This window comes from Hylobates moloch, unplaced genomic scaffold, assembly GCF_009828535.3.
Source record: "Hylobates moloch isolate HMO894 unplaced genomic scaffold, HMol_V3 SCAFFOLD_24, whole genome shotgun sequence".
In the NCBI taxonomy this organism is placed as follows: Eukaryota; Metazoa; Chordata; class Mammalia; order Primates; family Hylobatidae; genus Hylobates; species Hylobates moloch.
This window is the reverse complement of record NW_026652299.1, coordinates 25,829,128-25,901,216: the sequence shown is the minus strand read 5'-3', so window position 1 is coordinate 25,901,216 and position 72,089 is coordinate 25,829,128. Positions and strand designations below refer to the sequence as shown.

Below are 72,089 nucleotides of genomic sequence, written 5' to 3'. Positions count from 1 at the left end.
GGATATTATCCTCTATAAAAAAAAAAAAAAAAAAAAAAAAAAACTTTCCCAGGCCTGTTTGTGAAAGCTGTGCTGGCCATCCTGCCCGCACCAAGAAAGCATAGGTGCTTGTCATCCCACAGGGGAAGCCGTGTGAGTGCTGTTGATAGCCTGTTGCTCTAATCCAGAAGCTTTCCTATACATAGCTGTTGAAAACCATCAGCGTTGGAGGGAGCAAAAGAAACACTGGGCAGATAGATCAGAATGATTTAGGAGAGGCAAATACACACACACACACACACACACACACCCACACACGTGTTGTGCGGATCTGGCAAAATCTGTAACTATGGGGAGAGAGGGGTGGGGAGAGGGGAAGAAAACAATTGAGCCCCAGAGGCATCTGGAAATGAATGCTAGACTCTGTCTGGGTGTTGCTCAGTGGTGACCTGCCTTCCCAGGGGCCTTGCCAAGGTGTGGTAAAGGCGCAGGCTCTGCTGATGGCTCGTTTCATCCCTGCTGGAAGCAACTGGGGAGCCGCTTCAAAGTTGCAGTGTCCTTCGAGCAGCAAAGATCCAGCGATGCCAGGGCATGAGAAGGGCATCTCTCCCATGCAAGTGTGGTGAGCAGACAGGCATCTACCTGCACAAGGTGTGTTTACGGGCACAAAGCCTCCAACTCATGTGGTCAGGTTAGAGAACAGAAGCTCATTCATTCCCTATTTGCCCCAAAGCCTAACTCTTCTCCTTTAGTTACTTGGAGTGAACAACTACTATCCCACAAGGACCCAGGCCTGGTGGGTTCTAGCACAGAGCACTTGTGGTCCAGGCACCATTGCCCCGGAACAGAAAAGATGAGATTCTGAAGACACCTCCCCGACACTCCCCTCCCTTTCTGCCACATTTGGCTGTGTCTGATGTTGGCCCACAAAGTTCCACCAAAAACATCCACCGCCCACTATTCCTGCAGCCCAAGCAGAAGCTCGCGAAGGGAAAATCAAGGCATTCAGTCGGAGCTGCAGCATCAGACAGAGGTGTTTTGGCAAGCCAGGGGCTCTAATGAGGCTGTAAATGACAGGGCAGGGAAGTGCAGGAAATGGCTAAACATCCTGTCGGCTTTGAACTCCACAGACCTGCTGGGAAGCAGTCACATTGGTCTGAAACACGAACACCTCTTTCTTATGGGATCAATAAAGGCTGTAGGAATCGCTTCTGGTCCTGCTGGTGTTACCAAATTTGATGATCATTTGCTGAGCACTGAGGAGATCACAGGCCAGAGGAGGTGGGGGTCCACCTGGGCTGTGTGGTCGCCCACCCAATGCCCAACGCTCAGACAGACACCAGCCAGCTTCACCTTGTGCTGCCTCTGTGACTCTGGGCAACTTAGTTTTCTGTGGCTCTGTTTCTTTGTCTATAAATTGAAAATAATAAATAGGGCCCACCTGGAGGAGTTGTGTGGGCCCCAGTGGAGTAACAATGTAGGTAAAGGGCTGACATGCCAGGGCCAGACACCAGGGTGACTCCCCTGAGAACCAAGAGGTCATCGCTGTGGTTCAGAACCTGTTCCATCCTCCTCTGCTGCCCTAAGCACTCCAACACAGCACCCTCTCCCTGCCATGCTTATTCTCCAGGGCCAGAATACAGATGTGAGCAGGACCATTCCTGGCCTCCTGGCTCTGAGGAGGCGAAGCGCAGGCCCACAGCTGTGCGGCAGGAGCCACCCTCACAGCAGAGCCAGTGTAGACGCTTGAGCGGCTCCTGCAGACACTCCCCTTTCCCCCGCTTAAAAAAACAAATGCCCTGGCCTCCATAGCCCCCACATAGCTCCTTGTGCCCTCCTCTCCGCTGGTATCACAAACAGAAACATCAATCTGCCTTTGTTTCGCCAGGTCTGTTTCCACCACACACCCCTCCCATTATATTTGAAAACAAAGCTTCCCATCTTTGCTCGGACTTCTCAGCCTACTTTCAAGCAAAGCACTAACAAGTGCCTCCAGGGTGGGGTGGAGGGTTTGTGCCAAGAGCAGGGCTTGGCCCAGAGCCCATCCCTTCCAGGCCTGGTCACAGGGTGAGAGGGTGGAGATACGGCAGACAGAGGGGCCAAGAAGGGGCCTGCCGCCTCCCCACCTTGCCTCTCCCTCTGGTAGTGAACGTCCTCCCCATCCCCAAGGGCCTCCAGTCGGCCCTGGGCTGCTCCAGGGGTCCCCTTCAGCAGACCGCCCCCAGGCCTGTCAAGCCTGTCTCTTGCACAGAGCGCTTTATCCGCCCCCACGCCTGCATCTTGTTCTCTGCTCCAGAGGGGCAGGGCTGTGGAACCCCAGAAGGCAGGCCTCTGAGAGGATCCGGGTCACCCAGACCTGGACTCAAATCCCATCCCCGTACCTGTCCTCAGATGAACCATTGAACACTGAGCTCCCATTTTGCATCTTCCAACTGCACAGAGAAGTCAGTGTGTGCTGCTCCTTCCGTGGTTGGTGCTGAGTGGGGATTTCAGGAATGGTCCCTGCTCCCTGCATTCCCCACAGGGCCAGCGGGAAATAGCTTTACCTCCACCACACAGGAGGGAACACTTCAACTCGCATGTTAGGGTAAACTGGGGAGAGACTTGGGGTAAATGGGGAAGATTTTTTTGGTGATGGATTGGGAGGGGCCCTTTACCCCCAGAGGAAGTGGTCACCTCCAAGGGTCTAGCTTGGTGGCAGGGGGCACAGTTGTAACCTAGAGAAGAAAGAACAGGGGCTACGCACATTTGATGTAAAACCGAGGAAAGGTGAAGAAGTGCGAGGAGCTTGTGGGGTACCAGGTTTGGGGCTCGAAGGCCCAGGAAAGGAGGGAACCCAGGCCTTGACCTCCACTGCACACCTGGGGACAGGGGCCGGAGACAGTTCCCTTGGAACCACCAGCGCCCACACACAGGGACACTCCCCACCTGACAACTCAACTGTGGAGTTCTATCAAGTCTTTCCAGCCCGCTGCGGTAACTGAAGACTAATTTTCCAGTGCAGGAAGAGGATGAGGGACCTCCTGTCTCATGCTTTGTTGAACTAATATGAAGGGAAGGGGAGCCAGGCGCGGTGGCTCATGCCTGTAATCCCAGCACTTTGGGAGGCTGAGGTGGGCGGATCACCTGAGGTCAGGAGTTCAAGACTAGCCGGGCCAACATGATGAAACCCCGTCTCTACTAAACATACAAAAATTAGCCGGGCATGGTGGTGGGAACCTGTAATCCCAGCTACTAGGGAGGCTGAGGCAGGAGACTTGCTTGAACCTGGGAGGTGGAGGTTGCAGTGAGCCGAAATCGTGCCATTGTACTCCAGGCTGGGCAACAAGAGTGAAACTCCATCTCAAAAAAAAAAAATATATATATATATATATGTATATATATATATATGGAAGGGGGCAGGAATCATAGAGCCAGAAAAACTGATTTTCAGTTCACAGGCAAGCGGGGGCCTGATGTGGAACGAATGGGGTTCTGCGTCATGGGCAACTAAACCTGGAGGGGGTACCGTGCCTGGTTCTCCCAGAGAAGAGAAGAAGGACTGGGCAGACGGCTCTCCATCTCTCTGTGGAGGCCTCCCCACCTACTTCCTTCCCCAACACCCACCTCCACCTGCTGCTTCCAACACCCAGCCCTGTTGGTTCTGGAAAGTTTGGTTGTTATCCAGCAGGAGGATGAGGAATGGTTTAGAGCACAGCCATTAAACTACAACCTGTGGGCCAAAGCTGGCCCACCCCTTGTTTTTCTAAATAAAGTTTTATTGAAACAGTCACGCTTGTTCCTTTACATATCATCTGGGGCTGCTTTCTCACTTTGAGCTGTTGCAACAGAGACAGTGGGGCCTGTGACACCAAAATTATTTGCCATCTGGTCTTTACAGAAAAGGTTTGCCAACCCAGGTTTACAGAAGGAGAAAGGAGGGTGCTTCCCACCTGCTTCCCTTGGTGAGTGGGGAGGAGCTGGTGGCAAAGCACAGGTTCTTGGCAGTAGAAACCAAGGCAGCCCTGCATCAGGCTGGGAGGGCTGAGGAAGGCCTCTGTGGGGATACAGAAAGGGGGGCTTAGGAATGGGGAGGGAGCTGTGGCCTGTGCCCAGAAAGGATGGGCCAAGAACCGGGAGAAGACAGCTGGCACAGAGGGGACGCTGGGCTGCCTCTCACAGACTCAGCTGAGGCAGGAAAGGCCTCGCTAAAGAGGAAGGCCAATGCATTTAGGCTTTTTCAGAGAAAAGGACAGAGCTCCCAGGGGCAAGGGTGAGTGGGGCTAGCAGGCAGGCGCGGACCTTGAGCTTGGGCTCCTTGGGACCTGCGTGACCCACAAACCCCACCCCTGCCCAGCAAACCCCACCCCTCTGCAGCTTCCCTACTGCCCTTGCTGTACTATACTGGGGACCTGCCACCAATTGCAGCTCCGGCTGCTGTCGGATCCCTCTATCAGGAAAACAGTGGTCCCCTCGCAGCTGGCTCCTCCCTTCCCCACGCCACCCCAGCAGGACCAATCTCTCCTGTTTCCCAACATCTGTTAGGGGGACTCCACCACCCGATCCCCCAAGTCAGAAGCACCAGACGTCCCAAGGCCTCTTTCTCCTTCCCCACCTTACATTAAGTCACCTCCAAGTCCCTCCAAACCTCTACGTGTGCTTCTGAAATCCGTCTGGATACCCTCCCTGGCTCTGGCCACCCTGCCCTGTCTCCCAGCCAGAGCAGCCCTCCTCTGCGCTCACTCGCAGCCTTGCACGCCTGCTCAGCCAGCAGCAGCTCTTAGAGGCTTCCTCACCAGCCGGTTTCCTGGGCCCTGACATTCAGGCCACCCCTCCAGCCCTTGCCAGGCTCTGACACCAGCACAGTCAGGCCCTGTCTCCACTTTCTGCAGAATGTTCCAAGCAGAGGTTTGGGGGCCACACAGCAGCTGTGGGAACTCAAACAAGTTAGCCCACCTCACAGGGCCTCAGTTTCCTTACCTCTAAAATGACGACAGCACCAGCCAGGGCCAAGGCCACTGTGAGGATGCAAAAGGCTGTTATTCACATCGCTGCTATTTCCCTCCCTGCTCATGCCTCTGTGCTTGCTTCTGCGCCATTCCATTACCACTCACTGAGCAAAAAGGCATGGGCTGCCCAGGAACTCAGGGAGGGGAGTGAGCTGGAGCTGACCATCATGTTACAAGGGCCACAGTGCTGCTGCGGGCATTTCAGCACTGTGCTGGGGCGGGAACCAATGTCTGGCTTTGCCTGGAGAAGCAGAAGGGCACAGTTGGGTGAAGTGTGCTGTGTGCTGTGGCAGCAGGGTGGGGAAGGGTGCAGCCAGGGCTGAAGGCACAGTGCTGGGCATGCAGAAAAGGGTGACGGGCACTTGATGGGACCACAGCATGTGCAGATGACAGCCGGGAGCACAGACAAAATGATACTCTGCGGATGGCTGCCAGGGACACAGAGGAGGTGCTCTCTGCAGAAGGGGCTGGCAGCCCCCCAGCCTCACACCCACTCGTCAATGGCTGTGTGGTCACGGTGGTGTCCCCCACCCTCCAGGGATTGTCAGCTGAGGAGTGACATGGCCAGGCCTGTGCAGCAGCGAGCTCACACTGGTATTAGAGTGAAAGACCGTCCTAGAGACCGGAGACCAGAGAGCATCAGTGTGAGAGGTCAGGGAAAAGACGGTCGCAGTGGCCGAGGCGTGATACTGTACAAGCCAGACAGTGGCGCTCAGGGGCAGTGGAGGCCACCCAGACCCAGATGGAGCACACTTGACAGACCACGAGAAAGGACAGCACGATTCGGTGACAGTCACCAGGGGCCAGGCCACGGGAAGAGTGAGGACACCTGTGGTGTCACCCTGTGGGCAGCCCAGCTCCTGTGGCGCTTTCGGGTGGGAGGCCGCCCTCAGCCAGCAGGTGAGAGAGAATCCATCCCAGAAGCTGCTGGAGGGCAGGAAGGAAACGATTATGGCTCAAAGGGAATGACATAGTGAGGGAGAAACAAGCGGCTGTTCTGTGTGTGGACGAGTGTGCCGGGGGCAGGAGGTGGCACCAACGATGTCAACAGGGAGAAAGAATTACCTTGAAGCCTATGGAGTGAAGAGTGTTCAAGACAGAGATGGGAAAGCCTGGGCGTGAGGAAGGCACAGATTGCAGTCAGTTGTTTAAGGACAGAAGAAGTTAGGAAAACACTGCCCTGGGTGATTTGCCTCCTACACAACAAAGGTTTCCTCCAAGGCTAGTGCAAGCTGGCAGGAAGCCCGGCATCTTCCGTGAGCCCAGCCACATCAGCGGCACGGGCTTCCACCTTTGCACCGCTCCAGAAGAGCTTGCTCAGTCTGGCTGTGGCTGTTAAAAGTGTGCTTGGCTCTCTAATTAAAAATAAAACCCCAGTCCAGGGATGAAAGAAAGTGCTTCGGAGCTCGTCCAGGGACCCATCGCATACAGATGGGGAAGGAGGAGGCTGGGGAGGGAAGGAGGGCCAGGGGAGGCTGACACAGCACCCGCATCCATGAAGAGCAGAAGCCCGAAGATGTCTTTCCATGCACAGCCCAAGGATCTGTGATTTCGGGAGCGCAGAAGGAAAGGTGCAGGACAGGAGGGGAGAGGTGTGAACATCTATGGCAAGGCGAGTCCAGCTATTGTTAGCTGGGTGACAAGGAGCTGCTACGACAAGCCTGCGTGGAGATTTAGGCAGCAAATGATCACCGTTTCATTACATGCAAGTGGCTTTCTGCTGCCAGCTCCGTCCGGAGCGCCTGGAGGCAAGGCTGAACTGCAGGGTCTGGAAGGTGAGCGCATTTCCCAGACTCCACAACCCCCGCGGTCAGAGACAGTTTCCCCACACCACAGCTCTAGGTCAGACACACGTGGCTGGAACAATGTAGAAGGACAAAATGACGTGTAAGACAAGATGGTCACCACGACCTGCCACGCATCCAAGAAGAATATGCCAAAAGTGCCCCATGGTCCAGCTCACAGGTCACGGTCAGAACCCACCCAGAGGACTGCCCGCGGGTGGGAGTGGTGCATCCCCCGCCCGGCTGCCCCAGACCTCTAAGGTCAGCTTGCTGGGGTGTGAGAGAGCAGTCCTTGAAGTAAAGGCCATTGCGTCGGATCACAGCGGGTGGGGCCCGGGGCGGCCACTGCACCGGGCTGCTGTTGACACGGCGCAAATGTTTCTTGAAAGAAATCAAGGTCTACTGCTCTCTGGGGGAAGGCAATGGAGCCCGGTGCTCCTCGGGGCGGGTGTGGCTCCGCCTGGCTGTGGGGTCCTCCTGCTTCTGTTTCACCTGGAGGAAGAGTTTGCTGGGATTCCAGCTAAGGGCTAGGGCCTCGCTTTACTCTCCAAACCTTTTCTCAGTAAACAAAACTCAGTGTGGGAACAGAATTCCTATCAATTACAATACAAACTGATTGATGCCATAAAAGCGCGACTGAAACCACCGGCCCTCACAAACGGTGCGGCTTATGTTGTCTGCCCCGCTCTCCGAAGGAAACCTTCCCTTCAAGAGTTTGTGTATTGTTCACCTCTTCTTGGCACGCACACAAAATCCAAAGCCTGTAACGGCGCAGGTCATGAAATGAAACAACTGCACTTGGGCCTTTTTCGAGGGAGTGATTCAGGCAGGTGCTCTCCTCGCGGAATCAGTTTACAAAGCGTTATCAGAGCTACCTCCGCTGAGAGGGGAGCAGGCCAGCCACGCCGCGTTTTCTCGGGAAAACGGACTTTCCCGTGGCCACTAGGTGGAGCTAAGTGTTTACCAAAAAGGGCAGCTTGAGCTTTGGAGCTTCTGGGGACTTAACGATATTAAAATGTCATTTTTATATGCAACTACCCTTTACACACAAAAATGAAATGGGGTGGGAGCTATAAGAAGCACCTGAAAGTTTCATACTGGGGGAAGCCCCCCATATGTGGTCAGGAAGGAATGCATGTCTCATTTTAAGTGCGGAGAATGGGAGGAAGGGAGGGGGTAGAGGAACCCTTCAGAACCTGAGGCGCCACGTAGTCCTGATTCGCCTCTATCCATCTCCCAACCTGAGCAGTCCTGAGAATGCGGAGATCGGCACCATTCACTGCGCAACTAACTTCAACGCCTGCTGTGCTAGGTCACTGCGCCCAGGGACCCACGAACCAAGAAGCAATGCTGACACACTCCTTGCCCAGCAGCTAGGGTTGCCAGGGGATGTGAAAGGATTCTGAAAAGATAATGCAATCTTCAGACGTTGTTAGGACTGTTTTGTTATTTACTATCAGAAAACAGACGTAAACTGAAGAGGGAGACATAAAGCATTGGCTGTGTGATAGGTCTTTTTCAAACTCATGTTTTCTGATACTTTTTAACACACATCCTCGTTGATAGAATTTCCTTCTCGTCCGGGCGTGATGGCTCATACCTGTAATCCCAGCACTTTGGGAGGCCGAGGTGGGTGGATCACCTGAGGTCAGGAGTTCGAGACCAGCCTGACCAACATAGTGAAACTCCATCTCTACTAAAAATACAAAAAAAATAGCCAGGTGTGGTGATACATGCCTGCTATAATCCCAGCTACTTGGGAGGCTGAGGCGGGAGAATTGCTTGAACCCACAAGGCGGAGGTTGCAGTGAGCCAAGATTGCACCACTGCACTCCAGCCTGGGCAACAAGAGCGAAAGTCCATCTCAAAAAAAAAAAAGAAAGAAAGAAAAAAGAATTTCTTTCTCGGATAACTTTAGAAAGAAATCATGGCAGGGGGCATAAGTTTATACATGGTAATCAAGTATACAAGATAACCAGAGCTCAGAGCAGCCCCGTCCCAGCAATCAGGGATGGTGAATGAACCCTTAGGGCCAGGGTCTGCAAGGCCACAGTGGAGTCACCTGTGAGGCTTCTTCCTGTAGGTGGGCAGAGGATGAGCTAGAGGGCCCCAAACAGCTTCCAATAGGAATCTCTGGCTCCGTTTATGGCTAATCAATGATGAACCAGAAGAGGAAAGCTAGTTGCTAATTTCCAAACAAACCACAAAAAAACATAAGAAATGATAAGTTTATTAAAGCAGCATGCTTTTTAAGAAGAAGTCTAATTTTTCGGCTGAGCCCCGTGGCTCACGCCTGTAATCCCAGCACTTTGGGAGGCCGAGGCGGGTGGACCACTTGAGGTCAGGAGTTCGAAACCAGCCTGGCCAACGTGGTGAAACACTGTCTATACTAAAAATACAAAAATTAGCTGGGCATGGTGATGCACACCTGTAATCCCAGCTAGTTGGGAGGCTGAGGCAGAAGAATCGCTTGAACCCGGGAGGTGGAGGTTGCAGTGAGCCAGGATCATGCCACTGCACTCCAGCCTGGGCGACAGAGACTTCATCTAAAACAAACAAACAAACCAGCCAGTAGAGTTTGGTTGAAACAGTAGCAACAAGTCAACAAGAAAAGACATGATGGAGAGGAGATTCCATCAAAAATGTACAGTCAGGAATGCAAAGACCCCAAATTTGTCATTAAACCTTTTTGGTGACCTAGCTAGGCCTCTGTGCTAGGGCTTAGCAATTGATGTGGGAATCTCAATCTATAGAACAGGTTTCTGAAAAGTCATATGCAAATGAAGCATTATAAGCAAATAAGCCTGAGACAGAAGAGAAGCAACTCTATTTAAAATAGCTGCAGCATCACAATGGAACTCTTTGTGGTGTGATTACACCCCTGGTGTGTGTTTGGGCAGCCAACACCTGTGTTTTGTTCTCCTTTGATCCTAACCACGAGCCTGGGAGAGGGTAGCCCCAGAAGTTCAGCACCTCAGAAATAGAGAATGGCTTACTGCCCCCCTCATTTTACAGATGAGGAAGGTGAAGCACAGAAAAGTCAAGTGAGGCCGGGCACGGTGGCTCGCGCCCGTAATCCCAATGCTTTGTGGATTTTTGTTGTTGTTGTTTTTTTAAACCGAGTCTCGCTCTGTCTCTCAGGCCAGCCGGAGTGCGGTGGCGCGATCTTAGCCCACTGCAGCCTCTGCCTCCCGGGTTCAAGCGATTCTCCTGGCTCAGCCTCCAGAGTAGCTGGGATTACAGGCGCCCCCACCACGTCTGGCTAATTTTTGTATTTTTAGTAGAGACAGGGTTTCACCATGTTGGCCAGGCTAGTCTTGAACTCCTGACCTCAGGCAATCCACCCACCTCGGCCTCCCAAACTGATGAGATTGCATGCGTGAGCCACCACGCCCAACCCATAATCCCAATGCTTTGGGAAGCTGAGGCAGAAGGATCACTTGAGCCCAGAAGTTTGCGACTAGACTAAGCAGCATATCGAGACCCCAACTCTACAAAAAAAAAAAATCAAGCAATTAGCTGGCCACACCTGTAGTCTCAGCTACTCGGGAGACAGAGCCAGGAGGATTGCTTGAGCCCAGGAGATTGAGGCTGCAGTGAGCTATGATGGCACCACAACATTCCAGCCTGGATGACAAGCGAGACCCTGTCTCAAAAAAAAAAAAAAAAAAAAAAAAAAGAGCCAAGTGACTTTTTTCTTTAAATTAGAAAGACAAAGTTCTCATATTCAGTGTTAAAGATTTTTGTTAAACTGTTAATTATTTATGTCAAATTTTTTGTAACTTCGGAAAATGGGGAATGCTGAGTATTTTAAACAGAAATGAGAAAACAGCTACTGAAAAGTTGATTTATTTTAAGTGTTGAAAATCAGTGTAGAAAAATTGGCCGGGCACGATGGCTCATGTCTGTAATCCCAGCACTTTGGGAGGCCGAGGCGGGCGGATCACCTGAGGTCAGGAGTTTGAGACCAGCCTGAGCAACATGGAGAAACCCCATCTCTACTAAAAATACAAAATTACCTGGGTGTGGTGGTGCATGCCTGTAATCCCAGCTACCTGAGAGACCGAGGCAGGAGAATCGCTTGAACGCAGGAGGCAGAGGTTGTGGTGGGCCGAGATTGCGCCATTGCACTCTAGCCTGGGCAACAAGAGCGAAACTCCATTTCAAAAAAAAAAAAAAAAAAAAATCAATAAATGTGTTACTACCCATTCTGAGGAGACAGAACATGAGAAAAGCTGAGACAGCATCCAAAGAATGCCAATGTCAATCCTTAGACTACCCAAACCACCTGCTTACCTAGAAAAAGCAATCTCATGAGTAGAGTACAGGTTTCTACCAGTACAATGTTTACTGCAGTGTGAACTCAAGCAAATTCCCCTTGCCCCTGGGTCCCAAAGAACAGGACATGATGCCCTTGGCCTGCAATGCCAGGGACCCCCTGGCACAGATGCCCAGAGGCAGGTAGCACGAAGAGGCTGCCATGCTCCAGGCTGGGCAAACTAACCCACTTCTAGCCAACAAACAACTCCTCTAACAGCCAACAAAAAACTAAAACTCACTTTTTTTGTTTTTTGTTTTTTGTTTTTTTGAGACAGTCTTGCTCTGTTGCCCAGGCTGGAATGCAATGGCACGACCTCGGCTCACTGCAACTTCAGCCTCCTGGGTTGAAGGTCAGCCTCCCGAGTAGCTGGCACCTGCTACCATGCCCGGCTAATTTTTTTGTATTTTTAGTAGAGACGGGGTTTCACCATGTTGACCAGGCTGGTCTCAAACTCCTGACCTCAGGTGATCCGCCCACCTCAGCCTCCCAAAGTGCTGGGATTACAGGCATGAGCCACCGCACCCAGCCTAAAACTCACTTTTATAGCTGCAAGGAATTGAATTCTGGGAATTGGAAGTGTATTCTTCCCATGCCGAGCCTCCAGAGGAGAAAAGCCCAGCTGACACCTTGGCTGCAGCCTTGTGAGACCTTAAGCAGAGGACCCAGCCAAGCAGCACCCACATTCCTGACCCACAGAAACTGTAAGATATAATAACAAATGTGTGTTTTCTGAGCCACTAAATTTGTGCAGCAAGAGGTAACCAATACATCACCCAAACAAGGGTGTCCAATGTCAGAGATGGCACTTGACATATACAGAGAATCAGTCAGTGGTCACAGCAGCAGAGCAGACATGGCAAATGCAGGAGGAGGTGCTGAGTCCCAGAGGAGCTGCTAGCAGGGAAGGGAGTCCCAGGTGCCTGGTCCTGTGGGGGCAGGGGACAGCCTGTTCACCGGAGCCCCGAAGCATCCTACTTGACATTCCAGTCCTACGGGGCTGGCTCTCACATGCACCCTCTCACAATTCACTCCCTCCTTCTCCAGAAATCTGCTCATCTCCCTGTGGCCTCTGTGTCAGACGGCATACCATGAGCCTTCTAATCACTTGCCAGGGAAACATGGAAGTCACTGTGAGGCCGGGCACAGTGGCTCACGCCTGTAATCCCAGCACTTTGGGAGGCCAAGGCGGGCGGATCACCTGAGGTCAGGAGTTTGAGAACAGCCTGGCCAACATGGTGAAACCCCATCTCTACTAAAAATACAAAAATTAGCCGGGCGTGGTGGCAGGAGCCTGTAATCCCAGCTACTTGGGAGGCCAAGGCAGGAGAATCGCTTGAACCCAGGAGGCGGAGGTTGTGGTGAGTCGAGATCGGGCCATTGCACTCCAGCCTGGGCAACAAGAGTGAAACTCCGTTTCAAAAAAAAAAAAAAAAAAAGAGGTCGAGGCTGTAGTGAGCCAATATCGCACCACTGCGCTCCAGCCTGGTGACAGAGTGAGACCCTGTCTCAAAAAATATATATATCTCCACATATATAGCTAGTGGAGATGAGTATCATCATGTACTGTTTTACTCAGCATCTACCATAAGTTAAATCTTGTATATAAATGCATATACACACTCATTACATCTTTCCAAGGACAAAAAAGTAAAATGGCATCATCCCCACTTAAGAAAAACTATGAGAAAATGATGCTCAGAGAGATTGAGGAACTCATAAATGGGCATAGAGCTTCATTGCTAAGACTCGGGCTGCTCTATTTAAAGCCTACGTTCTTTCCACAGGCTGCCCCCGACCCTGATACAAACAATTCTTACAACCCGGCCTGCCAGCTCTGAGTCTTCCCTTAAAGATGAAGTCTGCAGGTGGCAGCACGTGGAGGACGGGTGTGACCAGAGGTTGCTTGGATGTGTTTGTGCTCCAGTGTGGTCCACTACAAGCCACTCCCCAAAGGCACTTCAAAAGAGAGTTGGGTCCCCCTCCACATGGGACTTCCCAGAGCCTGCCGCCATCTGGCCTCCCCATCTTCCCATCAGGATGGTGGGGCCACTTGCAGCTCCCCAGACACAGCTGGCTGCTTTGCTGCTTCTATTTTGCTCATAGTCTCTTTTTGTCTTGAACAAACTTCCTCTTTTCTTTGCCTGCCTCTCTACTTTCCCACCCTTCAAGACTCCTCTCATCACTTCCTCTAAGAAGCCCTCCTTCTTTCTCTTTCTAGCCTGGGTTACTTATTCCTAACACAAATGCATATTGCTAGCGTAGAGTATTATTGCACACGATGACAGTTGTGCTAGCTAGTGCATTACTGCATGGTATTACTTTTATCAGTATACATGTTCATCTTCTCCAACAATGTGGAGACTCCTGAAGTCAGGGCTGTGTGTATTTCATTTTGTATCCCAGTGCTTAGCCCAAAGCATGAGACAGGGCAGGATGTTGGTCGAAGTGATGCTCCTGCCCATGAAATGACCAGCAGCACTAGAAGTTCAGAAAGTAATTAAAGGCAAGGCTAATGTTTACTTATCCTTGAAGCCCTACTATCACCCACATTAGCAGTCACCCGGCACAGGAGTTTCCACAAATAACCACTGGACAAATATTCTTTGCATAACTGACTCTACGGACCTACCCAGGAGCTTGCTAGGTTCACCCTCCTTCCAGGGAAGGAGAGTCCATGAGAGTCTCTGACAGCCTCGTTCACCCGCTACACATGCTTTCCTGTTGGCTGGACTGCCCGGTGGCCACTGAGAGGCCTCTGGATACACACTCCGGTGCCCTGGGGAGCTTCTGCAGACCTGAGGAGGCAGAAGAATGACCTCTAGTGGTCCTCGCTGCCTTTGTTCGTCCATGAAGCACTGGAACCGGGAGGGGTGTTTTCAGTGGGAAAAGGTGCAGTAATTCAAAGACAACTGTCTAGAAAGACCGCTTATCAATACACAAGAATTCTGGCAATCACAACAGAATAAACAGCTGTAGAACCACAGAGTAAATATTAAATATACCTCTTTATTACTGGTAATAAACCCATCTAATATAGCAGTAAATAAAATATATGTTATAAATCTTTTAAAGTCTGAAATTTTCAACCTTAAAATGCTTTAAGAAGCTCTCATGAACATTCAAAACAATACAGACAACAGGTACAGCACACTGTACAGTTCTTCAAAGGCATATTTTTTTTAAATAACTCATCAAAAAAAAAAAAAGACTCTGCCCCCAACCACCCACCCCAGCAAGAATTACTATGATTTTACAGTAAGAGATTTTGGAAAAACAATCTATTAAAACCAGGGCTCCAGTTCTGCCAAAGCCACACAAAGGATCTGTATCTATCAGCATACACTCTCTTTAAATGGAAACGTTTAACTTACCCTGTCATACCAGTTCTCCCAAAGGCAGTTTGTTACCATGTAAATTCAAAGTTGATCAAATCAGTTGTCATATACTCATTTTCTGATTTGATTATCCTTGTTTTCTTTGGAGGAAGGAGGATTGCAGTTGTTTTTCTAATGAACAGGTAGAGTACAAAAAGTTTGATTTCTTTTGTTAAACAGAAGTTCTGTAGGATTACTTTCTCCCTGATTTAGCTCTGAACTAAAGTTCATAACTACCTTCGTGGTAACAATCAAAGTTCACCTCCTGTAGGTGCTTATAAACTGCTTGCTTATAAACCCAGGGCCTCTGAAATATACTGACATATTCTCTTCACCGACCTAGGGCACTCACTTCCGTTAACCACCCACTCTGTGCCACCTGGACCAAGCTCCTCTGCTGCAAGCTTGGCCTGAGTTTGGTTCCTGGACCCAGCATCCGTAAAACCTTAGGAAAGCGCTCTGAGCCTTTGATCACAGGCTGGCAGAGCAAGCCCACCCTCTGGATTAGACACCCACAAAGCCTATATAATCCATATCGAAGGCAATGAAGTAATTATTTCATCCAGAAATAATTACTGTTTCAGGTTCACACAGGAGTTGAGTTTCACACGCTTAACACATCTTCCTTGCACAGTTTGTGTGTGCGGACACTCAGCTGGTTTATCCTCATAGCTAGACATGTACATTTCACACACATTTCAAGAAGGGACTTAGAAAGAAATTTCAACTTTTAAAGTTGCTTTCTAGTCGCAGGTGAGTGGTCTCTTGCCTCTTTGAAATATAAAGTTTCTTCACAGCCCATAACATGGAAAGATTGCTAGAAGACTTTTATGCAAGACAGCCAGAATAAGGAATACAAGGCTCCGTGACAGGTTTAGCCAACTTCTTGTGAAAGCACCTGTAGTTGACGCTGACAGCTCCCTCTGTTGAAGGAGTCAGGTGCGACAAGGATGGACACATGGGGCAGACCCTAATCCCACCCAAGAGAATGGTCAGAAGGCAATCAGAGCACAGAGTGGAGGCAGACAACCAGGAGGAGCCAAAGAAGGCATGCCAGGGGTTCTAGGAAAAGAGTGGAGACATCTGAAAAGAGTTCAATAGGGTGACCAGGAGGGATGACCAGGAGGGGTTCAGGCTGCTGTGCACAGTGTGGAGCTCGAGATGTGGGACATCTGTGTGGAGGGAGGAGCACCTTTGCGGGGTGGTGGCCCTGAAAGGATGGGTAGAACTGTGTCAGAAATTGGAGGAGAGTAAGAGTCCAGGCGGAATGAATTGCATGAGAAAAGGCACAGAGCGATGAGGGGAAAGGAAGGGGCTTTGCATAGCATCCATCTTTACAATCACCTGTGAGGCCACTCTAACCACCTTCATTCTACAGACGTGCCAGCTCACAAAGCCCACATGGGGCAGAGCTGAAATTCACAGAACTGTGTGTGATTCCTCATCCAGAGCAACCTTTCTATGCCAAGTACAGGCACTGCTCAGGGAGAAGGAGAGTGCTGAACGGCAAGGGTGCGGGTGGAGGGATGACAGGCATCCAGATGGGGTGAGGTACCTGGGGCCTTGATAGAGCGCTCCAGATTCCCTACAGAGGAGAAGTTTGGAGGAACAGCTGGGGTGGGGGATGGAGGAGGCTTATCCAAAGCTGCATTTCCACAGCATTGGTGTGCCATGGCTCACTTAGGTGTGTGTTCAGTTGAGGCAGTTCCATCGTTTGCTCTAATGCTGGCTAAATCAGTTGTACTTACTTCTGCAGGCAATGGGTAGGAGTGCAATCTGGGTAGTACTTAAGCCAGCTGCCAAGGCAGGGGTTCCTACAGTGGACAGAAACAGGGAGAGACCTGAGTGGGAAGACCACCATGACTACCAGACCACATCTCCAAAGCATGTGAGGTCAGGAAAACAAAGAGGGAAGAAGAAGAGGCTGAAAAGTAGAAACGGAAAACTATGTTCTGGGGGATACCAGGGAGAAGGCATGCTGGCCAGCAAACATTAGGAAGAAAAATAGGGCAGAAAAGAACGTGAGGGTGAGCTCACCACCACCGGAGCTAAGGGTGGGGAGCGGTAAGGCAGACGGCAAGTGTCTACTTTCAACTTAGCAGAAAACTTTCTCACTGAGAAAACAATCAGTCCTCCAATCTGGGTTTAGAGAAATAGAACCTGGTCAGACTTCTAAGATCACTGCTCTAGCTCTTATTTCACTATGCCTCTTGGTACCAGTCCTCAAAAGAGAGCCCCTGCTTTATAGAGAAACTTGAAGTGCTTCCTCAAGGCGATATGATCTTACATTTAAGCTAACTCATTCAGTTTAGCCAACACCTAAGATCCTGCAATGAGTCCACATCAATAGAGGGCCCGGAGATACAGAGTGAACAGTGCGTGGTCTCTGTGCTCATGGGGCTCACACGACAACAGGGGCTGAGAGGAGCACGAAGCAGCAGAAGGAGCCGTGAAGGGCTCATGAGGAGCGTCAGGGAAAGCCCTCGGCGTGTCCAGAAAGGCTGCAGAGCAGCTGCACGGTACTTAAGGGTGAGCAGAGGGTCAGAACGGGGCTTTACAAAGACATTTTATTGTTTGTATGTTATAGGTCAATAAGCTTTATTCTTTTTTTTTTTTTCGTCTCACTCTGTCACCCAGGCTGGAGTGCAGTGGCACGATCTCGGCTCACTGCAACCTCTACCTCTTGAGTTCAAGCGATTCTCCTGCCTCAGCCTCCCGAGTAGCTGGGACTACAGGTGCACACCACCACAGTGGGCAGTAAAGGAGTGAGACCCCAAGCAGGGAGAGAGGTGAAAGGAGAAGCAGGAGGAAAGCTCAGGCACGGGAGCACTGGCAATGCTGTAAAGACTGGAAACAGCCTCTGACTGTGCAGGGGGAGGTCCCTGGTGACTCTGCCCCAACCAGCCTGGCAGAAGTGGAAGCGGACTGCAATGGGGACTGACGTGTGTTTCTGGAACATGCAGCCCCTGCCCTGTGCCTGAGGTAAGGAGTACGGCTTAGCCATGAAAAGACAAAAAGAAGAAAGGGATATTTTCCTACACCCATATAATTCAAGAATCTCTGCAGGAGAAAAAAAAAATCCATACACATACCAAAAGCAATTTTTCCCTAATAAAGAACATAATTTGCACAGATGAGTTGATAAGTTGGCCAGTCGCACATGGAAAAGTGCTGACTTAAAGTTACGCAGGTATCTTAGTTATCTTGACCCAGGAAGTCAGGGCCTTTAAGGAAGCCACACTCCACTGCTGTCTCCACAGCCAGAATCGAGTCCCCAGCACTTCCCCCACTTCACTGAGTGCCAGCCCCTGCAGAATGCCGCAGTCCTCCCCCAGGCTGAGAAACTCTGGCCTGGGGCTACGTTTCCAGCTGCGTGGGATGAAGAAACTTCATGGGTCAGGACATCTTCTTGTCTTAGATTCTCACTCAATCATTGTGTGGTTAATTAAGGCAGTCTAGACTCACAGTTTTACCACAGGATTAAAATAATATCATACATGTGTTTTCACCACATAAATCAGATTTTAGGAAAGCTTTCCCAGCTGCAACTACTGAAAATACACAAGAAGTAACTGATGACTTAGCCCATAAGTCATCCCTTTGATTCCTGTGCAACACTCACCTTGAGATGTTTTTAACTACTAGAAATAAGTAAGCTTGGTTTTGTTGTTGTTGTTGTTGTTGTTGTTGTTGTTGTTGTTGTTGTTGTTTTGAGACAGAGTCTCGCTCTGTCACCCAGGCTGGAGTGCAGTGGCGCAATCTTGGCTCACTGCAAGCTCCGCCTCCCGGGTTCATGCCATTCTCCTGCCTCAGCCTCCTGAGTAGCTGGGACTACAGGCACCCGCCACCACGCCCGGCTAATTTTTCTGTATTTTTAGTAGAGACGGGGTTTCACCGTGTTAGCCAGGATGGTCTCGATCTCCTGACCTCATGATCCACCGGCCTCAGCCTCCCAAAGTGCTGGGATTACAGGTGTGAGCCACCGCGCCCGGCCGTAAGCTTGTTTTAACATGTGAAGTTGATGGACACTAACTTTCCTAAGGATTCCAGAACTTGAAAACCGTTTAGGTATCTGGTCCTTCTTCACTGCCACCTGAGAAGGCTTGTGGAGGCTGCACTGCGGAGAAGCAGCTTCACCCTCCTGGCAGCTGGGGGCTCCATTCCTGCTCCCAAGCCGCAGCGCCTTCACCAACCTGGGTGGGTGGCCGAATCCTCAGCTCAGCCAGGTTTCTGTGCTTCTCAGACACAACCAGAGGCCCTGTTCCGACTTGAGCTATGTGTGTGGCAATGAATCATCCTGACAGTACTGTCAGTGTGACTGAACGCGTCTAGCTTGGTGGCACACAACTAAACAAGTAGAAATTAACAGCAAGCTGCAGTGTGTCAGGACAAGCTCTAGCGCTTGAATTAGACAAAGGCTGGGGCGGAGGGGTGTTGGAGGAAGTCTCTTTCTTCATTCATATCTACACAAATAGAGAAGATCAGCCTTAAACCCAAGGGCCCAAACTAGTTTTAAAACTTGTACTACATCCTTTCTAAAAAGTCCTCAAAGCGGGCCTCGTGTAGCAACTTACAAAAGGAAATCAGGAAGTCTGCACTGACAATAGGCATTTTAAAAAGCAGCATCACCAAGGAGCAGGTAACTCACCAACTGCGGCTGGCAAGCAGGATCGTCCCGAGCCTGAGAACAAAAAATCTACAAAACCGCTAACAGCACAGGTAAATTAACGTAGATTTGTTGAACATATAAAAACGAGAACATCCCAAGTCAGCTACATTTCAAAAAAGATAAGACAAAGGATGTACTACTCCACACAGGCAGTTCAGGTTGTTACCTGCTCAGGTAATAAACTGATCACCAAGAGGTAAAGGCAAAACATATAAGTGAAATCAACACAGGCTTAGGGGAAACTCACAATTCCCTCACTTGAAAGTTGGTATCAGAAGACAACTGGCCAGGCCGGTCATGGTGGCTCACACCTGTAATCCCAGCGCTTTGGGAGGCCAAGGCAGGCAGAACGCTTTAGCCCAAGAGTTCAAGACCAGTCTGGGCAACATAGCAAGACCCCATCTCTGCAAAAGCATTTAAAAATTAGCCAGGCATGGTGGCGTGCATCTGTATTCCCAGCTACTCTGGAGACTGAGGCGGAAGGATTGCTTGAGCCCAGGAGTTCAAGACTGCAGTGAGTCATGATTGCACTACTGCATTCCACCGTGGGTGGCCAAGCAGGACCCTGTCTCAAAAATTAAAGACAACTGGCCAGACCCAGGTCTGACCCCAAATGCTGAGGTCTGTACTCCTGGAGAACAGAGATTGCCATAGGCCCTCAAGTTCAAAATGACTGCTGTATAAAGTCAAATCAATGTGTTCTTTCTAACCTTTATTCAACATTGATCTGCAAAAAAAGGAAATTCTAAGTATTTGTGACAATGAAACCAGGGCAAAATGGAAAGCTGAGCCCAAAAGTTAGTCTCCCCTGAAGGCTCTCTTCAAATAATAGTACTAAAAAAGCCCAAAGGGCAAAGAGAATGGAAGGGTCACTAGCTGATGTGTGAATCTGACAAATTTACAAAAGCTGAAACCCAGAAGCGAGCCGTTGGATGAGGAAGGAGCTGTTGAGAGAAGGGCTGCTTGCCCAGCAGGACTGGCTCAGTCTGAACCAGCGGATGCAGCAGCAGAACCACGGTGCATGGCTAGAGACAGCCTAGGTAGAGGTCTGTGTGGGACATGGTCCACCCCGCCCCTGCAGGCAGCTCTGTCCATCACCAGCACTCTTCTCTTGGAAGAAACTGTCTGAAGTGAACCAACGCATCCAGCCTGGCCACTGGCCCCCAGAGCACACCTTCCCTCGATTAGGCATTAGGGGTTCCCAGCACTATGACTGGTTTTCTACCTATTCACCCCAAAGTCAAGCCTGCTATTTCACAAGCCCCACTCATGTACATGGAACTCCTGGCCGATTTTCTATTTCCTCCTAAGAATATGGCTGGACAAGCAGGAATCATTAGATACGTGAGAAAAACTGCAGCTTAAAAAATAAAGAAGAAAAAGTGAACAAAAAATACAACTTTCAAAAGATCTAATGTCCTTCGAAAGTCAACATATTGAATCCATAAGGCCGCCAAGAACAGCTGCTATGAAAAAGGAACAAATAAAGACAAAGAAAGCTTTCGTTCACATATACACACGGTGAGCAAGTGAGAAGACAAAGTTGATCCCACTAGTGTAAGCTTCCAAAGGGCAAGGAATTTGTTTTGCTCACTGCTGTATCTCAAGAACTTACAACAGCGCTTGGCAAAGGGCTTGGAAAAGCACAGGGAGGGAGGATAAATTTGAGAGAAAATAAAGATGGAAAATATAGGAAATGGATGGAGCAGATATGAATCTAGGAGGTTCCAAAGCTGGTAACAGGAGCTCTGCAAGGAGAAAACAGAAGCGATCAAAGAATTTCAAAAATACTTTTTCTAGAGCTGAAGAGCCAGAGTCTTCATTGGAAACCTATGCCGACTGCCAAGCAGGATGAGTCATAAAACAGCCACACTTAGATCCACAGCTGTGTCCACTTCAGACCCTGCAGATAAGGAGAAGGCCCAGATAATGGGAGAGAGGGAAAGGCCAGGGCCCCCACTGCAAAGGAACGACCAGGGAGGGCTGCACCAGTTTGATCAGTGACGATGCACCCTCCAGGACTGAGCCAAGCCTTCCACGTTCCCAGGGAAAACGATTTTGAACCCAGAATTTTACTTCAAGCTGAACTAGCAATCAATAAAGGGCAAAAGTACCAACACTGTCACACATGCCAAGGGACTCTGAAAGCTCTCCAGCACATCCTTCCCGAAAATGCACTCCAGCAAAACGAGGATGAAAACCAAGAGAGGAAGACGTGAAATTCAGAAAAATGTGGAACTGACCCAAGTGTCCAATACAAATCTCACCTCCTACAAAGTAACCAGTCCAAATGAGATCGGGCAATCCATGAGCTCCAAGCAGAATATCTTCAGAAGAATGGAAGCAGACTCCAAGCGACAGAGAAAGAAACTGGCATGAGGGGGAAGAGAGCACATGAGGGTTCTCTCAAGAAAAAAAGCAGCCCAACATCAGGAAAAATGGCGAGGGGGTGAAGGGGCACTGCATAGGAAATAACCAAAGCTGAAGCTCACACATGGCATGATCCAGGCAGCTGACAACAGTCCGCTGGACCAGACACTAGGAATGCTCCTTCAAGTGGCGGCCTACAACGGCACGGTGAAAGACGTGATTGCTGTACAGTGCTCAGCTCGGCAATGAGCCAGGTTCACCTAAGTTGAGAATAACCGTATCATCTGCGAATGGTGTTCAACTTTCAAAATTAATCTACAGAGAAGCACCAACGTCTGAATTATGGTCACAGAATGGAATGTCCATGTCATCCATCCTGATAATGTAAACAAAGAAGAAAGAACTGACAAGAGCTGGGAAGGAGACGGGGTCAAGAGATGGCGGCAGGACTGTTCACACTCTCCCCTTTCCAAGCGGGGAACCACGCAACGCTTTTGAGAGTAGACCAAATAAGAAAACAGAAGTTTAAATATGCAGTTTTAAAGGTATAGCAGTCACCAAGAAAGGAATTAAAACTGAAATTACTGCTGACGGTCATAACTGGGGGTGAGGGGAACAGGTGAGCTAAATCCTTGTCTGTTATGTCAAATCCTTACTGGAAAGGTCTGAGGTTGAAAAGAAATAATGGCATAAGATGATTATTTAGAAATACAGGAGTACCCAATGAATGAGCTGAGAGTAGGAAGGGTTAGATGTGAGCTCTGAAGCTGGAGCAGGGAAGAGTGCAACTGAAGACCTTCTATCACAACAACTTCCAGGCCACTGGACTTTAAAGCCCATGCAGTTAGAATTTTGATAAAATAATTTTAGGCCAGGCGTGGTGGCTCATACCTGTAATCCCCGCACTTTGGGAGGCCAAGGTAGGCGGATCACCTGAGGTCAGGAGTTCGAGACCAGCCTGACCAACATGGTGAAACCCTGCCTCTACTAAAAATACAAAATTAGCCAGGTGCGGTGGCGCATGCCTGTAATTCCAGCTACTTGGGAGGCTGTGGCAGGAGAAATCGCTTGAACCCGGGAGGCAGAGGTTGCAGTGAGCCGAGATCATGCCATTGCACTCCAGCCTGGGCAACAAGAGCGAAACTCCATGTCAAACAAACATAAAATAATAATTTTGGCCAGGCGCGGTGGCTCATGCCTATAATCCCAGCACTTTTGGAGGCCAAGGCAGGCGGATCATGAGGTCAGGATATCGAGACCATCCTGGCTAACACAGTGAAACCCCGTCTCTACTTAAAAAAAAATACAAAAACAAAATTAGCCGGGCGTGGTGGTAGGCTCCTGTACTCCCAGCTACTTGGGAGGCTGAGGCAGGAACCCAGGAGGCGGAGCTTATAGTGAGCCGAGATCATGCCACTGCACTCCAGCCTGGGCGACAGAGTGAGACTCCATCTCAAAAAATAGTAATAATAATAAACTTTTAAAATGAAATATCAAGGTCAAGTTTACTGCTATAACATTAACATATTAGTACTTTTCAAACACTGTTAAGCTTCTGTGGTGCTTTATTAGAAAGTAGCTCATAGACCAACAGAGGTGAGTTTTGTATTTCAGTTGTCATTTAAATTATATGCCACAATTGACCTAATCTAAAAGACACATTTTCTCCTACCTTTTTATGTCATTGGAATCAAGATGAATTCATTTCATTGGTAGGGTTCCTAGTGGTACATAGATTGTTTATGTTATCTTGTAATCAGGGTGCCTTAGATTTAATAGGGCACTTGTAAAAAATTATGTCAACATACTTTTCCCCACATTACTTGATGAAATCAGATTGTTACATCTATTTCTAATACTCTGCTCCGGCTCCCTTGTACTCCAGCCATATCCTGGTTGTTGGTTTCTTCCTGAACACTCCAGGACCCTGGGACTAGCTGTCTCCTAGTCTGGAAAGCTCCTGCACCCAGCTCACCCATTCCTCACAGCGCTGGCTGCTTCTGGTCACCAAGTCTCAGTTTACCCATCACTCTCTCGGAGAAGCCTGTTGGCCAACCAATCTAAATCAGCTCTATGCCTTAGAGACATTTTTCTGTCATATTACCCAATTTTCATCAAAGCAGTTATACTGATGTTTTCATTTCTCTTTCCTTACTAAAGCTTAAGCTCCAGGAGAGTGGAGATCTTGCCTGTCTTGTTCAACACCACATCCCCAGCACCTAGAACAGAGCTGGACACCAAGTAGGTGCTCAAATAGTTCTAAAATAAATACTTTTTAAAATAGCGCTAAGCTATGGACATAATATCTAAACGTTTAGTGAGTGTGTTTCAAATTTATAAGCAGCATGGCTTCATTATTTTTCAATAGCTAAGAATCTCATATGTATAAGTTATTTTGTTAGAAGATCCATTTCTAATGGCTATCCAATTAAATTTTAGAAATATACTAATAGAATATATCAAGTATAATTTCTATAGCATGAAACAAGTCTTTTTTTTTTTTTTTTTTTTTTTTTTTTTTTTAAAGAGGTTTTTTTGCCCGGGGGGGAGTGCAATGGCGTGACCTCGGCTCACTGCAACCTCCGTCTCTGGGGTTCAAGCGATTCTCCTGCCTCAGCCTCCCAAGTAGGTGGGATTACAGGCACTCGCCACCATGCCCGGCTAATTTTTGTATATTTTTAGTAGAGATGGGGTTTCCCTCAGGCTGGTCACGAACTCCTGCCCTCAGGTGATCTGCCCACCTCAGCCTCTCAAAGTGCTGGGATTACAGGTGTGAGCCACTGTGATCGGCTCAAACTTACCCACTCTTGACTAGAACTGATATCAAATGGATGGCAAACTAGGATGAAAACAAAAATCTTGTTTCAAAAATTCAAGAGTGTCATTACCCTCAACTTTTTAAATTTTAAGAAGAGATAGAGGAAAGATGAAGTTTAAATGACTGTTGATACTTACCATTTTATTTCCCTCAACTCAAGTATTAATTGAAATAGTTTGTCAGATATTGAAGAACGCCTGACAAGAATAATGAATAACTGGCCATTCCTTCAGTACTTGCATTTCACATGTATGACAAAAGGATAAAATTAAAAGGCTGAAATCCCGAGAAAGTCTATTTGTCTGCTTTTTTATTCAAAAAAAAGCCCATGATTCTTTGGGAGGGGATACAGGATTGTTTTCCAGTCAGATCATAATTTCTACAATCTCTGTGATAATCATAAATTCAAAAAGTTCCCGCTCTCCGCACCCCGATTCACTTTTGGCACCTATATATGAAATGTCACTTCTGAAAAATAGGAAAAAATGTGAATACTGGGCTTTTACCACAGTGCTCCTTTCCTGATGAAAATCTTTCAGTTTGCTCAGTTTAGAATACTGATGCAAGAAAGTTTAAAAATATCTCATCAATGAAAATCTTTTTCTATCTGGCTATCTTAGAAAATAATTATATTAGAAACAGCAGCCAATTCTCAGAGGCAAAGGGGCAATGGCTTATCTCTCTCCACTTCTAATTTTAAATTTAGAATTACAGAGCAATTCTATGAGAGGTAGCAGAAGGTCTGGCACAGGCTCTGGCTTCATGATTTCAGAATACAACTTTAACTCATCACGTCTTTGGGAAGAGTGTGTGTGACACTTAGCAAGAGGCTCACTAGACCTCCATGTGCAGTGATGCTGATCAGAGAGACACATGCATTCACCACTAGTGGATAGGAAGGGGCCTAACCAGAGGACGGGCAGTTAGGAGAGGACTTAGCCAAAGAACTTAAAAATATGTAAATGAGTGGAAACGTGTGTCATTTATAATGCACACCATTCCTGAGTCTTCACTTGGTCTGCCAAAGAAAAGTTCCTACATAAAAATCAGGATGCTTAAAGGAGAAAAATAACCAACACAGATTATAATAGGCCAATATTTAAATAAGAGGAAAACAACTCACAACTTTCACTTTTCATATGTGAGGAGGATTCAGAAGCTTGGTATTGACCTATTTGGCGCAATTCAAATTCATTTTTTTAGCTGTTTCAGATCCACAGGGTATTGCCAAGAAACCTACCCAAAAAATCGGTGGATTTTTCAGTGTTTTTAGAGCTGAAGGGATTTTTCTCAGTACTATTACTAAACTGATAAAAGTGGGAGGGCATCTTACTCCACTCCCTCCTCCAAAACCCACTACAACATTTGTAGTTCAAAACAAAGGATGGTAATGTTATAAAACTAGGAACAAAATAAGATGCTATGACAATTCTTTCTCTTTGTAATTAACAGCTGTTTCCTATCTGTGGCATTTTATACATAGCTAAGCTTTTGGGAGGGAAGAAGGGGAGAAGAAAGAAACTCCACAACCTCCTGACAAAGCAGCCCTTCCACTTGCATGGGGTTATTTCTTCTGCAGCCACTGAGTCACAAATATTTTTCCCCATTTAAAGAAGTTTGAGTGAATGAAGTTGGGGAGAGCGGGAAGCACAAGCAAGAAGTCAACCATAGCCTTCTCTTTACCAACACGGCCCTGTGTCCTTAGGAGCAGCTGGCTTCATCCGTCACCTTGACACTCATAGTAAGCAACATCTTTCTTTAAAACTTTTCTTGTTCTTGCTGCTTTTCTTGCCATTCTTGTCTTTGTTTTCTGACATCTTCTTTGTTCTGATTTCTCTCATTAGGTCAAAGAACACCTGGGGGTGAGGAGGAAAGAGTAAAAAGAATAGTGAAGAAAGAGCCATTTAATGATTTTTTTCTTTTGTTAACCTGACACTGTGAACACAGCATTTAAGGATTCAATGAAATAATTTGACTAAGCAGGATATGTAGTTATATTTTAAAGCATAAAGTCAAACTGATTTTTATAAACCATATGTCAACAGAAACAACAGCTCTGGGGCAAATAAGAAAAATTAACCTTAAGAAATTCTAATTATACAAAGCAAACATCTCTCATACAACTGCTCATATCACACAACTGCTCAAGCCAAGGACAGAGTCATTGTACTGTCACTGCCATGCAATGGCAGCTTTTTTTTTTTTTTTTTTTTTTTAAATTCAGACAGGGTCTCCCCATGTTGCCCAGGCCGGTCTTGAACTCCTGAGCTCAAGCAATCGGCCCACCTCGGCCTTCCAAGTGCTGGGATTACAGGCATCAGCCACTGCACCTGGCCTAACAGCTGCTTTCAAAATGATAAAATATTACAATAAGTGTGATGAACGGTAAGACGTATTTTTGCATATAACAGATCTATACATTTATAAAATTTACAAATATTGAGAGTAATAACAGCAAGCAGACTTTCTAGCATTTCCAACCACCAGGGAAGGGAAGAATGCCATAATGAGTCCCTGCTCCCAGGTGCTCTTGACACCCCTGCATCTGATTTAATCCTTACAAGGACCCCACGGAGGTTGGAACATCATTATGCACGACAGCTTTCCCAGCTAACTCCACAACAGCCGCCCTGGGGAGGCAGTAGGATGGGAGGAGGAGGGCGTAAAGCATCAACAACTAAAGCTCCTGCACTAGGGGACTGAGAAGACGGAGGATGAGAGATGTCCTTCTGGCCACCCTATCCCTCCCCACGCACACTCCCCCACCCTCAATCTCAGGAACAACCACTCCTCCGACCCTCGTGATGTCAGCTGAGAGGAACTTTATCAAGAACTGATGAGACTTGTCCTTTGAAGGTCAGTGTGTTATTTAGATATGGATTATCCTTTTGTCATTGTAGTTTGGGTTTTGCCCTCTGCTACCAGCAATCATGCCAGAGGACTGATTATACCCAAGCAGACAAAATATGAATCCCTACGAAGAGACATTTGAGATTTCTCATAGAGAATGACGGAGACTGCAAGTGTGGGACTGACCACAGCCCTTCAGACATTCACACAAAACCACAAGCTCCTTCATGGTCACACCTTCTTCTTGGTGAAAAGCAAGATCAAGCCTCTGGAGTGTGGGGCTCCACATGCATTTACCACTAGCTCCAGGCACAGAAAAGCACCCCCAACCCCAGCCCCCAGCTAGATCAGGCCAACCCAAACACCCCTTCTTGCCAGCCTCTCAGGAAAGCACTGCCCGAGACAGCAACAGTGAACAGCTTCAAATGCTACAGGTTTGTCTTTTTGTCCTAACAGCAAAAGACAAGAGGAGGGGAATGGAGTGCGTCCAACTTAAAATGATGACAAAGTTGTTCATGGGCTGATCTTATCACACCTTTCATATAAATTCTTTACAAGTGAATACAATGCTGCCAGTCATAAGTCTCTGCTGATTCCTGTTTGGCAGGTCAAGCTGGTTCAGCAGACGAGGGGAGATGACAACACAGACCCCCGACACGGCAACCCATCCAGGAAATACACATCCACAGTTCCAAGCTGAGAGAGTCTCCCTGATTTTTTTAAAATGAGCCATATTTCTGGATTTCCTGTGTGGTTTCCACAGCTGGAAAATAATTTAATAAAAATATTTTAAGTAGCACAATAATATAAGAGTGTAAGAGTTGAGAGATGACAATATAAAGAAAAGCTGATGACGGAACATGTGCTTCCCATTGCAGATTACAACTAAACGGACTTAGGTTGTAGAATATATGTATTCTATATGTATATATATCCTACATGTGTATGTCTCCTAAGATACATGTTTTTATGTATGATACATACAAATAGATGTATCTTGCCAAAGTGCGTCTAAAGCAAACCCCTTCTAATACCAACATTCTAAATACCAATGTTCTTCTAGCATCATTTCAAGTGAAAATAAAGCTTGGATAAAAATCTCTCCCTTGTCAGGTAATGAAGCAAAGGGGAATGTTTCTGCACAAGAAAGAGAAACAGATTCAGATGCTGATGCCGCAGAACAAAAAGCAGATGTGCCCACTGTGTGGCAGCCAAAGTGCTATGTGCTTAGATTCTACAAGCACATGGATATGCAGTGAGAGCTAGTGAATGAGGTCAAGGCAGAAGGAAAGCCTCATCTTTAAGGTACAGCGTTAAGATTTTAGCTGTGTGGCAACCACCTTGAACCTTAATTTTAAAAAGAAAAAGGCCTAACAATAGCAATCCCTGATAGGTGGATTTTCAAATTGTCAGCATTCATCATTGTCAACTCAAGGTCACCCTTTTATTAGCTTCAGAGATTTGAATGAGAAAGTATGCTGGGATAGGATAAGAGATGAAAAAAAAAAAAAGAGATCCCAGAGAGTTGATTTCTGAGAGCAAATACTATTTAGAGACCACACTACAAAGACGGAACACCATGGCTCTGTCAGTGAACAGTAAGGTGAAAAGAACAAATCTGACCAATAACTCCATGAGCAAAATCAAGAAGCTCCACGTATCTTTCAAGGGCACCTCCAGCGGAACCTCCTAGAAGCAGCCAGGCCCGCCCACCCTGCTCCTGAAGAGCAAGGCTGTGGAAGGTGAGAGCACACACGGAAGTTAATGATGTCCATCCCTCCAGCCCAGCCTTCACAAACCAATGGCCTCATCCCACCATCCTTCCCAGGACCACACCAACAGGAAGCATAGTCGGCCGGGTGTGGTGGCTCATACCTGTAATCCCAGCACTTTGAGAGGCTGAGGGAGGCAGATCACTTGAGCCCAGGAATTTGAGACCACCCTGGGCAACCCATCCCCACAAAAAACAGCCAGTGTGGTGGTGCACACCTGTAGTCTCAGCTACTTGGGAGGCTGACGTAGGAGGACTGCTTGAGCCCAGGAGGCAGAGGTTGCAGTGAACTAAGATCACACGACTCCAGCCTGGTGTCACAGTGAGACTTTGTCTCAAAAAAGAAAAACCCAAAAGAACACATTAAGCATACTCTAATGAAGCCTCATGACAAAGTGAAAGGTTCTGTGAGTTGTCTGAAATACAGGGTGACATCCTCTCAATGTTTCTCATTATAATCATGATAATGGCTTAGACATTCATAGGAATCAGAATCTTCACGTAGTTTTCATGAATGGTTCCCTAAAACCCAGCAGATAAGATGGCTCCATTCTGCTGTTTCTCAGGTCTGTTTCTGAGAAACACACAGAGTGCACGCCTACCTTGTCCACGTTGGCCCGCGTCTTCGCCGACGTCTCCACGTACTGCACGCCCCACTCTTCGGCTTTACTCCTGGCCTCCTCCACAGGCACCTGCCTCCGCTCCTCTAAGTCAGACTTGTTTCCCACAACGAGCAATGGAATTTTATCTTCTTCAGCCTTCACACGGAGAATCTGTTCCCTAAGGTGTTACACCAAAAATACAGCAGCTAAAAAACTAAAGAACGAACCCCAGTTTTGTGAACCCATCTAAAATAAAAGGCTTTCCTAAGGCAGAAGGAAAAAAAATCACTAGATTTAGGGCATGTTCTGAGAAAGCACTCCCTAGAGGCAGTCATGAGCGAGACAAGTGTTTTCCAAGTCTGCTTCTCAGTTTGCCTGCATCAGAATCCCCTGGGATGCTCATCACAAATGCAGATTTCTGGGCTCAGTCTTACAGAAGTAGGTGTCTGGATAGGAGCCCAGGATTTTGCATCACAACAGGGTCCCCAACTTATGCACAAAAAAAAGAAGAAAAATGGTCAATCTCTGCAATAAAAACAAGTTAAGGGAACTATCTCCACAAAATGCTTAATTCCCCTGAAAATATTTCTTTGTGACATAAAAGCTATGAAATCCAGTGTTTTCTATACGGAAGGTGGCAGCCTATTAGTGGATCACAAAACCAATCAAGTGGGTCACAACCAGCAGCTTCCCCCCCTCAATGAAATAGATTATAGAATAGAACTGAACAGATCAGAAATATCCAAGGGAATCTCGAGTAGGAAAGGTGAATATTGTTTTGTTTTGAAACTTCCGCTTTGATTAGATCTGCATGTGCACACGACAAGTATGTCATCCCACCCCCAGTTTCTATGCAGACACAGTAATGTTACAGGCCACAGAACTGAGACAGATACGTTAGGCAGTAATCACATTCCAATACGTATCATTTTTCTACTACAAAGTGAAAAAAATGAAAGGAAATACTACAAGCCCTACGGAAAAGTACTTCCAAAGTGTCTTCTATAAAAATACCATTACTCATAGCACATTAAATTTTACGTCTACTGAAAATTATCAGCTATCTGAAAGTACTAATCAAAACCAAATATTTAAAAAAATTAAATACCCCATTTCCATTATTTTGGTCCAATGAGAGTATTTCTACTTTTATATTCCAATACATTCTAAAAAGAGTCCCCTTCAAAAATGTAGTAGAGATCTGCATTGATTTTTATATGGTATAGGGTAACATTTCACAATAATAAAAATATTTTCTAGGCCAGGCGTGATGGCTCACATCTGTAATGCCAGTACTTTGGGAGCCTGAGGAGGGAGGATCACTTGAGCCCAGGAGTTCAAGACCAGCCTGGGCAACATAGGGAGACCTTGTATCTACAAAAAAAAAAAAAAAAAAACAAAAAAAACTAAAATTTCCATGTAGTCAATTTAAGTGCCAGATATCAAATATTTTAAGACAAACTAAAAAAGATGAAAAGATGCTTGAAATTGACTTTGTGTAGCCTTGTTATACCCTACATTTGAACTGGGGTCAAAGAACATGACACATTTAAAGTCACGTGATCATGTGATCAATATAAACTATGAACAATAAAAACTGATAGCTTTCTGGCTCATTAGTCTTGCAGGGGCACACAAAATTACCTCATTGATAAACGTATTGATCCAAAAATGGGAGTACCAAGTTCTGGTCTCTTATGACAAGCCTATTTATCTTAGTTCATAAAATATTTTCCAGGAAAAGTTTCAAGGAAGACAGCATATTCACAGGTTATTTTATATTGGGGCCTTTCTATTTGGAAGATAATACAGAAATGCTGTTTTAAAACTGCTAACAGGCATGAAGTAAAGTGATTGAGTTTAGCCACAGGGCTCAGATAATCAACCTGCATTCTTCTGTTACTAACAACGTGAGAAACCTAAGCAGAGGTCAAGTAAGAAGAACTTCCCCTTCTTTCAGGTTTTAGGTATTCATCTGTCCTTTTTCTTCTAAGGATCTCTGTTTCCACCTAACAACCAAAACCCTTTTCCACGATGAGGGGAGCCCTGCTCCAACTCTGTGAGAACGCCCGAGTGCTATCTGTGCATGTGTGGTGACTGAGGAGAGGACAAGGGGCACTTGAAATACCTGTATTTCTCCATATCCTCTGCAGAGGACTCTCCTGCCCACTTCCCTTCTAAGTAAGTCACAGAACAACAGGAAATCAAAAGGCTCGGGACAGGGAAGAAAAGAAGAGAGTGTGTGCATCTGTCCTGTTTTACCTTCTATGAGGCATTAAAAACAGGACTACACAGATGCAAACAATTATAAATACATGGGCTACATTCAAACACAGCAGCCCTTAGGAAGGTCTGAAATGTCTAAAAACTAATAGAACTTCTCATAATGAGTCATAGTCATTTAACTGGTCACTGCACCACATGCACTCTGCTTCCAGAAAAGTAGGTCTTCTTCGACTCTGAAGCCTGGAGCTATGAAGCATCACTGAGGCACCTCCCTATTATCTTTCACTCGCCCTGCTGGGTGACCTGCGCTCAACCGAGGCCTCCCTGGCTCAGTGATGCTTCCATCCAAGTTCTGGAAGGACAGTTAGCTTTCTCCTTTTCACCTCTGGTTGACCACCTTACTGTCAGACCAGAACTTGCTAAAGAATGAAAAAAACTGATTGGATTTTTGGGTTTTTTCTCTTCAGTTCCCTACTAAACTCTAGATCTGCTTCTTAAAAAGTCATCTAGATAGATATGTTTATAAGAAGAACAGATTTTTTAAAACACAATTATGTAGGAGAAATGGGAAGGGCATGGGGTAAAGAGACATTTATAGAGCATAAGAATTATGCCCAAAAGGCTATTTCTTTATAACAAAATGAACTTAAGGTATTTTTCACTGCTATATTTTCTTTTTCTTTCTTCTCTAACACCTTCGTGGAGAATAGCTGCCATATTTTAAAATAAGTAACAATGGATATTCTACTCATTATGGAAGCACCATGTGTCTACACTGTGACAGGGGACAATGGAGGGTAGCCAGGTTCTTGCCCACATGAAATTCACAGTCTAAGGCATCCTTTCATTTCATTTCTCAACTCACAAGTGCATTTCCAGAGAAAGAAACAAAATCCCGACACTAAGTAAACTTGCCCATGGTCAGTGAGCGGCAAGGCAGGGATTCAAACCAGGTCTCCTGACTCTAAAGCTGCGTTCTCGCCCCTCCACTGTGCTAAAAGTCCTTAAGTAGCAGCAAATGGTCATTTTGACTCACATCTTTCACTCTCCAGTCATTGTTTCATAACCTTCAAAACAGACTAAACCTGCTACTTTTTTTAGTAAAATTATTTAAAGGATAGATGGTTAATTTATCAATGAAAATCTCTGAGTATTTATAGGAACAAAATTATATGTTCTTGAGTATATGAATAGCTTCATTGTTTTCAGGGACAATAAGACTCTTAAAATTATTTTATTCAGAAATCACAGATCAGGAAAGCCCAAAGAGATTATAATCATCATGGTCTATAATGTGCCAAGATTCAGAAAGCCCCAGAAGATTCTTTAGACAGAATTATTCCTGAGAACAAGCTCAGCCCTCTCCTAGTATGCTCAGTCCCGAATTCCTTATAAGCCTAAGACATATGAGAAAAGGCAAAAAGCTTCCTGGGGGCTTCTGCTATTTCATTTCAGACATACCTGAATTCGGCAGTTGCTGTAAAGGATTCATGTTCTGTGATTGAGAAGACAAGAAGAAACCCTTCCCCACTCCGAAAGTAGTTATCTCGAATGGCTGCGTAGTCCTCTTGCCCAGCGGTGTCCAGAATATCTATTTGAACTTCTTCCCCATCAAGAACCACTTTCTTTCTATAACTGTCAGCTTTGGTAGGTTCATAGTCTTCTACAAACTGAGGAAATAAACATTATCTGTAATTAACAGGGTCTTAAGGGGAATAAAATCTGCCAAAAAACAAAATTCCACATATGGGCACTTCACACTATGAACAGGACACTATAGAAGTAACATTTTACATAACATTTCTGTTCTTTATAGCTTCATTTTGCCATTTTTTGTTTTTAAACAATAGGGGCAGATATCCCAGTTTACAGATGAGGAAACCAGGCACAGAGCAGAACACTTGGCAATATTATTGTCAGTATAAAATTATAATGCAAACACCTGCAAGGGTGAGAAACTGGAGTTCTTTTTTTTTATTATTATACTTCAAGTTTTAGGGTACATGCACACAATGTGCAGGTTTATTACATATGTATACATGTGCCATGTTGGTGTGCTGCACCCATTAACTCGTCATTGAACATTAGGTATATCAAGAAACTGGAGTTCTTGTTCATAACAGAAGTACAAAACTCATCTGAAAAGTAATTTGGCAAGATGTATGATATGGTCTGGTTCTGTATCCCCACCCAAATCTCATCGTGTAGGTTGTAATCTGAATTATAATCCCAATGTGTTGGGGGAGTGACCTTATGGGAGACAATGAGATCATGGGGGCGGTACCCCTATGCTGTTCTTGTGATAGTGAGTTGGTTCTCACAGGACCTGATGGTTTCATAAGGGGCTTTTCCCCACTTCGCTCTGCGCTTCTTCCTGGCGCCTTGTGAAGAAGGACATGTTTGCTCCTCCTTCTGCCATGATTGTAAGTTTCCTGAGGCCTCCCCAGCCCTGTGGAAGAAAAGAGGCTATAAACCTCTTTTCTTTATAAACTACCCAGTCTTGGGTATTTCTTCACAGCAGCAAGAGAACGAACTAACACAGTGTACCAAGAGGCTTTCAGTGGTGTGGGTTTTTGAGAAAGGAATGAAGTACCAACGCACGCTGCAACATGGAAGAACTTTCAAAACATGATGCTGAGTGAAAGAAGTTAGACATAAAGGCCACATATTGTATGATTCCATCTATATGAAATGTCCAGAATAGGCAAATCCATAGAAACAGAAAGCAGTTGCCAGAGGCCAGGGGTGGGACGGGGAAGCAGTAACGGGGAATGACTACTAATATGTAGGTTGGTTTTTTTTGGAGTGATGAAAGTGATCTAAAATTAGATAATGGTGATGGTTGCACATCTGTATGAATATACAAAAAAAACTATTAAATTGTACACTTTAGGCCGGGGTGGGCAGATCACCTGAGGTCAGGAGTTCGAGACTAGCCTGGCTAACATGGTGAAACCCCATCTCTATTAAAAATACAAAAGATTAGCCAGGTATGGTGGCGCACGCCTGTAATCCCAGCTACTCAGGAGGCTGAGGCAGGAGAATCACTTGAACCTGGGAAGTGGAGGTTGCAGTGAACCAAGATCATGCCATTGCACTCCAGCCTAGGCAACAAGAGAAAAACTACATCTCAAAAAAATAAAATTGTACACTTTAAAAAGAGCGAATTTCATGTGTGCATTACATCTTAATAAGGCTGTGATTTAAAAAATTTTTTAACTTAAAAATGGAATTAAAAATGTCAAAGTGAATTAAAGGTTATTTGAGGAAGACTGTTAAAAAGAGCCTTGTATTGTCAGTTAACAGCTACCCAAAAATAAAAATATTAAGACATGTTTAGTATTAGGTTCTCTTCAATGTGTACTAATAAATTATCTGGAAATAGAGATGTGAAAACTTCCCTGTGCTTTCAAGTGTACTTCTTTTAACTCCTTTCCAAAAAGAAAAATACATGCCAAAAAAATCCAAAACACGACTGCCCCCTGAAAATCTCTGAATTCTACCATAAATTATCTCAACTGTATATTTCTGAGCTTCCAAGGATAAAGCCAGCCAGAGTTCCACTGGCTCCTTTGACATAGAAGTCAGAATGTCCTGCTGTACCTACATACCTCTGTACTCAATGAAAAGTATGCTGATTACCCCAACATTCCACTACAACCCTGATGTTTACATTGCTCTGCTGGAAATGGAAAATCACAAAGTCTTTGTATCCATTAGCATGATCCGTAGGTATCCCCTACTGGCTTGCAGAGCTCTGTATGGCTCATTTCAGAAGCCCAAGACACAAGAGTCTAAGACAAACTTCACGCAGACCCCTTCTTTCTAAGCTGACATTCCTCTAAGCTGACTTTGCCAGAGACTGAAAGTCTGAAACAGTTGCTGCCAAAGCCTCTCTATCCCCAAACTTACTCTCCCAAAAAAGGCAAAAACGAGTATTCTAGGCCGAGCATAAAGAGCTTAAGATCAAAGTCAGAACTTAGACAAGAATAAAGACTCTGGGACTACGGCTCCTTCCATAATCTAATCTTCATGAAAATTCCATCATATAAGCTAAAAAAATTTAAATAAGGGTTAAGCATGCACTATGAACAAAGAGTCTGAATGGTGCAGGAGACTTTAGACCAGGGGCGTCCAATCTTTCAGTTTCCCAGGGCCAAATTGGAAGAAGAATTGTCTTGGGCCACACATAAAGTACACTAACACTAACAATAGCTGATGAGCTAAAAAAAAAAAATATTGCAAAAAGAATCTCTGAATGTTTTAAGAAAGTTTACAAATTTGTGTTGGGCCGCACTCAAAGTCATCCTGAGCCACAGGTTGGACAAGCTTGATTTAGACAGCTGACCTCCTGGAACATAGAGCTCAATTTCCTTTACGGTGAAATCAGGCTTGACTAGATGATCTCTCAGGCAGGAGTTGCCACGCCTGGCCATGCGGCAGAACCACCAGGAGAGCACCATTGAAAAAGTCCCAGTTCTCCAACTCCGCCAATATTATTCAGGAGGTTTTTTTGTTTGTTTGTTTGTTTTGTTTTTTTAAGTCTCCAGGAAATTCTATAATCAGGTAGGTTTGACAAGTACTGCTAAGGTCTCTTGGAGCTAAAAAAATTATGATTCTGGAACCATTCTGTCCAATATAGTAGCCACCAGCCACATTTCAAATGCACAATAGCCACATGTATTGGACAGTATAGATACAGAACATTTTCATCACAAGGAAGTTTCTATTAGCACCGTTTTAGAAAATCAATTAGAACTCCTCCCCCAAACATACATCACTTCATTTTTTTCCTTCCTTGCCCCAATTTTATTTTACAATTTCTTCAGTAACTGTCACTTTCCAGTTCTCAAATATGTTAGCCCATGAGAAAAACAGACTAAGGCCAGGCACAGCTTTCCCTGGTCTCTGTGAAGAGAGCAGAAAGAAGAGAAAAAACTCCCGAATCTTCTGCATGCATCTGCCCCCTCCTCTTACCCCCCCTCCCCCGCCAACACACACACCCCCGGAAACCTCCAGACCAGGCTCTCCTAGTCTCCTCAGCAGTGCTAGCTCTGTATCTTTTTTTTTTTTTTTTTTTTTTGAGATGGAGTTTTGCTCTTGTTCCCCAGGCTGGAGTGCAATGGTGCGATCTCGGCTCACTGCAACCTCCATCTCCCAGGTTCAAGCGATTCTCCTGCCTCAGCCTCCCAAGTAGCTGGGATTACAGGCATGCGCCACCACACCCAGCTAATTTTGTATTTTTAGTAGAGATGGGTTTTCTCCATGTTGGTCAGGCTGTTCTCAAACTCCTGACCTCAGGTGATCTGCCCGCCTCGGCCTCCCAAAGTGCTGGAATTACAGGCATGAGCCACCGTGCCCGACCCCAGCTCTGTATCTGAACTTTGCTCTTGGAACTGGCAACCCAGGGCCTCTCAATCACTAACACTGCAGGGGAATCTTCTCTCCTGGGATCTGCCATGGCTCTGCCTCTAACGCAGGTTTCTCAACCTCTCATTAGTGGCATTGTGGATATTCTGTGCTGGTTAATTCTTTGTTGGGGGCTGTCCTGTGTGACGTAGGATGTTGAGCGCATCCTTGGCCTCCACGCACTAGATGCTGGCAGCATCTTCCCCCAAGCTGTGATGGCCAAAAATGTCTCCAGGCACTTATGAATATTCCCTGGGGAAGCAAAATCCCCCTTCTTGCCTCTGTTAACAACTACTTCTCTAATCCTATCTCCCTAATCCTAATTCCCCTACTCACCCCCTCTTCCCCAACCTCTGTTATAGTGGGGAAAAAAAGCTTTAGTAAGCAAATTAGAAGTTTTTGAGCAAAAACAAACAAAAGATCTCCAAAGCAGATGCAGATCTCCCAACCTGCTTCTCTTATGCAAAAATGTTTTGGGGAAATTCAGCAGATTACATTAGATTTATCAGAATAAGATAAAGAAAAGCAGCTATCAAACACAAAAGTGTCTTATTATAAGACATGGGGAGCATGACCCAGGAGGATATCCAGGTTTGGGTTTGAAGCTTATTCATTATGGGGGCCCTTCCTTAAGATACAAAATTACACACATAATACTGGACATTAAAGTAAATGTTGACATAGAATGAGAAATCGTAATCCATTATAAAATTTTAAAGATGAGTACTCCAGCGATCTCACCCCCCGGTGACTCTCAGTGAGGCGAAGGGAATACCCCCATGATTCCATTTCATTTTATAAGACCGTCTTGGCTGGCTGGAGACTGTCCTGCTGGCCTTGGAGAAGCAAGCCACCATGGTATGAACTGCCTGTGGAAAGGGCATGTGGCAGGGGCCTGCAGGTGACTTGTAGAATCTGAGCACCTGTGTCCTACACCCACAAGGAACTAAATTCTACCAACAATTAGGGAGCCTGGAAGAGGACCCCCAAGCCTCAGAAGAGGTCAGAGCCCCAGCTGACACCTTGACTGGAGCCTTGTGGAATTCTGAGCAGAGGACCCAGCTGAGGCTCCAATTCTGGACCCATGGAAACTATGGAATGATAAATGTATGTTGTTTTAACCTGCTAACTTTGTGATTATTATACAGCAATAAAAAACTAATACAAATAGCACTGACATCACAAAATCCAGCAAAATAACAATATTTTTATTAATTAATCAAACTGCCTGACATACCTCTAGAATACCTTCTACTTTTTTGTTTGCTGTATACTCTTTTTCTTGTCATATGCCAATGATTTTGAAATATTCCTATAGAAAATAAAAAATAACTTAGTCTTTCCTTTAGCATGGCTAATGAAAATGTCTTTTGTACTGACAGTTTAGAAGAGGTTCTTTCAACTTCACAACTATATGACTTTTTTTTTTTTTACTTTAAGTTCTGGGATACATGTGCAGAACATGCAGGTTACGTAGGCATACATGTGCCATGGTGGTTTGCTGCACCTATCGACCCGTCATCTAGGTTTTAAGCCCTGCATGCATTAGGTATTTGTCCTAATGCTCTCCCTCCCCTTGCCCTCCGCCCCCCAAAAGGCCCTGGTGTGTGATGTTCCCCTCCCTGTGTCCATGTGTTCTCATTGTTCAACTCCCACTTATAAGTGAGAACATGTGGTATTTGGTTTTCTGTTCCTGTGTTTGCTGAGAGTGATGGTTTCCAGCTTCATCCATGTCCCTGCAAAAGACACAAACTCATTCTTTTTCAGGGCTGCATAGTATTCCACGGTGTGTATGTGCCATATTTTCTTTATCCAGTCTCTCTTTGATGGGCATTTGGGTTGGTTCCATGTCTTTGCTATTGTAAATAGTGCTGCAATAAACATAAATGTGCATGTGACTACATGGCATTTCTAGTAATGAAAGTTTTGGGATTATTGCCAAATTTAGGAAACCTCTATTGAGCTTCACTGTATGAGTTGTAAGATCTGAAAGACTTTTCTGGCCCAGTTTCTAGCTTCTAGCTCTCACACAGTTGTGTGAGGTGCCACAGCACAGGTTCATATCGGGATCCACCTCTGGCCCTGCACCTCACATCACGATGCTCTCGCGTCAGCACAGTGGGCGGTTGGAGTACTCCTACAACCAGGGATAATCGCAACATGCTGCGTGACTCCAAACCACACCAACACATACCACTATTCCCACCTAACCCAGCCCAACACAACTTCCCTCAGCTAGAGGCCGAAAATGCCCATGGCCACTCCAGCTGCACCCAGCATAAGAGGAAGCAGGACAATGGGAAAGTCTAGTGAAAACAGATAGTGATCTTAACTGACGTGGTTGCAATAGCTTTCTTTCGCAAATCTCATAAAGCCATGTGGCCGCAATGCAAGTGAGAGGCCCTGAGGTTTAAGCTCTGCTCCGAACACTCTCCCTGCCTGTACTACAGTCATCCCTCGGTATCCTTAGAGAAATGGCTCCAGGACCCCCACCAGATATCGAAATCTGCAGATGCTCAAGTCCCTTACTTAAAATGGCAGAGCATTTACATATAACATCCTCCCATACACTTTAAATCATCTCAAGATCACTTATAATACATAATACAATGTAAAGGCTAAGCAAATAGTTGTTACACTGCATGTTTTAATTTGTATTGTTTTTATCATTGCATTATTTTTCTTTTTTTTGCCGAATATCTTCATTCCGCAACGTTTCATTCTACATTGCTTGAATCTGCAGATGTAGAGCCCACAGTAGGCCGAATATCCTAAGCAAACCACTCAAGCAAGGACTTTTGTGGCTCCGGGGATCAAGGCTGTGTTGTCACACTGAACTCAACGCCAGTGATGTTATCCACATTAAGTAGGTGACGTACATTTTGGGCAAGGATAGTGCAAGCTTTACCTTGCCGAACGGGAGAGCTGGATCTGATGTCTATCACTTGGGAAAGGATTAAGTTGTATGACAACTCAGCTCCCCTTTCACTCTCTCCCATGCTGACAATCGCAAGGCTAAATGCTTGTGTTGTTTGGAAAACCTGTACAAAGGCTCCTCTCTCCTCCCCTGGGCTTTTGTCAGAAAGAAAGCTCTCAGTGTAACAATGGAAACGATGCAAGCAGAGATCTCTCACATCCCTGCCAGAGTTGAAATTATTTACCTAGAATCAGCAATCCAGATCTTATTCTGATTAGACCTTCCTAGGAAGCTATTCAGAAGCCACCTCAACACAGACTTGCTCCGTGAACCCCTGTGCACGGGAGGAGCGGCACAGAAACAGCGGGAGCAGGGACACTGCTACGGCCAATGCCATCGGAAGGTGGTCTGTGCCTAGCAGGGCTTACCTCGTCATACATGAACTGAAGCGTCAGGGCTGACTTGCCAACGCCTCCGCTGCCAACCATGATCACCTTGTGGAGGGCCAAGGAGCTCTGGCCCTTACTCTTGTTGGCAGCCATCTCGCTGGTCTTCTGAGGCTGTGACACACAGACAGATGACCCAGTGAAGAGCTGCTGATGACAAAGACAAAGACTTAGAGGCGATCTGCTTTCAACCTAGCTAAAACCAAATGTCATTCACATCCTCCAATAAAGCCTAACTAACCCAGACATTCCAACAGGAAAGTAATCCTTCCAGACTCAGGGCAGAGATGCGAGCCCTCCAACAACTCTGGAAGTCACTTAACGCCAGCAGAGCTGGGGCGAAGCCAAGGCTAGAGGGGAGAAACGGGAGCGCACACCCCACACCCGCCTGACTGAGCAGGGTGGAGAGAACACCTACTCACCAAAAATCATCAGACCCTCAGCAGGGCCTCACTGAGGCAGAGACCAAACCGCTCTTAGCTCCAGTTTCCTACCTCTCTGCTCGGTTCTCGGCTGCCGCGGAGAACAGCTCGGAACCTCAATCCCCAGCTCTTTAGCTTCATTCCTCGCTTTGCCCTTGTACCCTCTACCCAACACGCACACACTCACAACACGCTCACACACCCTCTCACATTCACACTCGCACACACTCACACCTTCACCTTCACACTCACACGGTCACTAACACACTCGCACATGCCCACATTCACACACGCTCATGCGCACACATACGCTCACATTCACACACGCTCACGCTCTCACATTCACATTCACACATGCTCACTCACGCTCGCACACTCATTCACTCACATGCTCTCATTCACACATTCACTCACATTCACACACGCTCACACTCGCTCACACTCACGCACATTAACACATGCACACACACGCTCACACACGTTTTCACACACTATCATTCTCACGCTCACACGTTCTCACATCCACACATGCTCTCATGTTCTCACATTCACATTCACACACTTGCTCTCACACACGCTCTCACACTATCACACGCTCACACACATGCTGTCATACATGCTCACATTCACACACAAGCTCTCACACTATCACACACGTACTATCACACATATACACACACTTTCACGCTCATAACATTCACAGTGCTCTCACAACAAACTTGTGCTCTCATGTATGCTCACAAGCTCACACGCTCTCACACACACTCCATACACTATCACACTCACACATCCTCTCACAGGTGCACTCACGCTCACACAACACACACACACTACACACTCACATATGCACTAACACACATACATGTTCACATGCTCATACCACCCACACATACATGTTCATGGTCACACCACTCTCACATGCTCTAACACGTTCACATGCTCATACCACACACTCACATGCTCTAACATGCACATACGTGTTCACATGTTCTGACACATACATGTTCATGCTCACCACACACGATCTCACATGCTATAACACATACATGTTCACGTGCTCATGCCACACATGCTCTCATGCTCTAACACATACATGTTCACACAACACACACGCTCTCATGCATGCTCCCATGCACTCTCATGCTCTCATACACATTCTCACACACACACATGCTCTCACACTCTTACACAGCCTCATACAACCCTCTGGTTGATTAAAGAAGTGAGTTCAAGAACAAATACCCCTTCATGACACATGAGAGTTAAAAGGAGAAATCTCAAAATCAGTTTGCCCTCATCAGAAGGAAGATAAAATTGAGTAGAGCAACTCCAGTATTGTGGGACGACAAAGCATCCCAAGTAAGTATATTTAACAGGGACCTGGAATCTACTGTAACCCAAGTGCCAATCTTTATTTTAACCAATTTGTACGGAAAAATCTATTTCACTACACCAAAACACAAGAACAAAGGGCAGGGCTTGGGAATCTGGCAGGCCTGAGTTTGGTTCCGCCATTTGTGAGCTGTGTGACCCTAGAACTAGTTCAATTTCTCCAAGCCAGTTTTCTTATGTGCATAAAACCAACCACCACCTACCTTGCAGGAATGTTCTGAGGACTAAATGGGATATACATGGAAAAGACCAAGGCACAGACCCAGCACACAATAGGAATGAACCAATGTTGTTTTCCATCCCATCTAATTGTAAGAGTGATACAGGAGGTAGAAAGAGACCATTTAGACAGATAGTGAGGGCAAAGAGTCCTCGGCAGAACTTCCTCCTTTTTTTTTTTTTGAGACAGAGTCTTATTCTGTCACCCAGGCTGGAGTGCAATGGAACGATACTGGCTCACTGCAACCTCTGCCTCCCGGATTCAAGTGATTCTCCTGCCTCAGCCTCCTGAGTAGCTGGGATTACAGGCACGCACCACCCTGCCTGGTTAATTTTTGTATTTTTAGTAGAGATGGGGTTTCACCATGTTGGCCAGGCCGGTCTCAAACTCCTGACCCCAAGTGATCCACCCCCTGCTCAGCCTCCCAAAATGCTGGGACTACAGGTGTGAGCCACTGCACCTGGCCAGAACTTCCCTTCTAACAAAAAGCAGCCCAAGAAATCACTTCTTTTCTAAAAAAGAGTAGCCTGGAAGATTAGGCTACGAACATAGATAAGAAAGCTGGAAGCTTGCACAGCTGCATGTCAGCAGCTGCACCAATAGAAGGGCTACCTGGGGCCAGGCATGTCCACCATGGGAGTTCCACCTCCCCCATTTTTAGCACATGCTCAATAGGAAAGAAGCAACATGGAGTAGCTCAGGCTGAGGACTTGCCTGCATAATAAAAGACTGTGGTAGGTGCTGCCAGAGATTCATGCCTTATGCAGATGGCACACTTGGTCCTAACCGATTTTCCACACCCTATGTAGATCAGATACTGCCTCCCCACTAGCACATCTGTAAAAACCCCTGCATTTCACTGCAGGATGGCAACCCTTTTTCTGGGAACCCTCTCTGTAGCAGAGAACCGTTCTCTCTCTTCTATTCAATTTCTGCTCTAAATCTCATCCTTGGTGTGTCTGCATCCCTGACTTCCTTGGCCATGAGACCAAGAACTCTGGGGGTCACCCCAGACAACAAGGCCGCTTTAAGAGGGTGTTCATTCTAACTACAACATGGTGGACTCCTATTTCCATTATTGCTGACGAGATAGCCTGAAAATATCCCCACTAGAAAAATAAACACACACAACACACACACACACACACACACACACATCATTGGGTGAAATAAAACAACATCATTTTAAATCAGTGGTTCCCATTCTTAGCTACACAACAGAATCACGTAGGGAGCTTCAGAAACATCCTTACACCTGCGTCCCACCCTAGATTCTAAAAGAATTGGTCTGAGATGAAACCTGGGCACGGGAAAGTCTAAAAGATTCCCAGGTGATCCTCATGAGCAGCCAAGGCTTAGAATTGCTCTTAAATGCACAGCTGAGCTCAAAAGAAAGTAAGGATCCCCAAACAGGAGAGAATCAGAGCAGTAAGAACGGCACTTCCTGCAGTTCTGGATGGTTGCTGTTCTTGGTAATTTAGGATTTAACATACATGTGCGTGTGTGCACATGCACACACACATTCACATGGCTGAGAGACCAGACACACACACAAGGTAGGAGTTAGAATTGAGACACCTTTTCAATTGAGAACTGAGAAGTCAAGACCCTTGAAGGAGCACACCATCTGTGCGCCAACAGAGGAAAATGACAAGGAAGCTTGTCTGCCTGGGCTCTGGCTGTAGGGAATTCTCCCCTGAAAACCTATACCCACAACACTCCTCCAAAGCCAATAAAGTAACAGGAACAGTGGTCCCAGGCTGCTCGTAGTGCTGGAGCCCCAGGCAATGCTAAACGAAACCTCTCTGGGGGAACAAGAGGCAATGAAGAGTGTTCGGGAGTCTCACAGCTAAAGCCTACAATTCCAACTCACAAAACACAAGCAAATCGCAATTCATGAGAGTCAACAGCAGTAACAAGCAGGACTCTTCAGGCAAGTATTATAAAAAGTATTAGTTGATCAATTTTAACAAAGACAAAAGCAAAATGTGAAAAAAATGACATCATTGAAAAACCAGATGGAGTTGAAAAAGAATCATTCTGAATGCTTAAAATACTTTTTAAGTATTTTAAATGAAAAGTAACAATGCTCATAGCAAATTTACAGAATACACATAAAAAGCACCTATGATCCTACCACCCAGAGATACTCACTATTAACTGTGTATACGAGAATTGTATCTATACCTTCCTATATTTAAAACCTGTTTGAGGCCATATTTATGTAGCGTTGCAAGTTACTTTTCATGTATTAGATTTCTCTGTCTTCTGAAACAGCACAGACTGAACATAATCAAGCTTTCTCTTGACGACCTCAGGGCACTCATCAGTTAGTGAAAGGCCTTGGCTGCCAGGGGTCCAGATCACATTTGCTCTTCTCCCCTCTACTCTTGACCGCCTGCCTACACCAGGTGTTCTTTCCACTTCCCCTTTGCGAATTACGTGCTTTTTTTAAAAAAAAAATAAGTGAGCTAAGCAATTAACTAGATAAGTAAGCACATCTGAAATGTGGCTAAAATAGAATAAATGGGATAAGAGGCAGACCTCCCCAAAAGGCTTGAGTTTAGGAAGGTGAAACTACTTCTGGCCTCATTTCTGGTCCACACTGTTTCCTACAGAGCTGAGGTTTGTGAATGAGGTTGGAACCTCCAGACCATCAACCTGTCACACAATTTCTCTGAAGCAATCCTGGTTCTATGAATTATTATGGCTGTCTGAAAAGGATATTTTTCCAGGCTGGGGGGGATCCTTTCAAACACGTGTAGTTATCTAATTCTGAACTATTTTCAAAAACAAAGTCAATTTTTCTAGAAGAAATAATAAATGAAAACTATTCAACACACCCAGATACTTCCCAAAATATCTGTGCTTAAAGTTCAAAAACTGAAATAACCGTGGTGGATATTTCCAGCCTATATCACTGCTTCAGTCAACTTGGCATGATTAAGGGAAAGAACAGGGAAGGTAGAGGTGCTGACCACTTGCCCCTCACTGAACCAATCCTGGAAACAGCAACCTCCAGACTTTGGGTGAAACTGCCTTTGCAAAGATTCTGCCAGTGAGAGAAGCTCAAAATGCTGACTCCATCTTGCCTCTGGTCTCACAGGTTGGCATCTTCTCTTATTCCTGGGCACAGGCCACACCAACCCTGAGAGGAATTTCTAGTTTAACAAGGATAATAATAGTCCCTCCCTAAAATTGATCCTTTCCTTGTTCAGGGACTGAAACTGCCTTTATAAAACTAGTAAAAGGCCATGAGATTAGGATTATGGGAGGGGCCTGAGTTCTGCTAAAATATAGGCCTCCTTTCTATAATCCCTTACTGCTCAGGAGTCATGTGGTCAGAGGTCACAAGATTTGGACTACCCCAGTTGCTCCTATAGATAACATCAGTATTGTAGAACCTAAGATTGGTCTTTTGAGATGTTTTTCAGACTGACCCCACCTGGACTTATGACTCAACCAGTCCTGTGGTTCCTCGCCACCATCCAGAGGTGGACTCAGTGCACAAGCACCATTTTCCACACCCCTATAATTGCATCCCCAACCAACCAGCAGCACCCGTTCCCTAACCCCCTGCCTACCAAAACATCCTTGAAAAACTCTAAACTCTGAGTCTTTAGGGAGACTAATTTGACCGATAATTCCAGTTCTCCCATATGGCCAGCCTCGAGTCCACTGAACTCTCTTTACTGCAATACCATGGTCTCAGTGAATTGGTTTTGTCTGTGCAGTGGGCAGGAGGACCCAGTGGGCGATGACACAGGGTATTAGAGATAAGAAACTTCTAACTGTTTAAGCCACAGAGAGTCCACTGTTGTGTTTGCTTTTTCTTGTACCAAAAACATTCCAGAACATAGTCTTTGCCCTCAAAAAACTTGAAGACTAGTGGTTCAGACAGATTAGTAAGTAAATGATTACAGTACAAGATAATAAATTCTATGGCAGAAGTATGCAAGTGGTGCCCTGGGAACATGGAAAGACATATCTATATCAGGCTGGAAGGTCAGGGGAAATTTCCTGGAGGGACATCGTATGAACTAAGATCTGAAGGAACTGACTAGATAAAGACAGGAGGAGAAGAAGCAGGAAGGAAAAAAAAAAAATCAGTTAAGTTTAGGAAGCTCACATTAATGATTTAATAGCTATAACGGGAATGCCTAGCCAATAAATGTGTTCTTAAAAAAATACAGGTATCTTCCCCAACATTTTATCCCAAAAAGTTTCAAACACTAAGAAAAGTTGAAAGAACTGTCCTGTGAATCCATACACTCACCACCTGGACTTTACAATCAACATTTTGCTCCATTTGCTTTATCACAAATCCATTCATCTGTTGTCCCTCTCTCTACCCATCAATGCATCTCATTTTCTGATGTATTTCAGTGTAAATTGCAGGTATCCGTATACTTTGTCCCTAACATGAAGCACAGACATTCATTTTCCCCAAAGCAATTAGACTTCCCCCACTGAATTCACTAACAATTTCAGAACTACATCTGTGGGGCGGGGAGCACTTGCAAACCATAAGGTCATAAGGGTAGGGCTCTGATCCTATTCGATGGGTGCACTTACAAGAGGAGGAAGCGATACCTGGGCTCTTTCCACCATGTGAGGACACACTGAGAAGGCAGCTCAGGTATCTCTTCCTCTTCTTATAAGGCAGGAAGACAGCCCTCACCAGAACCCAACCATGCTGGTGCCCTGTCTCAGACTTCCAGCCTCAGAACTGTGGAAAAATAAATTCCTGTTGTTTAAGCCACCCAGTCTATGGTATTTTGTTATGGCAGCCTGAGTTAAGACGGCACCCTTCAACATGTTTCTATCTACTCGCCCAAAAGCTCTGTTGTCTGACTCAAGTTTGTTCAAAAAACATTTGGGCTCTACTTTGTGCCAAGTTTTGGGTTTCTCCCCTTAGAAAATTCAGTCTTCCCAATGAAACACTTCTATAAATAAAGCATTTTAATGTAATTTCTCACATGCAATGATAAAGATGGTACAAGATATAATGGAAAGCATAATGAACTCCAGGAAAAGGGAATCAGGAAGGCTCCAAAGGTTAATTTAACAGTCCATTCAGCAGATGGGAGTGAGAACATATTCCAGCCTAACACACAGCACGTGCAAAGCAACAAAGGCATGAAATATCACAGTGGGTTCAGGAGTCACATAATATTGAAGCATAAGGTATGGGATGGGGAAATGCCTGGGTAATGAGTCTCCAAAGATAGCTCTGTCTGTCTACAAATGGGCCTAAAGTGCCATCTTAAGAAACTTTGATTCTAGAGAAAACAGGGAGTCATTGCTAGGCGGGTCCTCCAGCCCATCTTAGCTTGTAAGGCACTGAATCAACAAGGATATGGAATAACAAGACACTCCAAACTAAGGATGCCCACTTAGATGACTTGTCGGGAAAGCAGGGCAAGAGCACTGGGAAATGGTTTTTCTATGTAATGTTATATGAAACACTAATATTAGATAGGGCTCTCTACCACTTAGCACAAAACCAAATACTAGAACATATATTCACTTGAGAAACAAAATGTATTTTGAAAGCAAATCACAGTATATAAAACCATACATGTTAGGAGGAAGAAGTGGTTTCTACTAGCCTTAGTCCCATGGGCTAATATAGTCAGCCTTCTGTTAAGCTTGAGCAAAGAGGAAATGCGTTGGTAAGTTGTGTCCAAATGCCACCTTGCAGTATCATACGGTTGTCATGAAAATCACAAATGAGAATCTGAAAACCTAGGGGAAACCTAATCTCTCAGTCCCCCTCCTAAAATTCTGTGTCCTGAGTATTATGGCAACAGAAGCACACAGCAAACAGTCAAACATTATACACCTGCAAATAACTGCATTCAGCACTCCTCCAGACAGTATGAACTGAAGGTCACCTAGTACGCCATAATAATAATATTTGAGTCTGGCAATCCTAAAGCTGGGACAATGTAGGGACAAAAACAAGAACAGTATTGAAAACAGACCCCTGAAAAATTAGGAATCCAGAAATCCATAACTATAATAAATATTAAATAAACAAGGGAGAGGGGAGGGCTCTGCTTCGGGAGAACACCAAGGGAAGACTGGTCAAGAGGGAGGGCACACCTGAGTCAGAAAATTCACAGTTTCCTACAATCACAGAAATGACTTTTCCTTTGTTTTAATCCTTACAACAAAAACCCGATTTTAACCAGTTATTTTCCATTGTTCAGTCTCCCTGTTCCGGCCTTACAAAGAAAGTAACTTTGAAACGACCTATTTTGGGTTCTATGTTTCTGCATTTTTCAGCCCTTTTCTTTCCACAAAGCCAGCCTCCTCTCCTCAGCTCACTCGAACACAATCTTACGGAATCACGTGCTGCCCAATACCAGAACTGCAAATAAAGCCAGCTAAGATCTTTTTTTTTTTTTTTTTTTTTTTTTTGAGACGAAGTCTCGCTCTATCACCCAGGCTGGAGTGCAGTGGCGCGATCTCGGCTCACTGCAAGCTCCGCCTCCCGGGTTCACGCCATTCTCCTGCCTCAGCCTCTCCGAGTAGCTGGGACTACAGGCACCCGCCACCACGCCTGGCTAATTTTTTGTATTTTTAGTAGAGACGGGGTTTCACCGTGGTCTCGATCTCCTGACCTCGTGATCCGCCCGCCTAGGCCTCCCAAAGTGCTGGGATTACAAGCGTGAGCCACCGCGCCCGGCCTCAGCTAAGATCTTTAAACTACATTTGTGATAATTTTGTCTTTTGACTTTACAAAAGCTCATACTCAACAGCAGAGTTAAAATTCAACTTCCTGTTATTTTTTTCCAACAAGTGTTCCCAACAGGAAGCAGTAATGGAAAAATGCAGGGAATCAAAATATAGTAAGAAATGTTTAATTCAACAGCTAAAAAACAGGAAAAGAATTTGAAAAGCAAGGGAGAATTATAAGAAGAACTGAAAGACAAACAGATTAGGAGAAAATATTTGCGACACAAAACAAAGTAATATCCCTAATATATAAAAAGCCCTTGCAAAGCAGTAAGTCAAACAATCTAATTTTTTAAATGGGCAAAAAATGAAGAAGTACTTCACAGAAAAGTGGGCACAGATAACAAACATATGAAGCTAAATCCAATTTCTCTAGTAGTCAAGGAAATGTAAATAAAACATTAGATTGGTTCATCAAGAGTTTGGGGAAATGAATACTACTAATAATAATATTAACTGCCACAACCTTTTGGGAAAAAATAAGCAACTACTAAAAGAATTATTTGAATGTAAAACTCTTCTAGGAATTTATTCGACAAAAGTATAAGGATATAATCACAAGAATGATTTTTTGTCACTACAAAGAATGCTATAATAATATTTAAAATTTCCATCAATGGGGAATTCTTGCATAAATTGTGATAGTGAGAGGTGAAGCCAGCTGGACTTCCTGGGTCGAGTGGAGACTTGGAGAACTTTTCTGTCTTACAAGAGGATTGTAAAATGCACCAATCAGCACTCTGTAGCTAGGATTGTAAAACGCACCAATCAGTGCTCTGTGGCTAGCTACAGGTTTGTAAAATGCGCCAATCAGCACACTGTAAAATGGACCAATCAGCGCTCTCTAAAATGGACCAATCAGCAGGACATGAGTGTGGCCAAATAAGAGAATAAAAGCTGGCCACCCCAGCCAGCAGCGGTAACCTGCTCAGGTCCCCTTCCACACTGTGGAAGCTTTGTTCGTTCGCTCTTCACAATAAATCTTGCTGCTGTTCACTCTTTGGGTCTGTGCCAACTTTGAGAGCTGTAACACTCACTGCGAAGGTCCGCGGCTTCATTCTTGAAGTCAGCGAGACCACGAACCAACAGAAGGAACAAACTCCAGATACATCTTGGGAACAAACTCCAGACACACCACCTTTAAGAGCTGTAACACTCACCACAAAGGTCCGAAGCTTCATTCTTGAAGTCAGTGAGGCCATGAACCCATGCAAGGAACAACCCAAATGAGAACCAAATTTTAGAGTATCCAGCTATTAAAAAGAATGGGGAAGTGCTATATGTACTGACTGGGAACAATGTCCAGATGTATCCATTTAGGAGGAGGTACAAAATGGCAATGACCCAAATTCTATCAGAAATGTGCAGAAAACATATAATACAATGTCATTTGTTTAAAAAAATTGTTTATATATAAACAAAGAATTATTGCAGGATACACAGTTAATACTGTTAACAATGAAGTTGGACTTTCCTTTTCTTTCCTTTCCTTCCTATTCTAAAGCTTTTTGATAAACTTTCACTCCTGCTCTGGAACTTGCCTTGGTCTCTTCTTCTGCTTTAAAAAAAAAAAATTAAAAAACACATACTCCTTATTTTGCCTAATTTGAACAAAGTACATTGAGGAAATCTGAACACTGATTGGATTTTAATTATTTATTTTAGGACAGGTTCTTGCTCTGTCACCCAGGCTGCAGTTCAGTGGTGCGATCGTGGCTCACTACAGTCTTGACCTCTTGGGCTCAAGCAACACCCCACACACACACTCCCATCCTGGGCCCTCTGCCCCCAACTCCAGAGTAGCTGGGATTACAGGCGTAAGCCATGGCATCTGGTCGGATTAGCCATTCATTGACTGATGGTGACAAGGTAGTACATTATGTACTATTCCCTGTACTTTCGTATATGTTTGAAAATTTCCACTAAAAAGAAACATAAGGTAAATTAACTTATACCACAAAGGGGATTTACTAGCAGACTACTAGTGTATGTCACTGACTCAAAACGAAAAACTATGCTACAGGAAGGAGGCCAAGGATAGGGCTGGGACTCAGGAGCAACTGGACACAGGGCCCTGAGAGCTGCCAGACCATCCCTGTGATTCTCGCCACGTGCTGGCTGTGTCTCTCTTCCTTGCTGTGGATCAGCTTTCACCACTTGGCAAAAGCAGAGATGCCAATTTGTAAAATTTGGTGGCCTGCAGACATGCTTTGTTTGCTCATATAGTGCTTTTAAAAATTCATTTAGGCCAGGCGCGGTGGCTGATGCCTGTAATCCCAGCACTTTGGGAGGCTAAGGCGGGTGGATCACGAGGTCAGGAGATCAAGACCATCCTGGCCCACATGGTGAAACCCCGTCTCTACTAAAAATACAAAAATTAGCTGGGCATGGTGGCTTGTGCCTGTAATCCCAGCTACTTGGGAGGCTGAGGCAGGAGAATCGCTTGAACCCAGGAGGTGGAAGTTGCAGTGACCCCAGATCGTGCCACTGCACTCCAACCTGGCAAACTGAGCGAGACTCCATCTGGAAAAAAAAAAAAAATTCATTTAGTTACTTACCTTTTTTAAAGAACGATTTCACATAAAAGTCCAAATTTCTGGCATCTCTTAAAAAAATCAAGAAGTCTAACATTCCTAAGTCCCACTCGGCTGGTGCTGTGGAGCAGCTGCTGCTTTTGGAAGGGACATACACTATCTGAAAGCCAGCGTTAAGCCTGCTACACTCTTACTTCCACCTGCCTCACTCGTTTGCCTGGCTCCCTGACCCTGCTTCAGACATGATGGACCCAGCCCTCTGGATTTCATACCCAGACCCTGGCCTGAGTCAAGTGACCTCCTTGGTCAAGTTCCCCTTCCCCTGTGTAGCTGCTATTCTAATTAGCACCAGGGAATGGAAAATGTTTATATGCTCAAACACGTTATGACTCACTTTCCATGTCTATAAAAATCAGAAAGTTGAATTAAGTGACCTAAATTATCTTTTAATTTTTGACTGTTTTTTTCTGAAATTAGATATGCAAAACAACTCTAATTAGCCCTTCTGTATGCCTAAGGAAATTTGTTTTAGGTATTTCTAGTCCCTAACGGTTACCTCTTTACCCGTCCCTTCCCACGCCCCCCCTCCAAAAAAAGAAAAACTAAATTAACAAAAACAAATGAAATTAACTAAAACAAAACCTAGAAGGCTTTGGAGTCCCTTCTTGTAAGCAGGAGGCTGCTTCTGGTCTGTACCTCTGTGCACATGCTATTCCTTCTGCCAGAACTGCCCTTCCTCCTGATGGAGGAGGATCGCCTGTAATTTAAGACTCAGCTGCAATATTTCCTCTTCACCTTCCTAGATATCCCCCGGCCAGCTCATCCTCCCAGTCTCAGGGGGCCCCCATGCCTGTCAATACTGTCTACCATTTCACTTAGGGAAAGTGGTGATTTCTCCCAAGATGAGGTCTGTTTCTCCCACCACACTTCAAGCCCATTCATCTTTGTGTGCCCAGCGTGCCTGGTACTTAGGTGACGCTCAACATTTCGTAGATAAAACACCAGAGCTGGTGTTCTCCACCCGGGTTGTGAGGCCTCAAAAGGATAAATGGTAACTGGTAAGCTTTTTATTTATTTATTTTCTTTCTTGAGACAAGGTCTCATTCTGTCACCCAGACTGGAGTACAGTGGCGTGATCATGACTCACTACAGCCTCAACCTTTGGGACTCGAGCAACCTTCCCACCTCAGCTTCCCAATTAACTGGGACTACAGGCACACACCACCACGCCCAGTTAATTTAAAAAAAATTTTGGCAGGGCACAGTGGCTCACGCCTGTAATCCCAGCACTTTGGGAGGCCGAGGTGGGCGGATCATGAGGTCAAGAGATTGAGACCATCCTGGCCAGCCAACATGGTGAAACTCCGTCTCTACTAAAAATATAAAAATTAGCTGGGCATAGTGGCACACACCTGTAGTCCCAGCTACTTGGGGGGCTGAGGCAGGATAATCGCTTGAACCCGGGAGGTGGAGGTTGCAGTGAGCCGAGATCGCGCCACTGCACTCCAGCCCAGGCGACAGAGCAAGACTCCATCTCAAAAAATAAAATAAAATAAAAATTTCGTAGAGACTACGTTGTCCAGGCTGGTCTCAAACTCCTAGCCTCAAGTGACTCTCCTGCCTCAGCCTCCCAAAGTGTTGGGATTACAGGCATGAGCCACTGTGCAGATTAGTAAGCTCTGAAACATTAATTCATTTTTCTGATAACTTTCCTGAACTACAAAGCAACAATAAATGGTGGGAGTAATTTGGAAGCTTATTTTAATATAATTATTTCTGAAATAAAGTCTCCCTCCACCCACCCATGGAATCTGGGATTCTGCTAGCCTTAGAGACGGTTACCAATTTACACAGATTCACTCTGAAGTTCCTGCTACCTGAAGAGGCAGCCGTGGAGACATTAGAGCTACTGGACTCCTAAAAGCTGAAGGCAAATTTGGAATTAGCATACATGTCCCTATCCTGAATTACTTATTCAAATAAAATCCTATTTAGAGACTTAAACAGATTCTACTACTACTTCTACTTCTATAGCATCTCTAGTATATTGCATATTCTCAGACAGAGTTTGTATGATTTGTCCAGGGTCACTTAACTAGTGGATGGCAGGGCTGGGACTGGAGCCCTAGCAGTCCACACTCTGAGCCACTACATGGTCTGTGCTCTATGAGTGGATTAGAGTGGGGTGGGAAAGAGCTTCAAGTATGATGTGAAATGTTGAAACTTATTTCAAGGACACAGATCTATGGGTCAGAAAGCTCACTAAAGAGGGAGAAAAATGCATAGGCAGGCAACACAGAGCACAAGCTCTAAAACAAAGACCTGAGAGAAAATATACAACAAAAATAGTTGTTATACAGTCATGCACCAAATTAAGACGTTTCAGTCAATGACAGACCACATAATACAACGGTGGTCCCATAAGATTATAGTACTATACTGTTACTGGGCCTTTCCACGTTTAGATATGTTTACACAAATACTTCCCCATTGTGTTACAACTGCCCACGGTATTCGGTACAGTACCATGACGTGCAGATTTGCAGCCCATGAGCAAACGGCTGTACCATACGGGCTAGGTGAGTACTAAGCTACACCATCTAGGCTTGTGTAAGTATACCCTGACGTTTGCAAAACAATGACATTGCTTAACAGCATTTCTCAGAACGTATGTGTCATTAAGTGATGCGTGGCTGTATATACAAAAGAACTGAAAGCAAGGACTTGAACAGATATTTATACACCCATGTTCACATCAGCATTATTCACAATAACCAAGAGGTGGAAACAACCCAAATGTCCATCAGTAGATAAACAGATAAATCAGATGTGGTGTAAATGTAGAATATTCAGCCTTAAAAAGGAAGGAAACTGACACATGCTACAACATGGATCACCCTTGAAGATGTTATACTAAGTGAAATAAGCAAGACACAAAAGGACAAATACTATGATTCCACTGATATGAGGTACCCAAAACAATCACATTGGGAGACAGAGAGCAGGATAGAATGGTGGCTGCCAGGGGGTGGGGGAAGAGGGGAGTGGGGAGTCAGTGTTTAATGGGGGCAGAGGTTCAGTTTGGGATGAAGAAGTTCTGGAGATGGATGGTGGTGATGGCTGCACAACAAAGTAAACATGCTTAATATCACTGACCTGTACCCCCAAAATAGGTAAAATGTTGAATTTTATCTTACGTACATTTTACCAGAATTTTTAAAAAGTAGTTATACACCAACCACAGTGTGGGACAGGAAAACAAACGCTTGACTTGAATTCTGCCATTAAGAAGCTAATGGCTTTAGTTAACATTTCTCGTCCTCAGTCTGATCTACAAAATATGGGACAAGGCCAGGTGCAGTGGCTCAAGCCTGTGATCCCAGCACTTTGGGAGGCGGAGGTGGATGGATCACTTGAGGTTAGGAGTTCAAGACCAGCCTGGCCAACATGGTGAAACCCCGTCTCTACTAAAAACTCAAAAATTAGCTGGGTGTGATGGTGGGTACATGTAATCCAAGCTATTTGAGAGGCTGAGGCAGGGAGAATTGCTTGAACCCAGAAGGCGGAGCTTGCAGTGAGCCGAGATCACGCCACTGCACTCCAGCCTGAGCAACAGAGTGAGACTCCATCTCAAACAAATAAATAAATAAATAGGCTAGCTGCAGTGGCTCACGCCTGTAATCCCAGCACTTTGGGAGGCTGAGGCAGGTGGATCACCTGAGGTCAGGAGTTCAAGCCCAACCTGGCCAGCATGGTAAAACCCCATCTCTACTAAAAATACAAAAATTAGCCGGGCATGGTGGCGTGCACCTGTAATCCCAGCTCCTAAGGAGGCTTAGGCAGGGAGAATCACTAGAACCCAGGAGGCAGAGGTTGCAGCGAACCTGAGATCGCACCATTGCACTCCAGCCTGGGCAACACAGCAAGACTCTGTGTCAAAAAAATAAATAAATAATAAAATAAAATAAAATATAGGACAGGCCAGGTGCAGTGGCTCATGCCTATAATCCCAGCACTTTAGGAGGCTGAGGCGGGTGGACTGCTTGAGCTCAGGAGTTTGAGACCATCCTGGGCAACATGGTGAAACCCCATCTCTACCAAAAATACAAAAAATTAGCTGGGTTTGGAGGCTGAGGTGGGAGGACTGCTTGAGCCTGGGAGGCAGAGGCTGCCGAGAGCCAAGATCATGCCACTGCACTCCAGCCTGGGTGACAGAGCGAGACTCCGTCTCAAAAATAAAATGAAATATAGGAGGGCTATATCCTTAGGACTGTTACGAAGATTAAACGAAGGAATACCTATTAAAAGAAGTTCTCAGTAAGCACTTAGCTGCTTTTTAAATATCATTCTAGCCTGGGCACAGTGGCTTATGCCTGTAATCCCAACATTTCGGGAGGCCAAAGAAGCAGAATGCTTGAGCCCAGGAGTTTAACACCAGCCTGGGCCACGTGGCGAAACCCATCTCTACAAAAATTAGCTGGGTGTAGTGGCGTGTGTCTGTAGTCCCAGCTACTCAGGAGGCTGAGGTGGGAGGATCACTGAGCCCAGGGAGGTCAAGGCTCCAGTGAGCTGTGATCTCACCACTGCACTCCAGCCTGGGCAACAGTGAGAACTTACCTCAAAATAAATAAATAAATATCACTCTAATATTCTAGAAAGTCTTAAGAAAGAAACTGGCCTCAGAGACAAATATATGCTAAGGCAGAGACAAGCTGCCAGTCCATAAGAAACAGATAAGGCGAGAGACCTTTTGCTCAGACGCAGTCCCCCTTGTCCTGAGGAATGAAGGGGCCTGGCTTCGAGTCCTCCTTCAGGCACTGACTCACTAGAGGATTAGGCAAGTCACTCCCGCTCACTGACAATATCTGCCCTGCCTACGTCTCAGGGCAGTGGCGAGGGACACGTGGAAAACGTGTACCAAAGGCATACTCCACCCGGAAACAAGCACAGGCATATTCTCATCAACAGAAGCCCTTCACACCCTTCTTTCTTCATCACCCAAAACACGATGTAATTTGCCTTAGAGGCATAACCATTGGGCATCTCAGGATGTCCCTGTCCTAAATCTCCCGAGCAACTCCCGAAACGGCTCTAACAGAAACAGTCTTGCCTTCTCTTCCCTGCTATGTCAGTGTGTGAAGCCTAAGAGGATCACACAAGGAAGCTGCCACCTCCCCAGCCACGTTTGGGAACTACGGTGCTAGAACAGGACCACCCTCCTCTTAAGGGGAGCACACTGCTGAACATCTGTCCTGAACAGTCACCACCAGAAGTGCAGGCGTCCCCACTCTTCCCTATGACTAGGGCTCTCAACCCAACAGAACTGCATCCATCTCCTGAAATGGCTAACCCACCTGGTCCCTGCAACCTCAGGCACCCCAGCAAACCCTTCGAGAGCCTCCACCTCTTCTAAGAATGTTCCTCTACTTTCTAGCTCTGAGACCTGGGTGTGCCCTGGGGACACCACATCAAGCAGATGCTATTTATCCTCCCATGCCATGTGCTTCAGGGCCAGACAGACCAGATATGTGTCCTTCCTCCCTCCCCAATGTCACCTGCACTTCAGTACCTCTGTTAGCCCTCTCCGTCTTACAAAAGCCCCCATACCTTTGAGGCCTGGGCTTTCCAGACATAATAGCCGGTCCCTCACCTTGTTACTATCAGCTACGGACCTCCTGGTCACTTCCCTCATTTATTGAGGACATCTGCTTCTGGACTGGAGACTTCCATTCTACCCAACTCCTGTCGTCCTCCCCAGTGACATCTGTGCATATGGATGTCCCAGCTAAGCTTGGCCCCTCTCAAGTCCTTGATCCTCTCTTCTCCGAAAACCCTTTCCTTCCCTCTATCTAACATTATCATGGTCATAACGTGAACTTCACCGTCACCAGAAACAGTTATCTCCTCTAACCCTCTAGCCTCAGCCTCCATCCTTCTTGCTCACTTGTTCAAATACCGCCCCCACACACAATTCTCTGCCCTCTTGACACCTGCAAGCACTGGCCTCCAGCACACTCTCTCTGCATAACAAGACCCTCTGGGCTGCACTGCCTCCCTTCACCAGCTTAGATCCCAAAGCCTGACATGAGAAAAGCCCTCTTGCAGATACCTCATCTCCCTGCTCCCTTCCCCTCCATCTCACTCGCTGTTTTCAGCACCTGCACCCGGCATGCAAATGCTATTGTCGAGGGAAAGAAACTCAAGAAAGCAGCCTCCCAGCACTCCACTCTCAATGCACTTATGATCACAAACCACGAATGGGCATTCCCCCACACTTCCTAGTAATCTCGCTGTGACTCTCCCCTGTGCCCCTCCTCTGCTCACTCTTGACAGATAACCTAACCTCATTTGTCCCACAGAACACCAAGCCATTAAGCCCAAACTCCCTCAGAGCTCCTTCACCAAATCTACAAACCTTCCACACCCTTCTTCTCCTTGTCTCCAGCCTCATGGAGTGCACATTCCTGCTCTTAGCAAAGACCAAGCCCTCCACCGCCACCACGCCCAAGAACTTCATTCCTACCACTACCCTGTTTCCTGCAGCATCAATCAGTCTTTACTTGGCTACAGGATCATCCCCAACAGCGTGGAGACACGTTCTACTGAATCTTCACCCTAAAGATTCGCACATGCGTGCGCGCCTTTGACCCCCACATATCCTTCTAGCTAATGACACAATTCCTCTATAGGAATTATCTATGCTAATGCCTCTCAAACTTTAACACAGTTTACCTGGGAATCGTGTGAAAATGCATATTCTGATTCAGTAGGTCTGGAGTGGAGCCCAAGATTCGGCACCACTAACCTAGTCTCTAATCATGCTCCTGACCCACAGACCCCACACTGGGTAGCAAAAGCCTTTGTTTCCTTCCTTCACTATTTACGGAAACCATTCCAATCCAACTTCCTCCCAACATAAGCTCACAGAAATTTGTGAGATCAAGATCACCCACAAACTCCACGTAGCTAGCTCCAGTAAAAACTCTTCTTTCTGCCTTCCCATGCCCTCCTCCTCTTTAAAATGGGCAGGTAGAAAGAGTGATAAAACACTGCCTGGAAAGGGAAGGCCCGCAGCAGGCCAGTATAGGGCCCCTCCCAGCATCCCCCCCGCCCCAGGCCATCTCTCCTGGCTTCCACAGCCCACATTCTCCTACAGGCTGAGCGCTTCCCGGGTGGCTCTCTGGGCCCTTTCTCGGCGCCACTTGCCAGGCATTCCTCCTCCCCCTCTAGATGTCAGCACTTCTCAGAGCTCAGTCTTGCTCCCTCCTCATCTGCACTCTCTTCCCAGGTGACAGCACACAGCCCAGTGGCTGTACAGACAACTTACGAACCTGAGGAAGCAGCCCTGACCGCTCTCCTGGCCCCAGGCTCACAGCCTTGCTGCTGCCCCTGCCCACTGGGCTGCCACAAGATTCTCAACTTATTCCCAAAATAGAACTCTTGATGCTTCCCCCTTAAAATCTGCTCCTTCACTATCCCCCATTTATTAGCTACTGAAGTCACTACTAGTATCCATATCATTACCAAAGCCAGGGACTTGGCAGTCATTTTTGACTCCCACTGTCTCTCCCCAGCTCAATTCATGATCATTTCTAGCAATTCCATTTCCAATATACATTTCAAATCCATGCACTTCTTCCATCTTCTCTGCCACCATTCATTCAACAGCCCCAGCTTCCTAAGTGACCCCTCACTGCCACTCCAGCCCCTCTTCAATCTGTTCTCCACACAGCCCTTCCAATGGGGCTTCTAACACTGCACATGAAACTGTGCTTAACGCTCCTTAAAGGCTAACCACGAGCAGCAGCTAAACCCTCCACTGGCCATGGCCTCTGTGGCCTTTTCCTTGCCTTCTTCCAGCCCTGTGAATGTGCCAAGCGCTTTCCTACCTAGGACTCCTCCACGGCCCCCCACCCCCATGCACGTGTGCCTGCACACACACACACACACACTGCATTCAGGAAGGCCTGAAGCAAGAGGAAGCAAAGTCCAGTCAAGAAACTCGAGAAAGACCTTCACAGCTATCTGCAGCAGAGAGAAAGAGGCGGAGCCCAAGTACAAGATGCCACTGAGGAAGTAAGGAAGGGCGGGATCATTGAAGACCCCAGTGTAGGCCAAGTTGAGGGATTTGGGACATTTGACTGAAAGCACTGGAAAGCCATTGAAGTGCTTCAAGTAAATGGGTAACATAATTAGGCTTGAATGTTGAAAAGGTAATTCTGGCTACAGAGTAGAAAAACAGAGGGGTCAAGAGCAGATGTGGGTATGCACCAGGCCACGCCGGCAACACGATGGGGACTAAGGAGACAACAATGCACATGAGGAAAGTGACTAAATTTTAGACCTACTTAGGATGTTAAAAAATGGCAGTGTTTACTACGTGAACAGATATAATTTGAGATTTTTAAAAGGCTTGCCAGGCAAGTATTACTAGAGGTATCACATTGGCTAAAATTCATTCCTAACAATAGGATCAGCTATCAGCAGTAAAGGACTGGCCACCAATCCTTCCTGTGGGAGGAAGGAGGGGGATTACAAGGAAAGTAGAATGAAAGAAAAGAAAGATACTAGCTCATAAATTAGGGCAGAGGATGGGCAAGGGGCCAAAAATAGGAAGCAGAGGAAGTGCAAATAGTGCTGACTTTTCAACTCTGCCTAACAGTGACTCTAACAACCTTCAACTGGATTGGGAAGAACAAAAGCTATTCTCAGAAAAGCCTGTCTTCTGAGGTTGCAATTTAACATGATTAATGAAATATTTTGTTATAAATATGCACTACTCAAAGGATATTCGTTATAAAAAAAATTAGGATCATAGAATTTTTAGAGATGGAAGGGACTTAGAGGTCATTTAGCCAGGCTCAGGCTCAGGATTCAGAAACTCTTCTCTCCACCAATAGGCACTTCAGGAAGATTTCATCTGGAGCTAAAAGAATAGCGCCCTTCTATCCAGGTGAATAATTAAAATGTATGAGGGTCTCAAAAGTGAACTGAAGAATTGCTAGGCAAACAAGCAGTATCCAAAGCTTTAAAATAATGGGGAGGAGTAAGAGGGTTTAGGTTCCCCAAAATTTTTCAGCTACGTTGCCAATGAGTTTTATTTTTAAGAACACACAGATAATGAATGACTAATTTTAAGCCATTCATCAAAGGAGATCACTTTGGCAATATTTTTTTTACCAACTTGTTTTGGGGTTAAAGAAAAAAATTCAGATGTTCCTTTTGGTTTAGGGACCAGCAAGATCTGAATTTCTAATTTCCAAAGCTACTGCATACTTGGCTAATTCCAGCATCTAACAAAGAACCAGAAGAAAGAACATAAAAGTTTCACATATAGTATTAAAGCTTCTACAATAGTAAAGACCTCAGCTGTGTTTCCATCTCCTACAGTATACTTCAGTAAACATCTGAAAGAAAGATTTTCTCAATGATGTCTGGACTAAACCTTAAAAAAGTTGAGGTGGCTAGCCTCCAAGAATACCGATGTGTCCTGACCTCCCCTCTTGTAGTCCTTTCCCATATTGTACCAGGCCTGGTCTGAATGCTGGTAGAAAGGATGGTATGCCATCTCCAAGATTAGACACGGGATTAGTCTGTTCTCATGCTGCTGTGAAGAAATATCCGAGACTGGGTAATTTATAAGGGAAAGGGGTTTAATTGACTCACAGTTTCGCAGGGCTGGGGAGGCCTCAGGAAACTTACAATCATGGCAGAAGGCACCACTTCACGGGGCAGCAGGAGAGAGAATGGGTGCCAGCAGGGGAAATGCCAGACGCTTGTAAAACCATCAGATCATGTGAGAACTCACTATCAGGAGAACAGTATGGGGGAAACTGCCCCCATGATTCAATTACCTCCCACCGAGTCCCTCCCACAATGTGTGGGGATTATGGGGATTACAATTCAAGGTGAGATTTGGGTGGAGACACAGCCAAACCATATCAGACACCAATATACTGCTGCTTCCATCTTGATCATTATCATATTCATTCTCTCCCTCTCTCCCCACCCCTCTCAGATCACTTGCTCTGGGGAGAAAAGCCATGTTGTGAAAAGCCCTGTGGAGAGGCCCACATGGTGTAGAACTGAGGCCTCCAGCCAACAGCCATGTGAGTGTGCCATTTTGGAAACAGATCCTCTGGTCCCAGTCGAGCTTCAGATGACTGCAACCTCAGGAGAGACCATGTGACAGAAGCACCCAGCCAAGCTGTCCCCAGATTCCAGAGCTTCAGAAACTGTGTGAGATCATAAATGTCTGTTGTTTTAAGCTGCTAAGTTTGGGGAAATTTGTTATGCAGCAACAGAAAACTCATTCAAAAGGTGGGCAAACTTTACAGGCAGCCAGGCACGCAGGACCAAACTACTATATTTCCTTCAACTCATGCCGTATACTCAGTAAAATCACATAGCTTGGAACAATGCTATATATAAAATGCCCACAAACCACTGACCAAAGCAACAATGAAAACAATATATTGGCAATTATCAATTAATGGCACCTTTTTCTGCATTTAGATTTCAACTAAAAAACAACTAGCCACCACCACCACCAACAACAAAAACAAAAACAGCCAGGAGAACACTAAGGAAAATTATAAGCAGCTACTTTTTTTAAAGTGACAAACTTGAAATTGAGACCTGGTTAGAATTTTGCAATTGCTGTAGTAAGCACATATACCTTCCCTCTTTGACACTCATTTCCACATCCTTTTCATGTTTCTTTCCACTGTCACCTATCCAAGGCTCATTAACCCTCTTGCCTACTGGCCTCTCTGCTTTTTGGAATATCTAAGAATATGTGTACACATACAACAATATTTATATTCCTAGTTACCAAAAGAACTGAGGAGCTAAAGGAGACAGCCCATGGTCAAATCTCCAAGGCCACATATTTAACTGGTATGGCGTGAATCAGTGGTCTGTGCCAAGCAGATAGCTGATGCTCAGTAACTGTTAGTTTCTCTCCTTCTCCTTAACTACTCCGTCATGTGATGAAGGAAGAGTTCCTTTTCCTCTGTGCCCGGCTCTCTTTGCGACTAACATTCAGAACAACATGCATTCATTTAAAAAAAAACAAAACGAAAAAAAAACCAAGCGTCTTGCATGTCTAGAGCAGGGGCTGTTTAGCAGTAACTGGAGCCAAGGAAAAGTGGGACTCCTGTATACCATCTGGAGACAAGTTACACTGGAAAACTACAGCGTTCACCTAGATCTCTTCGCACTCTAGTCTTACATTGTCTCCAAATTTAGCTTTCAAGAAAGGTCTCTAATGATGTTTCTAACTTCCATAAATTACATGAGGGGGGTAAGAATTTAGCAACTAAATGCAAAGAGACATAGTAGGATTACGTGATTTGGAACAAAGGATTATCCCTGCCAGACGGGGTGGCTCACACCTGTGATCCCCAGCACTTTGGGAGGCCAAGGTGGGACGATGGCTTGAGCCCAGGAGTTCGAGGCCAGCCTAGTCAACATGGTGAAACCCCATCTCGACAAAAAATACAAAAATTAGCTTGGCATGGTGGCGCAAGCCTGTAGTCCCAGCTACTCGGGAGGCTGAGGTGGGAGAATCACCTGAGCCTGGGAGGTCGGGGCTGCAGTGAGCGGTGATCACACCACTCCACTCCAGCCTGGGAAATAGCGCAAGACCCTGCCCCAAAAACAAACAAAAAAAGGATCACCTCAATTCTCAGGCTTAAAATTTTTCATGGAATCTCAAGCCATCTTCAGTCAAGGCAAGAATTTAGAACTTTTCTACTCTCCTACCAAAATCTCTTTATATGCCGTGAAAGACTCTAAATCCTGTTTCTCTATCCTTATGGTCTAGGTCCCAAGTTCCCAAAAGATATCTAATAACTTACACTACTTTCCACACACAATCCTGGGAAAATGTTCTACTCCTCGGGCAGGGGAAATCTGGCTGAGATCTCCGATAAGAGTGCTGTTTCCAATGGGAAGCAATGTGAATGGGCAAGGAAGGAAAGCCCCAGATGTGGTCAGAATAAAGCAGACCGGCTGACAACTAAAGCCACGTACAAAGGATATGTCTCCCTGGCCTTCTTCTCCCCCGCTCCTGTTTCGTTTAATCCTAACAATTGGGATAACTATCATCACCCTGCTACAGTTGTTGACTCTGGAGCTCAGAGGGGGAAAGACCGTGCTCCACATCATAACACCGGTGAACTCTCAGAACCCACATCAAACCTAGGTCTTCAAACTCACCCCTCCTGTTTTTCCCAATATGCAGTGCTACCTTTCATGGTTGCTCCATTTCTGGGAACTTCGATACTGTGCTTCTATTGCTCCAGGTTTAAGGAGCATTCTGAGCCTTGACCGGTTCTGAGCTTTGACATCCAACAATCTTATGGCTCTGCTTGGAACATCAGTCACTGACACCTCTAAAAGATTCAATATCCCCTCTGATACTCCATGCCCACCATCCATCCCCAAAACTTCATAAGAAATGAGGTTAAGAAACCAGGACACAGCAGAAAGTGCACTGTTCTACAAGGGCTGAAGACCACCCACAGGGTAACCCAGATGAGCAATCAGCCAAGTCTCTTCCACGGCCAATTCACTCAGTCCGCCAGGCACAAGCACTTCTCTCCCGAACACTCAGCTGATAAGAACACCAAAGTTCCAACGCTTCTCGTTGGAAATGAGCACAGAGAGGACACTGCTCACACAAGCAGTGTGGACGCAGCAAGCTCCGCGCCCCGCAACCCTGCACCGAGCACGGTTAACCTCACACCCCCACAGGCGGCGAGAACCGGGGCGGCGATGCCCAGTCCAGGCGCTTCCCCTTAGAAGCCCCTTCACCGCTGGCCCCTATCAGAAAGGAAAGAGGAGGAGGCTGGGGGAGAAACAACTTTATGCTCATCTGCAAGACATGACCAAAACAAAACCAAAAAACCCTGTAGGAACACCGCCCAGTTCACGGCGCGCGCAAGTTCCGAGGGCAGTAAGTTTTTGCAACACTTCCCAGCCCTGACCCTGCCCAAGCCGCGGCCGGAGGACTGAGGAAGTGGACGGTCCTGGGCGGGAGGCCCGCGGCAGGAAGTGGAAGCAGAGCCATCTGCGGGACAGGGAAGGAACCGCGGCGACAAGAGAGAGGCGGAGGCCGCCCCCACTTCCTCAGCCCCAGGCAGCCCAGGAGGCCGAGACTCCCCCAGGGAGTCCCCCGGAGCGGAGCGGGGCCGCTGCCGGGGCGTCGCCCTCCGTCGGCCTCGCGACGCGACGTGTCCTGCCGCCGCCCGGCCACAGCCCGGCACCGAGGGAGCAAGAGGCTGCGGGCGCGCGACGTACCCCACTCCCTAGCCCGCGCCCCATCCCGTCGGGGGCCCGCGGGCGCCGCGCCCTTACCAGGGACCAGTCCCGCCGCCTCCGCCGTCCGCACCCGGCCCGCCGCTCTTAAACGCGCCCCGCCCCCTCCCGGGGCCGGACCCCAGCCGTCCTCTGGCGATTTGTCATTGAGCAGCCGGGCTCGCTTTCCCACCCCCCGAGCGCGCCCCCGGCGTCGCCTAGGCAACCCCTCCTCTCGAGAGCGCGCCCTAGCTTCCGTTCTTCCCCTCTCCTCGGAAGCCACGCCCATCGAGGGGCTGTCAGCCAATCCGAGGCGTATTTTCCAAGCAGAGGGCGGCCGGGGAGGAGCTTTCACCAATGAGAAGCTTCCCCAGGCAGGGGGGGGGCGGGCCCGGCGCGCCTGCCCCGCCCCCCACTGTTTCCTTCTTTGCCCCCCGAACACGCAGCTGGTGACCCTGCGGCAGTGGAGGAGCTGCTCGCCTGTTCTGAGGGCGGGTGCAGGCGCGCAAGGTGGGGCGCCAGCTGTAGGATTCAGGCCAGGGCCAGGACGAAGTAATGGAAAGCAAAAGCGAAGGACAGACCTGATCATACAGAAACAGAAGAAAATTACGAGGTGGCGAAGAGTGCTTGAGCGCGGCGATGGGGACGCCGCCAGGGGGTCCTGGGGCGGGACTCCACCTGCCGCCACCACTCGCTTCGCTGATGACATCCCATTAGCAGTAATGGAGTTAATGAGTGCATCGCGGTGACTGGACACAGGCCGCCTACAAGGGCCAGAATCCCACCCCAGCCATAGCCTCGAGGCAGGAAGTGCAGTGGGCAAGCTCCCGGCCAACAGGTTTTCTCCTGCCAAAGCCCAGGAACGTGTGATTTTGTATCTAATACAGCTTCATCTCGGTGGATTTTTCCCCCCTAACCACCTCCGCCTCCACAGGTTTTGTGACCGTGCTGACCCCTACGCAGACCTCACGAGAGTCACAAGGCATCGCAACAGTTTAAATGTCCGCCTCTCTTTATCTTTAAGGAAGGGAACTACCTCTTATGCAATGTGATATCCATGGCTGCTAGCACAGTCTAATTAATTCATTGTTGATCATTATAAGTTAGGATGCATGTGTACTATATTGGAGGCTTTGGGCCATGATTAGATTGCTATGTACCTACCAGATCCAGTCCCTCCATCAGCATCTATATCAAAAAGCACAGAAGCTTTACCTTAGTCTTAAGTGACCAACTTAACAAAAAAGGTGCAATCAGAAGAATATCCTAGTGTTAGCCTACTATTTTAAGTATTCTGTTTTTACCATTCTCATTCACATTTAAAACTTTTATTGAGTGCTAATTGTATGACAGATACTTTGCTAGGTACAGTAAGGAGATGCAGTAGGAGGCTTCTCAAAGAGGAAGCTCCCTAGTATTTATAACCTAGAAGAGGAATCAGACCCAAACCTTTTCTTACCGAGTAACAATTAAGTGCACAGGTTTGGAGTCTCGAAGCATAGGATTAAAGGAGGGCTCTACCTTATGACCAGCAGTTACTTCATTAGGAAACTACTTCTGTGGGCTTTAGTTTCGCCAGCTGCCCAACAGCAGCACCTCCATGCTATAGGTATGAAGAGGTACATGAAAGTCCACGTAGAGCTGTCAGTACAGTGCTAGGAACTTGTTGAGTGCCTCAGGAATGTGAGCCTACATAGTGATTGCCACCAGAGGCCACGATGTACAGTCAAGTGCGTGATCACCAACCTGGCACAGCCTTATCTCCCAAAGCCCATCTGTATCAAGTGTGACCGCGTGCATCCTGGTGGAAAGGGCCTGCTTTGGTGGTACCCTTTGTCAAATGCAAGTATAGAGAAGAGAGCAGCTGCAGCAGCCTACCCAAGTGAAAAGGGTATGGTAGTTGAAGGAACAAGATCAGAAATCAGGCCACAGGCCAGGATTCTCCTGTTCCCACCTGCCCCCCATCCCCTAGGACCCACAGCAGATGCAGGAGGTTTCCCCACCTTTTCTGGGGTGCTGAAGTGCCATTCCTTTGCACTGGTAACAGGATGCAAAGGAATGCTTTCTGAGAAATGCTGCATTCATTCTCTGCCTGCCTAGAACTCGGAGGGGTCCTACTGGGACTCCTCCAGCAAGATCATCTGTTCAGATCCTGGACATGCCAGATCCTGAGCTGTGTAGTATATTCAGAGAGGAGTGGCAGGACCCTTTTGGCGGGGCTGTCTCACACAGGACACCAATAGGGGAAACGTGTCCCAACAGGAGAAGGGCACCAAGAGACCACCAGCCTCGGCTGCCTCTAAGGTGGCTCATTCCAGGTCTTAGGGGACTTCTTGTCTGCTGAGTTTCCCTACCAGAACTCTGACTCCCGGCAGAGTCAGGGGCTTGAGCAGCAGGAATACAAGATCCCCAGCAGGACTCCTTAAGGATGCTATAAACGACTGCAGCCATGGAAAGAGCATTCTAGACACTCCATCCTTCTAAAGTATTTATTGATTACTGTGGGAGTCTTTAGTGCTGTCTGACAAATATTTCTACTCCTCTCTTCTGAGCACTGGGGACTTCCTAGCCCTGTAGTTGGGTGGAGCCATGTGACTAGCTCTAACCGATCACTTGTGAGCAGAAATGACACATAATCATTTCTAGGCTGGAGAAATTAATTGCCAATATAAGACCCTCCAGAGCTCTCTTGTCCTTGGTATGGCTACTGAGAATGTTAGGAAATGTGACTGCTCCATCAGCCAGGGTTTCTACAATGAGCACAGGCCCCCTACCAACCTGTGATGGACATTTAGAATGACTGAGAAATAAGCCCTTATGGTTTGAGGACACTACGATGTGGGAGTTGTTTGTTACTGCACATAGCTTAGCCTGCTCCGACTGATGCAAGGTGAACAACTCACACAAAAGGACAGAGAAGAGGCCAGTAAACAGACAAGCACCCCGATAATTACAAATTATGTAATTACAAATTATTTTAGACTGGGTGGTCAAAAAAGTTCTCTCTTGGGAAGTGACATTTAAGCCAGGACCTCAAGGATGAGAAAAATCAATCTTAGCAAAAGTTGGGGGTGGGAGGAAGGACAGGAGAGTATTTCAGGCAGAGGCATAAGCCTGTGCAAAGTCCTGAGGCAGAAGAAAGCTTGGTAGTGCTGAGAATGGCCAGGAGGCCTGGAATGGTGAGCAGGGGAAAGTGAGTCACATAGGGCTGGAAGGGGAGGCAAGAGCCAGGTGATGCAGGGGCTTCTCTGTTATATGGAAGAGTTTGAAATTTACTCCTAGTGCGGTAGAAACTGCTGAAGAGGTTTGATATGGTTTGGATATCAACCCCTCCAAATCTCATGTTGAAATTTAATCCCCACTGTTGGAGGCGGGGCCTGGTGGGGGGCTGTTTTGATCATGGAGACAGATCCCTCATGAATGGCTTAGTTCTGGCCCCTTGGCAATGAGTGAGTTCTTGCTCTGCGTTCACACGAGGTCTGGTTGTTTAAGAGTGCGTGGCATCTCCCGCCTATTCTTATCCCTGCTCTCAGTATGTGATGCACCTGCTCCCACTATGCCTTCTGCCATGACTGGAAGCTTCCTAAAGCCTCCCCAGGAGCAGATGCCAGTGCTATGCCTCCTGTACAGCCTGTAGAAACATGAGCTAATTAATAATTAAGCCTTTTTTCTTTATCAATTACCCAGTCTCAGGTATTTCTTTATAGCAACACAAAATGGACTAACACGGACGGGCGCGGTGGCTCATGCCTGTAATTCCAGCACTTTGGGAGGCCAAGGTGGGTGGATCATGAGGTCAGGAGTTCGAGACCAGCCTGGCCAACATGGTGAAACCCCATCTCTACTAAAAATACAAAAAAGTTAGCCAGGCGTGGTGGCAGATGCCTGTAATCCCAGCTACTCGGGAGGCTGAGACAGAGAATTGCTTGAACCCAGGAGGCAGAAGTTGCAGCGAGCCAAGATCATGCCACTGCACTCCAGCCTGGGCAACAGAGCAAGACTCCGTCTAAAAAAAAAAAAAATACTAACATAAGGTTCAAACCAGGAGGCTGACATGCTTTGATTTTGGTTTTAAAAAGATTACTCTGGGTCAGGTGTGGTAACTCATGCCTATAATCCCAGCACTTTGAGGGGCCAAGGAGGGTGAATCTCCTGAGGTCAGGAGTTCAAGAACAGCCTGGGCAACATGGAGAGACCCCATTTCTGTAAAAAATAAAAAAATTAGCCAGTGGTGCACACCTGTGGTGCCAGCTACCAGGGAGGCTGAGGTAGGAGGTTGAGTGAGTCCAGGAGGCAGAGGCTGAGCCCAGGAGGCAGAGGTTGCAATGAGCTGAGATCGTGCCACTGCACCCTAGCCTGACGACACAGCAAGAAGCTGACAGAAAAAAGAAAAAAAATTACTCTGACCGTGGTGGGGAGATTGGGCTGTGAGGGGTGGATGTGGAACCGAGGTTAGGATGCTGTTCCGGGGGTCCACGCACATCGGGGTCCAGAGGGCTAGAGAGGGTAATCAGCAATCAGATCAGAGATTTGGAGAGATTGCAGGAGGAAGGGAGCAAGAGAGCTGAAGAGAGCTGAAGACCAAACAGAACAGTCTTCCTGCCATACCCCAGAGGAACCAGAGGCAAGGTTTGAAGTTTAGATCCCTAGAGGTGCTTTGACACCAGGGACATGGGTACTCAAAAGCCAGGAAGGAAATGGGGGAGGGTATGGATTTCCCAGAACATCAGCCAGCGGTGGAGACTTGCTTCCATGAGCTGGCAGGAGTGTATACATAGACGGTATTATTAGAAAGAGGCCCAGCAAGCTTCTGTGGGCATCCCTGTGGGCATTTGATCTTTGGTGACCGCATCAATTAGAAAAGAAAAAAGGCTGCCAATTTACAGATGGGGGAACAGCCATTCTCACCTGCTGATGATTCTGGATAGACGCTATTCCAAGCAGCCATAGCAAGAGGAGCTTGCCCTCGGCCCTTCTCTCAGCTTTCCCCTCTGCGTTTCGCCACCCCTCAGTGCCCAGATGTTCTCGCCTCACTTCCTGCTGTCTGGTCCTGTTCTCAGGCACGGGTTGCACAAGCTCATTCACATGCAGGAATAAATGGCTAGTTACAGCTCCATTCCCCCTCCATCCTGGGCACTTGATGAAAACCTGAAGTTCTAGGCTGTGGGAGGTCTTTAGAGGAGGACCTAAGATCTTTAATTCACATCACTAGGATGGAGGGATCTACCCTTCACCCAGAAAAAAGCTCAGACTCCTGAGTTCTCACGCAAAGCACCAGGTGAGGGCAATGCGTCGTGGGAACCCTCATGGAAAGCCTGAGCAGTAGCCCTGAGCCTTCCTTTCCTTGCAGCCTTTTGCTGGCACCTACCAAAAAAGCTCTTGCCCTTTACTGATTCCCAAACATATTCAAACACTTGACCCTGTTTCTCAGTTTAGTCATTGCCACTATAACAGACTTACGAGGGACTTTAAAAACCACTTTTCCCTAAGCGTGGTATTGAGGGCTTCTCTTTCCCCATCACCATTTCTGAAGGTGGTCCCTACAGCCCAGCCAGCCAGCAGGCACTCACCAGATGTTCCTGGGAATTGCTCTCAGAAAGTCAGAGGCCCAAGTCATTCGCTAAAGGAGAAGCTTTCATCCTCCAACAGGAACAAAGCTACTTGGGAAACACATTAGGAAAAAAACTCATGCATTTGAATTTCAATTTTAAATTATTTAATTAGCTGGACTTATCTTTCTGCTGTCATAGTTTACAAAGAGTTATCTCCCAGAAGTGAAGTCAAGTCTGTCTTGTAACTGAGACATACGCCTTCCTCACTATTGCTCATCCCCACTGCATGTCCTCCCGTGTCCTCCCCCTTCCCTCTTCCCGCAGATGCATGCTCTGTGCTTCCCACAACCTGCACAGGAACAACCGCTGCAGATCTGGTACCGACCTCCAGATAACCAGATAAAAGCCGCCATGGGGTGACAGCTGCGAAGTACTCCATTGCAAGATAAAATGAGATTCAAGCGTCTAGATTCTGCGCTGAGCTCTTTCCAAAGTGAAATATGATTTGCAGCCTACCAGGAAGCCAACCTCATCCAAGAGCATGCCAGGACCCTTCTCGGCCCCTCCCTCCCTCCCCAGCTAAGCTGTCCTCTTGACAGCACCACAAGAGCTTCCCTGGATGCTGCCTCAACACTGACACCGGATGCAGCAGGGACTGCACTCAGCCACAGGCTCTCCCTCACACTCCCCGTGACCTCTGCTGCCCTTTAAACGTCAGAGCACCTGAGGGTCCAGTCACAGACACCTGCCCTTCCCTGGGAACCACAGCCACACCTGCAGCCCACCTATCCTACATGCTGACCACACCCAGGCGGATCCAGGTCCTCGGCCCAGGGGTGTTCCTGATCTGCAGATGCACATGACGCTAGCAGCCAGCCAGCTCTGGATGGCTGGACAGACAGACAAAGAGGACACGAAGACCTGAGTTAGGAAGGGGGAGGAGGAAGAAAAGAATGTTGGTGGTGGGCTTAGCACTGTTAAGACATTCGGCTGTGCTCTCCCGGCCCCTCACAGCAATCCTCACTTCATAGAGGAGACCCCAGGTCTCGGAGAGTCAACAGGTCAGAGGCCTCAGGGCTCTTTAGTCACTGCTTACTGCTGGAGGCTGATTCTAGGATGGGGGGGTGGGGGGTGCGCTTGGATGCCCATCTGTCTCCCAAGCCCATCCCCCTTCCTCCTCCAGCCCTTAGGAGGGGCAGTGCAATAGGCCACCCAAGGACTGGGACTGGCCCCTCAGCAAAGCCCCATGCAGCCTCTGTCACTCTGTCCCACCCACAAATGCCAAACCCCGCCCTGGTGAATTTTTATGAGCAGCATTTTTAAATTGTGGATTTTTTTTATAGACAGCCCCATTCCTTCCCTGCATCTGCTCGAGAGCAGGGCAAGGCCAAAGGGTCAG

General features: G+C 46.5%; 1 protein-coding gene across 3 annotated transcripts; it reads right to left on the bottom strand.

Moving 5' to 3' along the window:
- Positions 1-24,592: 24,592 nt before the first annotated feature.
- Positions 24,593-65,352, bottom strand: RALB (RAS like proto-oncogene B). 3 transcript variants are annotated; one of them, XM_032145725.2, is made up of 5 exons: positions 65,199-65,352; positions 40,507-40,674; positions 33,214-33,422; positions 29,527-29,704; positions 24,593-26,159 (listed from the first exon to the last, which is right to left on the bottom strand). In XM_032145725.2, the coding sequence occupies exons 2-5, from the start codon at positions 40,618-40,620 to the stop codon at positions 26,040-26,042; spliced, it is 621 nt and encodes a 206-aa protein (XP_032001616.1). In that variant the 5' UTR covers positions 40,621-40,674; positions 65,199-65,352; the 3' UTR covers positions 24,593-26,039. The 3 variants fall into 3 exon arrangements, with proteins under 3 accessions (XP_032001616.1, XP_032001617.1, XP_032001615.1); XM_032145726.2 differs by having other exon boundaries at positions 40,507-40,638; XM_032145724.2 differs by having other exon boundaries at positions 40,507-40,671; positions 65,199-65,351.
- Positions 65,353-72,089: the final 6,737 nt, after the last annotated feature.

Bases quoted from the DNA above. Each gene is read 5' to 3' on its own strand.
- RALB (XM_032145725.2), bottom strand. From the start codon at position 40,620: ATGGCTGCCAACAAGAGTAAGGGCCAGAGCTCCTTGGCCCTCCACAAG. The intron at 33,423-40,506 runs GTAAGCCCTGCT...TTATTTCCTCAG, and splicing joins TTCAGTTCATGTATGACGAG to TTTGTAGAAGACTATGAACC. The intron at 26,160-29,526 runs GTAGGCGTGCAC...CCTCACCCCCAG, and splicing joins CGCGGGCCAACGTGGACAAG to GTGTTCTTTGACCTAATGAG.